A 68,144-nucleotide genomic window follows, 5' to 3' on the forward strand; every position below is an offset into this window, starting at 1 on the left:
GGACATCCCGCTTATCACACGCCAGACACGCAGTTCCCCTGGCCTCTCCCTCCAGGGCCCATCCATCCCTCCCCACCCCCACGTCCACTCCCTGTGCTCCCAGCTGGTGGGCCAGGAATGTGCTAACGGGGCAGGTTGGACTCCAGCAGGTTCACTCCTGCGGCACCTGCGGACTTTGAGAGGGAACCCGGCGAGGGGCGGGGCGGGGCGGGGCCGCCGAGCGCGGGGCGGGGCGAGGCTGGCAAAGACCCGAGCTCGTCCCGCCGCCCGTCCAAGCCGCTGCAGCTGCGACCGCGGGCCAGGCCATGAAGCCGGCTCTCCTGCCCTGGACTCTGCGGCTACTGCTGCTCCTGGCGTTGACCCCCGGCCCAGGCCCCAGGCCGGTAGCAGGTAAGCCCTCTCCTGTACACCCTGCCTACCGCTGTCTGCCAGCTTTGCAGCTGCATTCAAGGGGCTGACACCATCCTCTGTCCATCTGTTGAGCAAGCTAGGGGTTGGGGTGAGAGGTGAGAGAAAGAAGTTTCCTGAGGGTCCACGGTGCTTCTGGCCAGGAGGAGAATTCTGTCTAGGCTGGGCTGCTGCTGTGGGAGAGCTTGAGGAGGGAGAGGGAGGGAGAATGGGAAGGGGTGCCGGGAGGGAGAGAGAGATGGAGCTGATGAAGGCAGGTCCCTCGAGCCCCAGTACAGGATGTGATGTTACAAGGGGAACCCCACGCTGAGCTGTCCATCTGCAGGGGAGTGGAGCAGACCCTGGGAAAGTCTGAGGGAGGGTCGAGATTGCAGAGGGTGGTCCCAGCCCCCTAGGCCCCTAGCCCTTTCTCGGCTGTGTGTAACCAACCCTTAAGCCCTCTTCTCTTCCTCATCCTCGCCCCCGGGCCAGTGTCCCTCACTCCCGTCCCTGTCCCTGCCACCACACTTCCAAGCACCTCCCTGAGCTGTCACATCCTGAAACCAATAAATATTTATTGATGCTCCTGAGTGCTGAGCCATGCACTTGGCCAAGCCAGGACCTGGACCGGCTTCCCCTGGCAAGACTGGGGCTGGGGGCAGGGCGGGTTGGGGGAAATACATAGCCCCTTCAGAGAGCCAGGCATGCATGCGCACCACCTCGTGGGCCCCCCTTGCACACCAAGGTGAGGCTGTCTTTGTGGGAGAGGGTTCAGCCATGGGGATGGGGAGGGTCAAGTTCACCTCCACGGGGTTCACATGGGATTCGTAACATCCCATCCCCAGGCAAAGAATGCTGCAGAATGCCTCAGGGGGTCCACATTTGTGCCCAAACCTATGTCAAGATCTCAGACACCCCTCCGCTCTTCCCCCATATGCAGTGGTGGCCAGTGCAATTTCCAACCAGCGTTCCCATTCCCCTTTGTGTGTGTGTGTATTGGGGTGGTATTCCCCTCCACCTCTCCCACTAGCCCAGAACAGCTGCTCCCTACGCTGTGGGGACCAGAATGGATCCTGCTCCTGCCACCCAACCTGCTCCGGCCTGGACACCTGCTGTGCCGACTTCCAGGACTTCTGTCTGAAGATTTCCCCATACTCGGGCTCCTTGATGGGCGGCAAGGACTTCGTGGTGCAGCATCTCACGTGGCCTGGCCCTGCAGATGGCGTGATCTGCAGGTGGGAAGCAAAAAGGGTCCTCCCGCTGGCCATCCATACACACATATACCCCAATCCCTGCCCAGAGGGTCCCATGCCAGCTGGTGTGGCTGAGGGTGCATGGGGCAGGTTCCTGGCAAGCAGGAGGCCACAGGGAGAGCTTGCTGGATGGATTCCCCATCCCAGGGAGCCACCTGTGCCTCTTGGGTCCCTATCTCAGGTTCAAAGACAGCATCGATACCTTGGGCCACGTGGACTCATCTGGACAGGTGCACTGTGTGTCACCCCTGCTGTATGAGAGCGGACATATCCCCTTCAACATCTCCCTGGATGGTGGCGTCTCCTTCCCCCGGTCGGGCACTTGGCTGTCCGGTGAGCCCTCTCCCTCCCACTCCACTCTGTACCGGGCCCTGCACCCATATTGTAAGCTCATGGGGACTTCCCCTGGTACATAATCTATGCACACCGAGACTGGGCCCGCCCACCTGCTCTGGCTGAACCAGTCCCTTAGCTGCAACCAATGGCACCCAGACTAGAGTCTCAGCTTGGGCATCCTCCTCCAAGGACTGTTCTTGGGGGGCTTGGTCCCTTAGCTGCTGTGACGCTTTATTCCAGGGGCAACCCACACACCCCAGGTGTTGGCCAAGCCCTCCTTCACACCCCCACCCTACTCTGCACCCTGTAGTGCACCAAAACAAAGTGTCAGATTCGGAGAAGGGCCAACTGGTCAACGAGACGCGCTGGCAGTACTATGGCACCGCGGGTACCACGGGCAATCTCAGCCTGACCTGGAACAGCACGGTGCTGTCCACGCCGTACGTTCGCATCGAACTCTGGGGCTACGATGAGACGGGTAAGGCCTCTGTTCCAGGAGCCATCCGGAGAGAACGGGGCAATGTGGAGATGGGAGCGGGTGTCCACATGGGAGGCTCCCTCCAGGGGAGGTTAGCAGGGAAACAATCCCGGTGGGATCAAGGCTCAGGGGAATCAACAAGTACAGGCAATGGAAGGGAACAGCTCCCAGAACACTCAATCCAGCTCCAAGCAGGTCCCTGCCGGACCAGCCAGGGCACGCCCTTGGTCTGTCCCTCACCCCGCATGTCCCATCATCTGTCACATTGGCCCTGTCCTGGCCTCTGGAGGCTGATGGAAGCTTCTTGCACTCTCAGGGACTCCCTATTCCGACAACTGGACTGCAGAGTGGTCCTACCTATACCCACTGGCTACCAGTGTTGCCAACTCGGGCTCCTTCACCTTCACCCCGACGCCTGCACTTCCCGCATACCAGCGATGGAGGATTGGAGCGCTGAGGATCACCTCCAGCCAAAACGCTGAGGGGCAGAAGTGAGCCAGGGTGGCCGGCTGGGGGTGGTGCATGCTGTGGCTCCGCCCACAGCTGGCAGCTCCATTGCTCTCCTGTGCTGCAGGAACGTGCAGGCCATCTGGACCAACGACCACGCGCTGGCCTGGCACCTGGATGACGACTTCCGGAGGGACCCAGTGGGATGGGCCCGCCAGGAGTGCCTGGCCTGGGAGCGGGTGGACGACGAAATGCCCAACTTCTTGCAGGAGCTGCCCGACTGCCCGTGTACCCTGGCCCAGGCGCGGGCCGACACGGGCCGCTTCCACGTAAGCCCCCACTGCTTCCTCACCAGGGCCCTGCTGGGGTTGGGAACAGGAGGGAGAGCAGGGCAGGACCACCCGCCCCCGCCCCTGCAGAGCTAGCAGACCCCAAGGCCTGTGGGTGACCTTACAGACAGACTACGGCTGTGACATCGAGCATGGTAGTGTATGCACGTACCACCCAGGCGCTGTGCACTGTGTGCGCTCCGTGCAGCCCAGGTGAGCCCCCTACCCACCCAAGAACACCAGGACCCCAGGGTTGGGGAGCAGTGGGTCATTCCTGATGTGACCCTGACTTGTCTGACCCACAAGCACCCGCTACGGCTCGGGCCAGCAATGTTGCTACATAGCGGACGGCACGCAGCTCCTGACGGCAGATTCGACCAGCGGCAGCACCCCAGACCGTGGCCACGACTGGGGTGCACCCCCCTACCGCCAGCCACCGCGCATACCTGGCATGTCACACTGGTCCTATGACGTGATCACCTTCTACTACTGCTGCCTCTGGGCGCCAGAGTGCCACCGCTACATGCAGCGGCGACCATCCAGCGACTGCCACACCTACAGACCCCCACGTGTGGGTGGGTGCTGCTGCCTGCCTGGGTTAGAGGAGCAGGACCAAGCGGAAGCGGTGCCCGAAATAAGCAACCCCTGCTAACCTCTCCCCTTCTCTGCCATTGTCATCATCCCCAGCCTCCGCCTTTGGCGACCCGCACTTTGTCACCTTCGACGGCACCAGCTTCACCTTTAATGGGCGTGGCGAGTACATGCTGATCCAAGCATCACCGACCGACCTGAGGGTGCAGGCCCGGGCCCAGCCAGGGACCACATCCAACGGTGAGTCTGGGATCTATTATCTGATGGAGGAGGCTCTGGTGATTAGACATCTCAGGGTCAAACAGGGCTGGAAGCAAGAGGATTTCACAGGCACACACACACTCACCTACTCGACACCTGTCACTTCCCCAGGCACAACGGCTCGGGCCACCGGGCTGACTTCGGTGGCCGTCCAGGAGCACGACTCAGATGTGGTGGAGGTGCGCCTGGCCGAGGGCACTGGGGTCCTGCAAGTGCTGCTCAACCAGGAGGTGCTGAGCTTTGCTGAACAGAACTGGATGGACCTAAAGGGTGAGCGGCCGGGCCAGGCCAGTGGGCTGCAATCAGAGGGCCGGGGGGCCTGCAGTGACCAGCCAGCGAGGTGGCATCCGAGGGGCTGAGACCCACAACCCAGGAGTCTGCTCCGGGCTCATGGGACTAGGGGGAGAGGCAAGCCTATTGGAGGTCTTCATGCCATCCACCATGGCCTAAGGTTCATCTTAACCCAAGTGTGCACTTGCATTATGCCATGGGGGCAGACGCCTGGGACCCACTCAGCCAAGGACCCCTTCAAGTCCCAGCAGCTCTGAGATCACAAGTTGGATGCCCAGGGGGAGATGGGCGGCGTCTAGGGGTACAGAAGCATGGGACATGGCAGGGGCAGGTGACTGACTGCCGTGTATAGTTAGTCCAGGGGCTGGGCACCCCTCAGGCTCATCATCAGGCTGTGGTCGGGAGGGGGGAGGGACAAGGTGTCGCCTTTAGAAGGGCCGGTCTTCACGTGTTCCATCCCCCTGCCCACTGGCCTCCTGCTCCAGGCATGTTCCTCTCGGTGGCTGCCAGTAACAAGGTGTCCATCATGCTGGCTTCGGGGGCCGGCCTGGAGGTGGCCGTGCAGGGCCCCTTCCTGAGCGTGTCAGTACTGCTGCCCGAGTCCTTCCTGAATCACACCCACGGCCTCCTGGGGACACTCAACGGAGACCCCAGCGACGACTTCACCCTGCGCAGTGGGCAGGTGCTGCCCCCAAGCGCCAGCGCCGAGCAACTGCTGCAGTTTGGCGCCGACTGTGAGTGAGCCCAGTGCAGGATTCATGCGGTGGTGGGGTCGGGTGGGGTGACTCTGCTGTCCCAGGAGAGATCACCCCTCCTCCATGCTCCCCACCCTGACCTCGCCTCCCCCTGCAGGGGCCGTGGACAACACGTCCTCTCTGCTCACCTACGACTCCCAGTTCCTGGTGCAGAACTTCCTGGTGCGCCCCAAGCACGACCCTGACTTCCGACCCCTCTTCCCTGGCGAGACCACCCTCAGCCCTGGCCAGGAGGAAGAGGTGGCCAGGCTGTGCGGTGACGACCAGTTCTGCCGCTTCGACGTGCTGGCCACCGGAAGCCTGAACGTGGGCAACGCCACGCGGACTGCCCACCAGCAGCATTGGTCCCTGGTGCAAAGCCTGCAGCCTGGTGAGCTGTGGGGAGGGGAGGGGCAGGACTGTGCATGTCCGGCAGGGGATGACCAGCTCTGACCTGTCGTCTGCCCCCTCGTCCTTGTCCCTGTTTCAGTGGTCACCTGCGGCTGGCTGGCCCCTCCTGCCAACGGGAGCAAGGAGGGCATGAGGTACACGCTGGGCTCAACTGTCCACTTCAGCTGCAACAACGGCTTCAGCCTCGCCGGGGCGCAGAGCAGCACCTGCCAGGCTGATGGCACCTGGTCCGCGCCCACACCTGAATGCAGGCAGACAGGTGAGAACGCCGCCCACGTGCATACTGCCCCTGCCCCATTTCCCCTCAACCCCTGCCCCCTGCCCTGGCCCACTCTGCCATCCTCTCCCAAGGGCGGAGCAACACCGTGCTACTAAGTGTCGTCTTCGGAAGCCTGGGCGTCGTGGCCGTGGTGATCCTGGTCTATCTGCTGCTACGACATAGGAAGGGCGGCATGTGAGACCCCAAGCGGACCCTTGGGTTAAGGTGGAAGGGAGGAGGAGGGAAGGTGGGGGTCCCTGTCATCCTCTGCACCTGCTCCAATTCTTCCCTGCTTTGTAGGAAAATGTGGTCTTCGCAGCCATGAGGAAGAGGAGGAGGAGGAGGAAGAAGGAGGCCTCCCAGGAGAAAGCCTGGGCACCCAGGACTTGGGGACTGAGGACACTGCCTCCCCCAAACCCCAACCCCACTCTCATTTCAGACTCCAGGCTTCAGGCTGAGTCAGACCCACCCTACCCCCACCCGTGCCTGCCCCACCATCCCTTCCCACCCCCACCCGTGCCTGCCCCGCCATCCCTTCCCACCTCCACCCCTCCCTTCCCATGGTTCACCCTAGGACCTCATAGCCAGGAATTCAGTGACTTTGACCCGCCCCGGGCTGCGGGCTGCGATCTCATTCACTCCCTGTGGCCCTGATATACTGGATCTACAGCCCACCCCCTCCCCCATTGCCCTCCCCTCCACCCTAAGCTGAGCGGGGTGGCGGGGGGGGGGGCAGAACTCTACTCCCACCCTCCGCCAAAGGGGCGATGCCGGCAGCTCCTATTGCAACACTGATTGGAGTCCCTAAGTCCCTGCTAAGGCGCCTGGGCCGACTGGCTGAGGATGGCTCGAGGTCTTGGCGCCCTGCCATTTTTGCTGGCTGGAGACTGTGATAGAGTTCCTTTCAATAAAACTAAAAGAACTTTAATAAGAAGTATAATCCCTCCTGCCTCAAAAAAGTGTGGTCGTGAACAGCGGCGACTCCTGGCACAGCAGAGGGCTTAGCCAGGCATGGGGTGGTGTGGCGGGTGGTTGCCGCACTGGGTGTTTGGGACGTGGGAAGGGGCCCAGGGCGTGAGGTTTGCCCCCTGAGCCCTCGGAAGGAGGTGGGTACTCAAGGCTGACCACGGATGGAGGACACTTGATAGCAGGTGTGCCTGCAGTGCCAAGGGTGGACACGCGGGGGCAGCAGAGGGCAGGAACAGCGGGCGGGCCCTTGGGTTCCAGCGTCCCAGCTGAGATTGCTACCTCTCACCTGGGGGAAGGGGAGAGCAGGGGTGGGGGGATCCTGCAGTCACACCCCATCCCTCAGTCCCAGACAGGAATGCCGGCCTCCCACCTGACCAGCCTTGCCCTTGGTAAATAAGCCACAGGCTAGCTAGATGCCAGGGAGGAAGGTCCCATCTGGAGGGTTTCCTGAGGGAGGCGAGTGTGTACTCCAGGGTGTGCATGAGATAAGAGTGGGGTGTGGGCCAGGAAGGGCCCAGGGCTGGTGCTTCCTGTCTGCTCACCCCACCCTCCCATAACAGCTCCAGGCAAGGTGGAGCTAATAAGGACTGGCCTCTTGGCCACCAGGAAAGGTACTTTTCCTCTGTGCAGATGAGCTAAGGCGAAGGTTGGCCTGCCCCGTTCCCCAGGGTCCCTTGGCTATCCCTGTGCCCAGCCAGGCCATGTCAGCCCCTTTCAGTGAGACAGAGGTCAGCTACCTGGTCTGGGTAGGCATGGCATGGAGGGGGTGCAGTGGGAAAGGATGACTTGACAGCTCCGTCTAGCACCCAGACCTCCCGGCTGCCCCCTGAGGTCCAAGGACAGGCTGTATTCTCATCTCAGATGGACTGGAAGGGAGAGGAATGGCCTGAGTGAAGGTTCAGAGAAAGAGAAGTGTACTTGTGATGGCAGGACTTGGGGGGTACCCTTGGGGTTATGTCCCCGGGACTTCATCCTGGGTACGGCATCTCAGGCCGCCCCTCCACCACCACCGCTAGGTCTGTGCCTCCTGTCAGGATGGCCCTAGGGCACTCACCTCCAATCCCCACCCCCTCTGCAGCCTCCCCTCCCTGGCTGGAGATGGGGTGCCCTGGCCCCAGCCAGCACATGTTCCTGGTGCCAGGGGCAAGCCGGACTGGGAAGCCCCGCCACCTGACTGAGGCTATGACCCTGGGCTGAGACACAAGGTCCCCAGAGGCCACCAAATGAGGGGAGAAGGGGAGCATCCCTTCCACAGGGCGGCACCCCCAGAGTTTGGCCCACAACGAGAGAGCAGTGAGGCGGAAGTGACAAAAACGAAGAGCCACACGGCCTGTCCCCCTCCCCCCGCAGTGCCAGCAGGTGATACCAGGAGACAGCACTGCCAGGCGAGGCGGGAGAAGGGCAGAGCGGGCATCTGCTCCAGGAGCCAGGGTCGCATGAAGTGGGGACACACAGGTTCCTTGGCTGCCTGTGAGGCCTCAGACTCCCACACCCTACCTCCTATGATGCCCCCTACCTCCTGACCCCCAGGGCCTCCCTGTGCAAGCAAGTGGCTGGCTCAGGGAAGGGCATAGCAGGGAACTGCTATGTGCACACACAATCAGTTTGGTTCCTCATGCAAGCTGCAGGGTAGCCAGGTGCCACTGTGAGCCAGGCCTCTGCTGGGACCTGCTAGGAGACCCCCGTGCATGGCAGGAGGGGCTGGTATATGCTGTGAAGTCCATGGGGTTGAGGAAAGTCCGTGGGACTACCTGGAGGAGATGAGCTTCAGCCCAGGGTCACAGGGTTAAAAACTTGCTTGGTGGCCCACACGGCTCAGATGCCCAAGGCCGCTTCCAGATCTCGCCCCTAAGGACCCCTACCAGGTACACCCTCCAGGCTCTTTCTCCTACATCCTCACCCCCTTCTATGGCAAGAGTGACCATGGGAGCCAAGGGTCTCTGCTAGGTCCACAGCCTGCGGAAGGATCCCTCACTGTCCCCACTGCCCACTCACCCGAGCCACCTTGCAGAAACAGGAAGTGGGTAGCGGGCACTGTGCACCAGTGGGCTAGCATTCCTCTTGGGACAGCCACATCTCGCCTCCCAGAGCAGGACCTGCTCTGCTTCTGGTCCAGTTCCCTGCATATGCACCTGGGGAAGCAGCAGAGACCTGTCCCCTATGTGGGAGATCCGGATGGAGTTGCAGGATCCTGGCTTCAGCCCAGCTCAGCCCTGGCCTAGGTGGCCATTTGGGAAGTGAACCAGCGGATAGAAACTTTCTCTCTCATTGACACTTAGCATTTCAAAAATAAATCCTAGGGGCCGGCATGGTAGCCTAGTGGTTAAAGTCCTCACCTTGCTGTGTCGGCAGGATCCCATATGGGCGCCGGTTCTAATCCCGGCAGCCCCACTTCCCATCCAGCTCCCTGCTTGTGGCCTGGGAAAGCAGTCCAGGACAGCCCAAAGCCTTGGGACCCTGCACCTGTGACTTGGGGAGTAAATCAGCAAATGGAAGATCTTCCTCTCTGTCTCTCCTTCTCTCTATAAATCTGATCTGCCTTTAATATAAATAAAAATCAGTAAAAAACAAAAATTTTTAGTGTAAAAGAAACAAAATCAGTCATCGGAAACTTTGAGATGAAGGATATTTCTCAGGCTTCTTGTAATGAAAACGCGTGTGCGTGGACAGCCGTGGGCGGATATGAAGCATGGGGCCTGGGGACAATTTCACAGGCAAAAATAGACATGACATCAACTGTTTCGAAACACTTGTCTTCAGCCACAGTGATTAATAACTAGGGGGCTGGTACAAGCAGCCGGGTAGATGTGTTTGCAGAGAAACTGAAATAAATCAATAAAAAGATGGGTTTCATTTATTTGAAACTCAGAGAAAAAAGAGAATCTTACATCCACAGAGATAGCCAGGGCTCGGTCATTCCAGGAACCAGGAACATGAATTGGTTCTCCCGCGTGGGTGTGAAGCCCCAAAGACTTGGGCCATTATCTGCTATGATCCATTAGCACGGAACTAGATGCAAAGTGGAGCAGCCAGGACTCGAACCTGTGCCCTTGTGGGATATAGGTGTCTCAGGGGATGGCTTAATTCACTACAGTACAATGCCTGCCCCTTCTGCCCCCACCATGGAGGGACTTTTGCTTATACAAAAACGGTGGCCCCTGTAGCTAACCGTGACCTTGGTGTGTAGTGAGTCATTCAGACTATTGTGTCTCTCCTCCTCTCTGTATATCTGGCTTTGCAATAAACATAAATAAATCTTTAAACAAATTATTTTTATTGGAAAGTTGGGTATACAGAGGGGAAGATCTTCCATCAGCAGATTCACTCCCCAAGTGGCCACATGGCTGGAGCTAAGCCAATCCGAAGCCAGGAGCCTGGAGCTTCTTCCATGCGGGTGCAGGGTCCCAAGGCTTTGGGCCGTCCTCGACTGCTTTCCCAGGCCACAAGCAGGGGGCTGGATGGGTGTCACAGCCCAGACAATAGAAAATGGTGACAGTAAGACTAGGACTCCTGGAACGTGTCCATAACCTGATCTTTGCCATGACCTTGGATTCTTGAAAGTCCCGAAAGGGGAGTGAGAGGGCGTATCACAAGATAGTCTCATACCAGGATGAGATCTTGCTTTTCTTTTACAGTTCAGGCAATGAGCTGATTGGCCCAAACTGTTTTCTGTAAATAGAATTGCAAGGACCTGTTTGCCTGGTGCTGCTGCTGTTCACTGCTAGGTGGGTCGTGACTTACTGACTGGATAAAGTCCGGGATGCTTAAACTGGGTATCTGTTCCCATAGCATTACCGTTCATTGGATCATTTGCAGTGTGCGCCGATGTAATTCTGGTTGACTGACTGGCATCATGTGCCAGAGCTCTTAGTTGATTGGATGATCATTGCTTACGGACCCCTGAACACAGCTGACGGGGCTGCTCCTCTCCCACATGGAGTGGAATGTGGCAGTCCACTGGTCGGCACCAGCCCCTGAACAGAGACTCCCGACTTCTAAGAGTCTTCCTCCAACTCATTTCTGCAATAGAGCTAGTCAGCTCGCAACACGGGAGTTGAAGCAGCTTGGGACACAAACCGGTACCCATATAGGACTCCAGTATGCACGCACAGGAGGAGGATTTAGCCATTGAACTGTTGCACCAAGCCCACCTTTTTAACATCTTTAAGGCAAAGAGACACACCAAGTGATCTTGCAACTACTAGTTCACTCCCCCAAGGGAGTGAAACCTGGAGCTCCGTCCTGGTTGGTCACGTGGGTGGCAAGGACCCCGGGACTTAGCCTGTTTCCCAGGATGCACATCAGCAGGAAGCTAGATGGGAAGTGGAGCCAAGATGCATGATTGTGGGCATTCCGAGGGGCAGCATAACCACTGCCCCAGGCCTACAGCTTAGTCACCACAGTGGTCAGGCTCAGCCCAGGTGACACTCCGAGCCCAGCAGCACTGTGGGCTTGTCAGATGCACTGGCTCTCTTGCTTGTTCATCCCCAGCTGGCTGTTCCACTCCCGATCCAACTTCCTAATAATGTGCCTGGGAAAGCAGCAGAAGATGGCTCAAGTCCTTGGCTCCCACCACGCACGTGGGAGACCCAGATGGAGTTCCTGGCTCCTAGCTTCAGACTAGCCCAGCTCCAGCTATTGTGGCCATTTGGAGAATGAGAGCATAGAAGCGCTCTTTTTTCTGTCTCTCTCTGCCTTTCAAAGAAATAAAATTATTTTTTAATAGTAAAAAAAAAAAAAAACAGAGATTTTATTGTGTAAATGCTGGGCTATCACGACTTGCTTCTATTTTACCCTACATCTCCCCCACAAATCACACTTGCTCTGGCCCCGCACGTGGGCTGAAGTCTACCTTGCTAGGTCACAAATTGGTGCTCAGTGAATCGCCACACAGAACTAGATTGTCACTTTTTTTTTATTTTTGTCCAATAGATGGGAAAAAAAAAAAAAAACATGGTTTAAGATTTATTTGTTTGAGGGCCCAGTGCAGTAGCCTAGTGGCTAAAGTCCTTGCATTGCATGTGCTGGGATCCTATATCGGAACTGATTCATATCCTGGCAGTTCCACTTCCCATCCAGCTCCCTGCTTGTGGCCTGGGAAAGCAGTCAAGGATGTCCCAAAGCCTTGGGACCCTGCATCTGCGTGGGAGACCTGGAAGAGGCTCCTGGTTCCTGGCTTCGGATTGGCCCAGGTCAGGACAATGCAGCCATTTTGGAGAGCGAACCAGATGGAAGACCTTTCACACTCTCTCTTAGTTTTTCTGTTGTTCAAATAAATAAATATTTATTTTTAACATTTATTATTTATTATTTATTTTTATCATTTATTATTTATTTTTACCAGAAAGTCAGATTTTACAGAAAGAAGAAGAGAGAAGAAGATCTTCCATGTGCTGATTCACTGCCCAAGTGGCCACAATGGCCAGAACTGAGCCGATCCAAAACCAGGAGCCAGGAGCTTCCTCTGGGTCTCCCACGTGGGTGCAGGGTCCCAAGCCGTCCTCGACTGCTTTCCCAGCCCACAAGCAGGGAGCAGGATGGGAAGTGGAGCCGCCGGGACATGAACCAGTGCCCATATGGGATCTCGGTGCTTGCAATGTGAGGTGTTAACTGCTGAGTCATCATGCCAGGCTTGAGCCGGGAACTTTTTATGGGTCTTCACACATGGGTGCAGGAGCCCAGGGACTCGGACCATCTTCTGCTATCCTCCCAGACACAGTAGTCAGGAGCTGGATCAGAAGTGGGGCAACCTGGATGCAAACCAGCGCCGATATGGAATGCGGGGGTCTCAGGCAGCAGCTTAAAGAACAGCCCGGCAACAGGGGCTCCTGCATTAGTACTTTCCCTGTGCGATTTGAGAAACATTTGCCTGCCCCAAAGTCATGACGGTGTGCCTGTTTTCCAGCAAATGCTTCGCTGCCAGTATTTGAGACCTGGGTCTGCAAGCCCTCTGGGATGGACTTTCACACCTGGTGCGGGATGGGGTCAAGGTACACCTCTTTTCACGGGGACACTGAGGTGACTCAGCACCCTTACCCCCGCACAGTCCCGTCCCCGCGGTCACAGCTTGATGAGTCCGTTCTGCTCCGGTGGCCAGGTGGTTAATTTCTCTTTGCCCCAACACCACCTTGCCCAAGTGCTTGTCCTCCTCCTTCCACTCGAGTGAGACTGCCATTATATTTCTTTCCCTCTCGAGGAAGCCTGGGTTGCTTGTGGCCCTTGGAGATTCCCCTGTGAATTTTAGAACCAGCGTGCCAATTTCCACCAAAAAAATTTTTTTTTTTAATCAGTCCCACAATGTAATAAATTTCTGCCTTCAGAGCCAGCCACCCATATGGTGCCACTTTGTGTTCTGGCTCTTTCTCTTCTTCCCTGCCTGCAGCCTGGGAAGCCAGTTGAGAACAGTCCAAAGCCTTGGGATTCTGCACCCGCATGAGAGACCCAGAAGAAACTCCAGGCTCCTGGCTTCAGTTCAGCTCAGCTCTGACCATTGTGGCCACTTGGAAAGGGAACCACCAGATGGAGGATCTTTCTGTCTGTGTAATTCTGCCTTTGCAATAAAAATAAATAAATCTTTTTAAAAGAGGGAAGAGGGTCCGGCGCAATGGCCTAGCAGTGAAAGTCCTCACATTGCACGCACCGGGATCCTACATGGGCACCGGTTCTAATCCTGGTGGCCCCGCTTCCCATCCAGCTCTCTGCCTGTGGCCTGGGAAAGCAGTCGAGGACGGCCCAAAGCTTTGGGACCCTGCACCCACTTAGGAGATCTGGAAGAGGCTCCTGGCTTTTGGCTTCAGATCGGTTCAGTTCCGGCCGCCTTGGCCACTTGGGGAATAAATCAGTAGATGGAAGATTTTGCTCTCTGTCTCTCCTTCCCTCTGTTTATCTGCCTTTTCAATAAAAATAAATATCTTTTTTAAATAAGGGAAGGAAAAAGAGAAAACTATGTTATTGTTGCTGAACGCTGTGTTGAATCTACAAGCTCAATGTTGGGGCGCAGTGGGTTAAACCACCGCTTGAGGCACATGTATCTCCTCTCAGTGAGAAGTTGGGCAATGTTCACTATTTTTCATTCTTTGGAAGTTTCTGCACTTGTTTTTTTCTTCTCCCTTCTGTGCTTGGAAGAACTTCATTGAGGAAGTCTCTTGGGCCAAGAGTTACTTGCTTTGTCCCTGTGGGATCCTTGTCCCTGTTTTCATTGGTCATGCGTGAGGCTGAGCAAGCTGGCACATGGTGAGGCTACAGTCTGCGGACACATAAGCTGTTTCCTTGTGAAGATTGCTAAGAGATCTTTTATGTGATATATATATATATATAATATTTTATTTATTTATTGGAAGGGTAGACTTACAGAGAAAGGAGGGGAGACAGAGAGATCTTCCATTCTGCTGGTTCACTCCCCAGAGGGCGGCCGCATCTATGCTGGGTCAGTGTGAAGCCAGGAGCCTGGAGCTTCTTCGCAGTGGTGGGTACAGAGAGCAGGCTGCAAGGGGGCAGACCCAGGCTTCCCTAGGTGGGCGCCTGGCCCTTGGCTCCCAGACCACATCCACAGGTTTTGGGGTTCAGGGAGCTTGCTCCTGCACAAGTCTCCCATCTGTGCTCCCACACAGAGCACCCTTGGGTGTCAGGGGACTCGAAGCAGCTCCTCTTACCCCAGTCAAGAGGACAGTGCCAGCTCTCAGGCCCTCAGCCTGTCCTGAGGGGTCACCCACCCCCGGGGGGCACTAAGGGACTGTCTGAGAGTCGATATCCACCTTCCCCCAGCTATGGCGTTGGGCACAGCAGTGCCATCCGCTGAAAAGACTGGCTCACTCAACTGCCCAGTGCCAAGGCAGCACTTAGGGAAGTAAATTAGTCTTCAGAAGATATGATAGGGACCCAGCATGACAGCGTTGTGGTTAAAGTCCTTGCCTTAAACACGCCAGGATCCCATACAGGCGCCGGTTCTAATCCCGGCTGCTCCACTTCCCATCCAGCTCCCTGCTTGTGCCTTGCACCTGCGTTGGATACCCGGAGGGGTGGTGGAAAGAATCCAGTAGACAGGCCACACCCCTGCCTTCTCTGCTCCTAGACAGAGGAGGAGTTTGAGCTGACTGCCAGCCTGGAGTGATCTGGCTGAAGCCCCGATGTCCCCAAGCCTTGGTTTGCTGTGTATCCTGCAGTGTGTTGGTACGCACACCAATGGGTCCTATCCAATCCCCTCCTCCCTTCCCATCACTCGCTGCCATCTGTCAGTCACTGCAGACTGGAGTCCAGCCTCCTCTTTAATCAGGGACTGCAAAATATACAGCTAGAGAGAGTGGCCAAGAGGTAAGGGGGCCAGGGCAGGGCCATAGGGGAGGGAGGGGCTGGGCAGGAGCCCCCCCCAGTGCACACCCCATCCCAAGGCTCTCCATCTGCCTGCCAGGCTGGTTCTGGTCTCCCAGTTTGCATGCAGTCCATGGCCATGTTCAGGATGGAGTCAGATCCCAGCTCCAGACCAGGCAGTGCAGAAGGGCGTCTCCTCAGTAGCCTGCAGCCTCCCCACCCTTCCTGGAGTCCGACACGGCGTACACGCAGGTCCCCTCCTGTGCCACAGCCTGGACCACGTTCAGGAAAAAGGGCCTCTGGCTCTGGCTGTGGCCACGCTCCCGCAGCCCCTTCTGCACCTCCTGTAAGTGAGCGGGAGGCAAGGAGGGGTTCAGAGGAAGGGGCTCTGGATTGTGAAAGTTTCTAGAAGGCTAAGCTCCAGGGCCCTCCCAACTTGCGGAAGGAATGTGGACGCGGGTTGGAATCAAAATGGAGTGACTTGTGTCAAGCAGAGCTGGTCTGAAGGTCATGGGTGCGGGTGGAGGCTAATATGGCTGTCACCTTCTGCCAGAAGGCTATCGCGGACCAACGTGGAGAGGAGGGGAGTGAGGCTTGTCCTCTTACTATCCAGCTCCCTGTTCACGCACCTGCAAAGCACTATGAAACGGCCCAAGTGCTTGTGACCCTGTACCTGCATGGGAGACCCGAATAAAGTTCCAGGCTCCTGGCTTTGGCCTGGCTGAGCCCTACCCCCTGTGCCCATCTGGGAATTGAACGAGCAGATGAAAAATATGTCTGTCTGTCTCTCCCTCTGACTCAGCCTTCCAACTAAAATAAGTGAATTTCAACAAAGAATGAAAGAGAACAGGGCCCGGCGGCGTGGCCTAGCGGCTAAAGTCCTCGCCTTGAATGTGCCGGGATCCCATATGGGCACCGGTTCTAATCCCGGCAGCCCCACTTCCCATCCAGCTCCCTGCTTGTGGCCTGGGAAAGCAGTCGAGGACGGCCCAAAGCTTTGGGATCCTGCACCTGCGTGTGGGAGACCCGGGAAAGCTTCTGGCTCCTGGCTTCGGATTGGCTCAGCTCCAGCCATTGCGGCCACTTGGGGAGTGAATCATTGGACAGAAGATCTTCCTCTCTGTCTCTCCTCTCTGTATATCTGCCTTTCCAATAAAAAATAAATAAATCTTGAAAAAAGAAAAAGAAAGAAAGAGAAAGAGAACAGCACGCCGTGTCCTGTCTTACACTGACATCACCCTCATTATCACTCAGATTGGCCAAAGCTTCTTATTCCAAAACAGCTGTTGCAATCAGCCTCATTCACACCTGCAGCGACTTCCCTCCACCTCACCCTCTCTGGAATGTTCAATGGAGTCAGACCCTCCAGAGAAAATTCAGGCTGAAAACCTCCGGATCCCCACTCCATGTCAGGGGGCGCCAAGCTCCTGAACTCAGTCGGTGGGGGAGGAGGTGTCCCAAAAAGCAGGTCCTTGGCTCCGCAGTGCTGGCTTCTAAGAGGCTCCATCCTGGAAGGCAGGGAGCCACGTTTCTCTGGCTAGGTACCATGTTGGCACAAAAGCTTCTAGAAGCATCTCAGCCACAGTGCTGAGAACTAAGGGCTCCTGTCCTAAGTCATTGTAGGTGATAACACACAGCCTGCCAGTTGAGGTGGCTGGAGCTGTGACTTCTTGGGACCGAGGTATGTGTGGAGGGTGTGGAGTGGCCCTGGGAGCGTATGTAGCCACACTCATCACAGACCCACCCTCCCTGCAGCTGAGAGGTGGAGAGAGGGGGGATCCTTTCTTGGAGACCTCAGGTCTCCCCCTCAGGACGGAGGGCTTTCCGCATAGAAAATTCTAGAATGTGCATCATTGACCAGAGTTCCAGATTGCGAGTTATGGGCTCACTGCTTTGCCCTAGGGTCTTGTGGGCCATCTGGGAAGACAAAAGCTCTCCCCTTTATCACTGTCACTCTGCAGCTGGAATGCACAAATAAATAGCTAAATTAAAAAAAAAAACCACCGGGCCCGGCGGCGTGGTCTAGCGGCTAAAGTCCTCGCCTTGAAAGCCCCGGGATCCCATATGGGCGCCGGTTCTAGTCCCGGCAGCTCCACTTCCCATCCAGCTCCCTGCTTGTGGCCTGGGAAAGCAGTTGAGGACGGCCCAGTGCTTTGGGACACTGCACCCGCGTGGGAGACCCGGAAGAGGTTCCAGGTTCCCGGCATCGGATCGGCGCGCATCGGCCCGTTGCGGCTCACTTGGGGAGTGAATCATCGGACGGAAGATCTTCCTCTCTGTCTCTCCTCCTCTGTGTATATCTGGCTGTAATAAAATGAATAAATCTTTAAAAAAAAAAAAACAAACAAACAAAAAAAAAAACCACCTTTTTAAAAACTGCATTTGAATGCACCACACCCACAGCCTCGCCTTCTTCCAATGAACTCCCGAGCACTCCCATGAGGAGTGCCTGCTGCATCCTAAGTGATTAAATATTTCATGTATTGAAAGCAAAAACCAGGATGGCTGTGTGGGCGTTGGCTAACAATGATGACGTGGCACACTTCCAAGCAGGGCCAGGGTGGGCCTCGAGCCTTGCAGAACGCTTGCCTTTCCTATGAGGGTCTCTGAGATCACAGCCCAACTCCCCTCCTCACCCCAGGAGGCAGGGGGGACAGCTCCAGGACCACGTGGGAGACCTGGGTCAAGTTCACTGCTCTTAGCATTTGCTAGTCAACCAACAGATAAATAACTCTCTCTCACTCTAACATTTTTTTAAAGAATATACATACATACATATATATAATGTGCATATATATTTTTACAGCACAGTTTCCATCAGTTGCATATTTCTTTGACACCATGGTAAAAGTGAGCTTGGGGGCCATCTTTTTTGAAGATTTATTTTGTAAGTCGGAGTTCCAAAGGAGAGAAAGTGAGAGCTTCCATCTCCTCCAAATGACCACCATGGCCATAACTTGGGCCAGTTGGCAGCCAGAAGCCAGGAGCTTGCTCCAGGTCTTCAACATGGGTGGCAGGAGTCCAGGCACTCAGGCCACTGACTGCTTTGTGAGTGCATGAGCAGGGGGGCTGGGTCAGAAATGGAGCAGCAGGGTCTCGAACTAGTGCCTATATGGGATGCTGGCAGCTCTGTCACCCTCAGCGCTCTAGCCTAGGGGTCCAGCTAGTTGCCCTGACCACAGGCATAAAGTCTGCAGCCTAGAAAAGCTGCCAGCCTTCTAAATGGATCCTAAGCCAAGATGCCAAGGCCCCAAGTTTGGCATCCACCAAGCTCACCCCTGCTGTCTGGGGTGCAGTGAGCCCCTTGGCACCCCACAGATGGAACAGGCCTGGCCTCACGGGGAATCGGAGTTTTTTCAGGGGCTTTGAAGCAGCCCCGCGGCCTTGGGCAGGGGGCTACCTCCCGCTCCGGCCCCCGCCCAGGGGCACGCAGACCACGGCCTCACCTGGCTGAAGCTGGGCTCGAACTCCACACGGCCCTGGCTGCCCACATGCAGGATTGGAGCTGCGATGGCCTCTGACAAGTCCAAGCCCAGCCACAGCTTATTCATGACGGCCTGGTGGGGAAGGATAGGAGAGGCAGGGAAGGGAAGGAGGCAGGGAAGGGCATAGCGCTTCACCCCCATGCCAGCCAGAGCCACTGGAGCAGGGCAGGCAGGCACAAGGTCCCACCCTCACCCCACCCCGCCTGCCTCTGCTGTCACCAACCCCTCCCTCCCCGACTCACCTGGACCACGGCAGAGATGATGAGCTCTCCCCCAGCCCCGCCAATTACCAGCTTGGATCCTCGGGCTGCGCTGATCAAGATGGAAGGGACCATGGATGATGGGGGACGCTCACCTGGAACTGGAGCCAGAGGATAGGTGGTGTCAGGCACGGCTCCGCACCCTCCAGGACCATCCCCATCCGTGGCTGGGCAGGCAGGTGACCCACACAAGGCACAGCTCCGCAGTCCACGCCCAACCCTGGCTCCCTCCTCTCAGTTCCCTGTCCCCTAACCCTGCCTCATCCCCGGGGTCCCCAGGGGACCTTGGGTTGAGGGGGAGCGCTGTTCTTACCAGGAGCTGGGGTGATGCTGGAGCCTGGCGGACGTCTCCAGCATAAATCTAGGAGCTCGTTGTTGAGAAGAATCCCCGTCCGTGGGGAGTACACCATAGCCCCAAAGCTGCAGTGGGCGGGGGGGGGGGGAGGGAAGCCGTGTACGGGGCAGCACCTGTGCTGAGGGTGGGGGGAGGGGCACTGCCTCCACTAACCCTAACTCTAACCTTGGGTCCCCTACTCAAGAGGAGGTCCCCCCCTAGAGACCTGCCTGTACCCCGCTATGCATACCTTTCTGGAGAGGGCAGCCCCCTCCCTCTGCCCCCGGCATGCTCCACCCCAGATGGGGGAGGTGGTATCCCCAGGCAAAGGAAAAAGGAAGGTGCTGTCCCCAGGGGCAAGCAGGGGTGGAAGCCACTGGGAAGCGGAGCAGGCAAGGAAGGGGTGGTAGGAGACCCCACCCCCCTGTGCCCACGCACGCACGGCGTGTTGATGGTGCTGGTGGCTGACACCGCACTGCCGTCCTCCCCAAGCACCGACACGTGGGAAGTGCCCATCCGGTGGTCCCAGGTCCTCTCCAGGCTGTAGTGGCTGAGCCTGTGGTCGCCACTGCCATCGATCTGCTGGCGAGTGTGCCTGGCCAGCTCCTCCCCGAGCAGGGGAAGGGAGACGTTCTGGGAGAGGGCAGGATAGGCAGAAGGTGTAGGGTTCAGTAAGGGACCCTGTGTGTGACCTACAGGGCAGAGGGCGGGATGGTCTCAGCCCACCACTCCCTCCACCCCGCACCACCACCCTGGGGGAACCTGCCTTGTCTGTTTTTCACCTGGTGGTCACAGGGGAACCACCCTCCAGTCCTGCCCACCCTTCAAGTGCCTGGAGGGAAGGTATCAATTACCCCTACACTTGCTCCACATCTGGACCCCACCCCGGAGTCACCGTCAGATACAGAACCAAACCCCCGTTCTGCCAATCCCAACTCCAGGATGAGTACCGAGCTTGGGGAGAGCCTCTCCCACCCCAGCAAGCTCACCTGCATGTCCCAGTGGCTGCGGGGGTCCCACAGCCGCCACTTCTGGCCCCAGGCAAACTTGAATGTCTCCACAAGGTGGTGGTACATGTCCACGCTTCCTTCAGGGCTGGCCACCGAGTCCGCTGAGAAGTTGAACCCTGGGTGGGAAGGGGGGCGTGTGGACAGGGCATACATGGGGGGCAGGTGGTGTCATGGAGTAAATGTTGGGGAAAGCTCCTAGGAGATACACCTGTGTCCTAACCCCCAGATGGAAGCTTCCCATGTAAGCAGCACAACCAAGGATTTTGACAGGGACTAGTGATTCCAGACTTTGAAGTAGGGCCTAAAAGTGACCACGGTATTTATATGCTTGAAGGGCAGAGTGAAGGCTGTTGTGGTGGCTTAGTGCCTGAATCTGCTGCTACCTGCTGCACCAGCATCCCACGTGGGCACTGGTTCATGTCTCGGCTGTTCCACTTCCCATTCAGCTTCCTGCTAATGCACCTGGAAAAGCAGCAGAAGATGGCCCAAGTGCTTGGGCCCCTGCCGTCCACATGGGAGACCCGGATGGAGCACCAGGGAGTTGCAGCCATTTGGGGTGAATGAACCAGTGAAGTGATTGGAAAATCGTTCTTTCTCTGTTTCTCCCGCTCTGCTCTGTAACTCTCACTTTTGGATGAATACGTAAGACTCCAAAAACTGTTTATTTCAACAAAATAAATTGCATGTTATTCTGAGTGTTAAAATCTTATGCCTCCACGCCATTGGATATAAATGTCTGTCCACAATATCCACGCTACACCCATCATCCACCTGCTAGTTACTTAGTAGCTATTTATGTTACACAATCCAGGGGTCAGTGAGTTCTTCAAGTGAGCCTTACTCTGGGTGAACCTTTGGCCTAGTAACTCAGATGTGACTGGCTCCTGACTCCAGCTTCCTGCTTAGGAGATCTGGGGAGGCAGCAACGGATGACTCAAAGGAGTTGGGTGTCTGCCATCCAGATGGGAGACCTGGATTGAGTGCCCAGCTCCCGATCTTGGCCTTGGCTTTTGCCTTAGACATTGAGAGCATCCGAACAGTCAACCAGTGGATGAGAGCGTGTGTGTGTGTGTGTTTGCGCTTCTCCAATAAACCAATAACTAGCAGCTCTGACTGAACTGAACAATGAAGACATTCTGAACAACGGAACAAGAGAAGCCCTTAAGTGCTACTTTTACTTTGTATTTTAAGATTTATTTTACTAATTTAAAAAGCAGAGTAGAGAGAGAGAGAGAAACCTTCCATGCGCTGGTTCATCTCCAAATGGCCACAATGACCAGAGCTGGGCCAGTCTGAAGCTGGGAGCCAGGAATTTCATTTACGTCTCCCACATGCAAGCAGGGACCCAAGCACTGGGTCTGTTCTCTGCTGCTTTCCCAGGCAAGTTAGCTGGCAGCCAGATCGAAAGCTGAGCAGCTGGGACTTGAACTGGCACCCGTATGGGAGGCCAATATTGCAGACAGTGGCGTGACTTGCCTTGCCACAGTGCCAGCCCCTCCCCTAGACCCTTATAGGGGAATAAGACCCTGAGAACACCTAGATATTGGGTTTCAAGCCGGTAGAAGTGTGACAGAGTGAGTTCCTGTGGTTTCAAGCCACCAAGTTTGTGACAGTTGTGACAATAGCCCAGTGACATGAACACAGCCAGCTGTGGACAGTCCCAGGCTGCCTGGGCACCGGGCTATGCCATGGGCCATGATGGAGAGCTCACTAGCTGTAGTCTGAGGCCAGGTCACTTGCTGGGAGGAGGGCGTGAGTGTGGGTGTGGTCAGCGGCCAGCTCTGAGACCCATGGGCCCTGCCTTCCCAGGCACGTGTTTGTTAACCCAATCTGTGGAAGAAAGGGGGCTGGGCCTTGGCTGGTCTTGGCGCTCCCAGAATCCCTGGACTCCATCCCAGGCAAGGTCCTCACCTCTGAGCACGTTGAGGATGAAGCTCAAGATGGCGCCCCCTGCCGGCGGCGGTGGTGAGTACAACGTGTAGTCCCCCAGCGACATCTCCAGGGCGTCCAGTACCTCTGGATGGAAGTCACCCAAGTCCTTCATAGTCAGCCGGCCTCCTGGGGGTGAGATGGGGCCGGGAGAGGGTGACCCAGGTCACATGGTGGGGGAATCCCTGCATCACCCTGGCCACTCAAGCATGTGGACTGGGCTGCAGTCACTGGTGTTTAAGCTCAGCACCCCCATTAGCCAGATACAAACAATGTGGCTGAACAAGTCCTCAGGAGCCCGCTGCCGCCATGGTAATGGCTCCCTTGGCTGGCTCCCACTCCCACTGGGGAAATTTGACTCTGAGATCCTGGATTCCAGGGTCCCTAGGCTAGCAGTGGGCAACCAGCATCAGCAAGGATCTACCTCTCAACTCCCAGGATTCTCCATTGGCACAGAGTGTGGGAGGGAAAGGGCACTGGGATCCCCGCCAGCCCTAGCTACCTTCCTTGGCAACGTCCTCCACCAACATCCGGCCCAGCCTGCCCTTGTAGAAAGCCTCAGCACCCTCGGCAGCCACCGTCTCCAGGGTGGCAGCCAGCGCCGGCCAGGGGAATGGGCCCTGTGGCTGCAGAGGCTCCGTCCCATTGAAGAAGAGCTGCCTGATGAAAGCAGGGTGTGGGAGACAGCCTCAGGCTGGGAGCAAGGTCCTGGAAGGCAGGTTTGGGGGTGCACAGGGCATGCCAGGAGCATCCCTGCCCGATCTGGGGGTGGGAGGACAGGGTCTCCAGGGGCAGGACAGATCTGCCTCCCTACAGCCCTACTAGGGTGGGCCAAGGAGCAGGAGGAGGGCATGACAGGAATCTTCTTGGTGAGACGGAACAGGTGCACAGCCCTCATGCATGTCCTTGGAAGTCCCATCTTATAGGTGATGGGCTCTCCCCTCACCACCTGAACCCCCACAATGCTGAGCCGGGGACGATGGGTAGGGCAGGGGGAGCGTGGGCAGAATCGGTGCTCACCGCAAGGAGGATGTGGTCAGTGAGGGCCTCAGGAAACTGCTGTTTAGGAACTGGCTGAGGATGGAGGGCAGGTGGAAGTCGCCCCTCAGCAGCTCGATGGTAGGCTGGAATAGCTGTGCCCAGGGCAGGCGGCCGTGGCGGCGGTGGGCCTCAGCATAGCCACGGAGCTCCCCTGGGACCCCTATCCACTGGGACCCTGCACACACACACACACACGCGCACCTGCCCTCAGCCCTCATGGCTGGCTGCTCAGCCACACTCAGCATCACCCCTTCCCCATAAGCCATGGTGGCTACAGAAACCTCCCAAAGACACCGCCTCCACCATGGCCACCCATGTCCCACCTTGCAAACTCCATGGCTTCCATGCAAAGTCCAGAGTTCCATATCATCTCCAGTTCACCTCCACCCACTGCTGTCTCCTGTTCCCCACTCCTAGGGCCCCACCCCACAGGTCAGGGGCCCCACACCTATTCTCCATCCATATCTCTCCATCCCACGCCAGACTGTCCACCTGCGGGTTGCTGCTCAGTCCCAGCTCTGGCAGGGTGCAACCAGGACCCCTCCCAGGACTCACCTTTGCCCAGCGGCATGGCCCGATCACATTGGGTCAGCAGGTCAGGGTCACTGTTGGCCGGCACAGACTCGCGGGCATTGATAATCTCCACTTTCCCTGGAATCGGGGCAGATGAGCGGGTCAGTGGGCACCACCCCTCCCGCCCAGATTGGCTTCAGTTTCCCTCCTGTCTTAACACTCAGGACAGGATCCAACAGCAAGGCACTGAAGGGCAGGATGGGGGACCGAGAAGAACCAGGAAGGGGTACGGGATGGGCACCCCGGTGGTGCGGTCAGTGCACAAACCCATCCCCCACCCAGCGTGGGTCTAACCTGTTGTTGCGTTGTAGATGGTGAAGATGACCCCTCCACCCAGGCCCATGCTCTGGGGGTTGATGACGCCAGTACAGACCAGAGCGGCGATGGTGGCGTCCACAGGTGAGCCTTGCTGTTCTAGGATGGCTCTAGGGGACAGGACAAGGCCCTGACTCACAGACCTGGTGGCTCCCCTCCACCCTACCCCCCGTCCCACCCTCCATCACTCCCTTCCTCCCTGCTTGGCTTATACTCACTGAGGGGGGGAAGAGGTGACAGCTTGGCGACCCATCTGTTGTCACCAGATTGGGGCAGGCTGCCATCCAGCTCAGTCACTCTCAGGGTCAAAGCACACTACAGTTCGCCAAGGTCCATGCCATTTACCCTGTCCTTAATCAGGCATGTGGACATAGCAAGTTTGCTGACTGCCTTGGTTCCCTAGAGGTTCCCCTGCAGTGTAGGAGCCCAAGCTGGGACCGCCCCCCCCAACCTTCCCCGGAGAACACAGCTGACCCCAGCCTTCCCAAGTGACCAGGGGCACAAGGCAGGGAACCACATCCCACAAGGGAGTGGACCTGAATTCTCTGTTGCCTACCCCACGGGACCTTGGATCCCAGGGCCCACCTTAGGCACAGATGCCCATGACCCAGTCCGTCAGTTCTGCCTGAACCCAAACCCAATTTATTATTATCAGAAAGGCTCCTGAGCTCCATGCCCCTCCCTGTGCCCCAGGACACACGTGACCTTGGCTGGGCATGAAACAGACAAAACTGCTAAACAGCCAAGTGACAAACTGGCACAGCAGGGATCTATTCAAGTCCTATTACAGACAAAGGCCTCACCCCACACAACTCTTCCTGCCCTCTGTGGCTCGGCGGCACTCAGTTCAGGCCATCACCCATCCTACTCCCGCCCTCCACCCATGTGTCCCTCGTGTGCCTCCCTCATGTCCCCAGGTTAGAGGTCCCCACGCTTGGTCCTACGCTTCTGTATACCCCCTAATCTGATCACAGCCCCGCTCCTCCCCCTCCCCCATCAACTGCAGCTGCTCAAGAGGGTTCTTTCAGCACTGCACGGTAGCTTAGCAAACTAAGCCTCCCCCCGCAGTACCAGCATCCCTTACAGGTGCCGGTCCCAATCCCAGCAACTCTACTTCTGATCCAGCTCCCTGCTTATGGCCTGGGACAGCAGACCATGGCTCAGGTCTTTGGACCCCTGCACTCTCATAGGAGAACCAGAAGCAGCTCCTGGCTTTTGACTGGCAATTTGAGGGAGTGAATCAGCAGGTGGAGGCTCTCTCTGTCTCTCCCCCTCTCTCTGTCTCTCCCTCTCTCTCTGTCTCTCCCTCTCTCTCTCTGTAACTCTGACTTTCAAATAAATAAATGTTTGAGTGGGGCAGGTGAGGGGAAGCTTAGTTTTGGTATAAACAATTGAAATTTGTGTATCTTTCTTTACTTTTTTTTAAAGATTTTTTTTTTTTTTTTTATTGGAAAGGCAAATATACAGAGAGGAGAAGGACAGAGAGGAAGAACTTTCGTCCGATGGTTCACTCCCCAAGTGGCCACAATGGCTGGAGCTGAGCCAAACCGAAGCCAGGAGCCAGAAGTTTTTTCCAGGTCTCCCACGCAGGTGCAGGATCCCAAAGCTTTGGGCCGTCCTCGACTGCTTTCCCAGGCCACAAGCAGGGAGCTGGATGGGAAGTGGGGCTGCTGGGATTAGAACCGGCGCCCATATGGGATCCTGGGGCGTTCAAGGCGAGGACTTTAACTGCTACAGTATCATGCTGGGCCCTGTGCATCATTTTTTAATAGCAAATTTTCTTTAAAGATTTATTTATTTTTGTTGGAAAATCAGGTCAGATTTACGGAGAGAAGGAGAGACAGAGAGAAAGATCTTCCATCACTGATTCATTCCCCACATGGCTGCTACAAATGGAGCTGAGCTGTTCCAAAGCCAGGAGCTAGGAGTCTCTTCCAGGTCTCCCACACGTGTGCAGAGCCCCAAGGTTTTGGCCCACTAGCAGGAAGTTGGAGCAGAAGTGGTGCAGGTGGAACCCAAACCAGTGTCTTAACCCACTGAACCACAGTGAATGGTCGCCCACATCCTACTGGAAGCTCACGCTAAGCAAAGAGGTCATTTGGCAAAACAGGAAGCCAAAGACGTGGGAGGGGTGGCCCACTCAAACATAACAGCCACCAGCTGTTTGGGGGGGCTCCCTGGGGTTCCTGGGGGATGATTTCAGATTCCTGGAAGCCTTCCTCATTTCCCACTACCCACCCTCCACTCCCCAGAATCTGAAAAGTCACCTCCCCTTTCCAGCCAGGCGGCCTTGGAGCCACACCCAGACCCCAGCACCAAGGCAAGGGGCTCTGGGGTGGCAAAGAGGCCCCACAGACGGAAAACAACTCCATTCCAAGCCACAAAGGTGCCGAATTTCTTCTTTGAATTATTTATGTACGTTCACTTTGTGCAAAAGGCAGAAGGGACGCAAGTAAAAGATCGACCATTCACCAAATTCACTTCCCTCCCCGCCCCCCACACAAAAATGCATGCAGTAGGGAGGAGCTGAGTCAGGCTAAAGCCGGGAACCCAGAACTTTCTATCCGGGTCTCCCACATGGGTGGCAGGAACAGAAGCACTTGGGCCGCCCCCTGCTGCTTTCCCAGATCCAGGAGCAAGGGAGCCGGCTACAATACAGAGCCGCCAGGACTTCAACTGGCAGCTATACGAGATACTGGGGCCACAGGCGATGGCTTTGCCTTCTGAAGCCATGGTGCCAGCCCAGCTACACTTTGTGTCTTAATTGCATTTTTCTTGAATATTCTGAAACAGCCTCCTCTATTTACCCAGAAATAATAGCACAGGTCATGAGGACAAAAAATGGCGTTAGTGATCCAAGGCCTCCACAAAGCCCTAATCAGTGTTGGAATTTGATAAGCACATTGATGTTGTAATCTTTGAAAAAACCCACTGCTATCACTTTTTTTTAAGATTTATTTATTTTTATTGAAAAATCAGATATACAGAAAGGAGGAAAGACAGAGAGGAAGATCTTCTGTTCCCCAAGTGGCCTCAATGGCTGGAGCTGAGCCAATCTGAAGCTAGGAGCCAGGAGCCTCTTCTAGGTCTCTGCAAAATGGGTGCAGGGTCCCAAGGCTTTGGGCTGTCCTCGACTGCTTTCCCAGATGGGAAATAGGGCTGCCAGGATTAGAACCGACACCCATATGAGATCCCAGCGTGTGCAAGGCGAGGACTTTAGCTACTAGCCTACCATGCCAGACCCTGAAATCTCTCTTAAGAGAGCTGTAAGCCCGGCGTTATGGCCTAGTGGCTAAAGTCCTTGTCTGATCCCAGACTAGCTCAGCTCCAGCCATGTGGTCATTTGAGGAGTGAACCAGCAGATGGAAGATTTTTCTGTCTGTCTCTCCTTCTTTCTGTAAATCGGATCTGCCTTTCCAACAAAAATAACTGACTTTTTATTTATTAAAAGTGCTGGTTTCCTCTCGGAATGGCTGCAATGACCAGGGCTAGCCAAGCCCAAAGCCACAAACCAAAATCTCCATCCAGGTTTCTCCATGTGGATGCAGGATTTTAAGCAGTTGAGTCTGACTCCACTTTTCCCAGGGGTATTAGCAGGGAGCTGGATGGGAAGTGGAGCGGCTGGGACTCGAATGTGTAGTCAAATAGGATGTCAACACCTTGGGCAGTAGCTTTACCCACAGTGCCCAACATTGACCTCGAGAGGGGGATTTTCAAATGTTTTTTAAGATTTATTTATTTTTATTGGAAAGTCAGATTTACAAAGACAGAAAGATCTTCCATTCACTGGTTCACTCTCCAAATTGCCGCAACAGCTGGAGCTGAGCTGATCCAAAACCAGAATCCTGGAGCTTCTTCCAGGTCTCCCATGTGGGTGCAGGGTCCCAAGGCTTTGGGCCGTCCTCGACTGCTTTCCCAGGACACAGGCAGAGCGCTGGAAGGGAAGTGGAGCAGTGGGGCACAAACCAGTTTCCACATGGGATCCCAGCACTTACAACAGGACGATTAGCCAATTGAGTCATGATGCTTGGCCCTGCTTTTTTTTTTTTTTTTTTTTTTTTTTTTTTTACTGAGAAATCAAATAGGGAAGAAATACAGGGTCACGGGCCCAGGTTTCTTAAAACAAAAACAGAAAACACAGAAGGAGGGGGCAGGAAAGATAGGGAGCAAGCTCAGGGCAGAGAGCCCAAGCATGCTGACGGTCATTCCCCCAGCAGCACAGACTCAGGGACACACAGCAAGCCACTGAGACATCCGGGGCAGCTGGCCCCTCACCCCCACTCTTGGAGCCCTATGTATATTGGTGGTCTGGAGTGGCCCCACATCCCACCCCCAGCCTCACTTACATCTTTGCCACACCTCACTCCTCCAAGGGAGAGCAGGGCCAGGGTACTAGGGCAGCAGGTGAGTCCTGAGCTGCTGCCCTCCAAGGCAGGGGACAATAGGCCCTTCTGAAGGAGTCCCGGTGGACCATGGCAGGAGGGGGTAGGGGATGCGGTAGCAGGGCAAGATGGCTAGGTGTCTGGAGAGAAGAAACGAGGAATGAAAACAGCAGGAGAAAGATGATGATGGGCAGGTGTGGCGGCCCAAGACGTGATGCTACTGCTGTCGCTACTGCTGCTGCTAGAGCCATTCCAGACCTGGTTCCTCCGCCCCAACCAGCTCCCTGCTAATGCAGCTAATAGCTCAAGTGCTTGGGGCCGCTCACACAGGAGACCCAGTGGAGTTCCCAGCCCCACCCCAACCAGCTCCCTGCTAATGCAGCTAATAGCTCAAGTGCTTGGGGCCGCTCACACAGGAGACTCAGTGGAGTTCCCAGCCCTGGCTATTGGTGTAAGCATCTGGGAGGCGGGCAAGTGAATGAGTGGATGACAAATCTTTTGCCCTGCTTTTCAAATAAATAAATCACATCTTGGAGAGGCAGCTGGAAGGGGAAGCGTCTGAATGAATGAACAACCAGAAAGAGAAAGTGATGGTCCACCAATGGGGCACGGGAGTGGCATTTTCCCGTCTGGCCAAGCCACACAACAGCCTAATGTCAGGACTGTCCCCTCCGGGGTTTACAAAAGCACTTAGGATCCTCAGGATGACTGATATTCTGGGAAGCCAAGTGGGGTTGGCAGGAAGGAGCTGAGGGCTGCGGTGGGAGGCAAGAGGCTGGGAGGGGCTTCCTGCCCCGACCCTGGTTTGCAGTGGGCAGCGGCAAGGCCTCCCTCCCACGCGGGCTGGGCTTCCTGGAAAATCAGCCAAGGAATACACACTAGCTACAGACCTTCTCCACCTGATCACCCCTCCTGGCCACACATCAGTCCACTCTGCTTGTTGGACCCTGACCCTGAAGTGCAAAGCAGGTGGCAGTGGCAGCTTTTCTAGGTCTGAGAGGTGACGATGCGTTGGTGGTGCCAGGCTGAAGGGGACACAGCCCAGTGTAGCCTGGTACAGCCAGCAGGCCAGCCAGCACTCATGTATGGAACCCCTGAGTCCTGTTGGCCATGCTCCCCCTGGAGAACAGCTCAGCTTTGGAGAAATGGCACAGCTAGCATGAACAGCTGGCACCAGTCAAGCTCCCATGCCAGTCTGGGTCAGATAAGCAACCCTCTGGAAATGGGAGGTGGGGGGGTGTCTCCATTGCCCACCCAGCATGCAAGCAGAGCCCTGGAGCCAGGAACGCACAGACATCACTTCTGCCAACACTGCTGTTACTTCGCCAGGCACACCTGTGCTGTGCTAAGGCCCTGGAGCCACGTCGTGGCACCCCTACCTCTGCCTGTGCCCCCCTGCGCCCCAACGCCCTCAATGCAGACACCCTCACTATGGGTCACAGACTCTGCATGGAGCACCTGCCGCTGAGGGCCACCCGCCTCCACCTACCTCTCACTCACCGTCCAATGCCCGAGCAGACCTTGGAGTCAGCGGCCACAGCAGCACGGAAGAAGGCGTTAGGGCCACAGGGGGTGTGGCGGCGAGAAAGGACCACGGCCAGCACGACGATGGCCAGCGTCAGGGCCAGTCCCAGCAGGACCAGGCTGAGGGTGGCCCTGCGGCCACAGGCCATGGCTCTGTGGCCCAAGGGGAAGAGGAGAAGACAGGTGGGCCAGTGGACAGATGGAGATGAGTGGGGTGGGATAGGTGATCGCACAGATACACAAAGACAGGCAGCGGATGGACTGGCACGCAGGGCAGCAAGACAAGGAAGGACAAGAGGGACTCACAGGTGGGTGCCAGCAGACAGGTTACAGACAAGCAGCGGGCAGCCAGGCCGGGAGAGAGAGAGAGGGGGACTGTGGGCAGGCGGGCGGCCGGCACAGCCCTTCTGCTTGGGTGCTGGCTGTGCAGCGGAGCTGGCCCCACGCCTGGACTTCCAGTTTGCAGTCCCTGCTCTTGCCCTGGCAGGAAGCCAGACAACTGACTGGGGAGTTTTTTTCTTGCAGACAACAGCAGCCTGTTGCACGCAGTTAACCCCCTCCCTGCCTGGCTGTCCCACGGCCAGTCAGCTGGTACCGGGGCTCCCTTCCCCTCCACATAACCCATTCCATCACATCAGACTTGGCATTTGCTGTATGCCTCCCCAATCCTGAGGAGGGGGGCAGATGCTGGGCACCCAGGAACCCTCGCTCCACTCACGGCAAGGGAGGGGTGACTGTTCTCCCCAGCTGTTCTATTCCAAAGGAGCTGGATAAGGGGCTGGGCTAAGGCTGAACGCCCCACCCATGCTGCCCACCCCCCATCTCCCACCCTCTCCATGTGGCCCTGCCCTAGCCACCACTCAGGGACCCAGTGGAGCTTGGTGGGGCTCAGAGGCAGTGGGAAAATGATGGGTCAACGGTTCAAGCTCAGCTCAGCTGGGCTTGGCCTGCCCTCGTACCCCTCCCCTCGACACACACACACATTACTACTCCCAGCTCTGCGGAAGGGGTAGCCTGGCCTCCTGGCACCCCTAGGGAAACACAGACAGGCTGTTCATCTAGTGCTTGGCACCCATTGCTGCTGGATCAGCTGTCGCTGGGACCCATAGTCCGGGGGCCTCTGGGAAGCCACCTGCCACTTGGGGCCATCCCACCTCGTCTTCTGGGAGACACTGTGCCCACATGTGGCTGGTAGAGAGAAGATCCACGGAGGTCCAGTTGGGATCAGGCAGGCCATGGGCTGGGCTCCTGACCCCTGATGCCCCCCCTCCACCACTCCTCTCCAGGTCCCCACACATGGAACCAGAGATCCCATGGCCAGCCTGGGCCAGACAGCCTGTCCAGGATAGGCCTGTTCCCACGGTGCTGCCTTGGGCCCCCACTTCCACCCTCCCCTCTGCAAGCACAGTGACCCCCCAGGCTGCAGGCTGCAATGACATTGCCCAACTTGGAATCCAAGTGCATTCCAGGGCCCACCCACAGCAGACCTCAGGAAGCCCACAGGCGGGGCAAGGCGGGGAGTGGGACATCCCCGCTCCTCCCCCCAGCCACCCTGGTGTGGCCCAGAAGATAGGGCCCTATGGGAGGTATGGCGTTAGCCTGGAGGGTGGAGGGAAGATTCCAGAAGAATTCAGGCCCTCCTAGCTGTCTAGCAGGAGCCTCATGGCTGCCGCCCCTCTCCCGCCATGGCTATGCGAGGCCCGCCCGCCCCTCCCGCCTCAGAGCCCTCAGCTCTGCTAATGGGGCAGGGGGCCCTGGCTTTGCCTCCCAGGATTAAAACCAGCCCAGCCCCACTGCCTTGCCTAGTCCCAAAGCACCAGATCCAGGCTGTCCACCAGCCCAGGGGGCTGTGCAGGGGCAGTGTGTGTGGCTCTGGGGTCAGCAGGCCTCCCTGGGGGCCAAGGGCGGGGGGGACAAGGGCCCCCAGCCTTGCCCTCCCACTCCCTGCGGGTGGACAGAGCTGGCCCTCGGGGACCTGAGGCGGCCTCCTTCATTTGCAGTTCCATGAGACTCAGGCCCCCCTCCCCCGCCCTCCCTGTCCTGCTTCTGGGACGGGCCGGGTGGGGAGTGGGGGGGTCACCAGTGTGGGGTGTGGGTTTCACTCTGGCTTTGTGCTTGGAAATCACCCCCGCCCCCCTCCCGCTCGGGGGCCTGGCTCTCTGTTCAAGATGTTTCGCTCCAGCCTGTTGCCTAATCTCCATGGGCCTCAGACCCCACCTCACCTCATGGAGATGTGTCCTGGAGCAGGCCAGATCAACTGGCCCCTGCGTGCACAGGCTGCCCTCTGTCCCAACTCAACGCTAAGACTGCAGCGCCTCCCGGTGGCCCATCCTGGGAGAAATGACACCTTCTCCCACTAGCACCCGCAGCTCCAAGATGTCTGAATTCACACCTTCTACTCTTTCCCCTTCCTCTGGGGCCATTCCACACACACGTCGCTGACGCCCAGGGAGTGGGAGCCAGGCCAGTAACGCTACCCAGAGCCTGGCGCCGCGGCACCATTTATTGCATTTCTCTTGCCCGCAAAGTTCCCACTCATACGTAGATCTGGTTCCCTGGGCCTGCTGGTCATCCCAGGCCCCTCAGTAGCCAGCAGGTTCTCCCCCTTTTCTGGAGTCTGAGGCAGCTGCCCAGCCACGGGCTGTGCGTAGGATGGCTTGCACCACAGCGATGAATGTGGATGTAGTCTCCGTTTCGTGGCCCCGGACGTGCAGGCCTGTGACCACCGCCTTGAAGGAGTGGAAGAGGAAGAGATTGTAGGAGAACCCCGTGTGCCTCCCAGGAAACCACACCTGTGGGGCCATGAGCTTTGCAGGCCCCACCAGGTGGGGCCATTTCCAGTTTAGGGGCCAGGAAGGGCAAGTTGGAAGTTGCCACCTTGCTGGCATAGCAGCTTAGGGGTACTGCTCCCAGCAGAAGGCACAGGGACACCAATGGGGCTTGTGGCTCCACCTCCCCTGTCCCGCATCCTGTCCCACACCCACCTGGTCGAAGTCCCTCTCCAGGGTGGTGGTGCTTGGTAGCAGTTGGTTGTGGAGCCGTGGCTCCTCCACCCCCCGCTTCACGTCATAGCCGAACCACAAACTGTGGATGATGGCCTAGAATGGGGCAGGATGGACAAGGGTGGAGTGAGCCTGGGCTGAGTGCAGGGCTGGGAGGGCATGGCTGCGGTGGGGGGCGTGGAGGGGAGGTGCATACCAGTGCGGTGGCTGTGGTGATCTGGGTGCCCCCCGAGGCACCGACCACCATCTGCACCCGATTGTCGGGGCCCACGATGATGCTTGGGCACATAGACGAAAGTGGCTGTTTCCCTGGGAGGGGACAGAGGTGGTTAGCCAGCTGCCTGAGCAGGCTGTCAGCACCTGCCCACGGCCCCGCCAGCCCGCACACCTGGCTTGATGAAATTGGCCGGTGAGGGTGACACCCCAAACTGATTGGTGATGTTGGGGGTGCTGAAGTCATCCATCTCGTCGTTGAAGATGATCCCACTGACTTGAGAGAGGATCTTGGAGCCGAAGCTGCAGGCGGACAGGCAGTCAGAACTGCTTGTGCATGGTCCTGTTGGGCTCTGCCTGGTCCCTTACCCACCCCACTCCGAGCTCAGGAGGCCCAGGGCCAGCTACCAAGATGGGGGGAGGGGCCCTCAAGGAAGGGATCGATTGAGGCTGGTGCTGTGGCAGCTTCCTATACGAGCACCAGTTCGAGTCCCAGCTGCTTCAGTTTCTGATCCAGTAGAGGATGGCCCAAGTGCTTGGGCCCCTACACCCATGTGGAAGACCTGGAAGAAGCTCCTGGCTCCTGGCTCCTGGCTCCTGGCTTTGGATCGGTGCAGCTCTGGCCATTGCAGTCACTTGGGAAATGAATCATCAGATGGAAGATCTTCCTCTCTGTCTCTCCTCCTCTGTGTGTATCTGGCTTTCCAATCAAAATAAACAAATCTTTAAAAAAAGTAAACAAAGGGGCTCGGCAGCGTGGCCTGGTGGCTAAGGTCCTCGCCTTGATCCCATATGGCTGCTGGTTCTAATCCCGGCAGCTCCACTTCCTCTCTATCTCTCCTCCTCTCAGTATATCTGACTTTGTAATAAAAATAAAATAAATCTTTTAAAAAAAAAAAAGTAAACAAAGAAAAGAAAGGGGAGGGTGGACCCTTTCTTCTTTTGGGCCCCTCCCCCCACCAGGGAAATCTCTGCCCCCTCCCCTTCCCCCAGTCACCCTACTAGAGATTGATGGTGCTGGTGGCAGACACAGCATTGCCTTCCTCATCAACCACGGACAGGTGGGCGGTGCCCGAGTCGTCAGGAGTGTAGTACTCGGGCTCGTAGTAGGCGGTGGGGTGTGTGTTGTTGGTGATCTGGGCTCGGAGCTGTGCCGCGTAGTACTCAGAGGTCATGTTGGCGATCACCTGCCGAGACCCCAGAGCTGGCCTGAAGAGGCGGGGAGGGGGCACAGGCTTGTGCGAGCAGCTCTCAGGAAGCCCCCATTTGGGGCGCCGCCTGCCCCACAGCCCTCCAGTACCCCCCCAACTCCCAGGACCCACTCTGCAGCTTGTTCCTGTGGTGGTATTCCAGCGACTGGCAGTGCCATTCAGGCCTCCAGGCTCGCCACAGGGGGCTCACTCACTCCCACAAACATAAGAGGACTTTAGGAAAACTGAACTAAAGATGGCAGCTAGCGCCATGGAGTAAAATATACAGCCGCTTATGGGTGTTGGTTCAAGTCCCAGCTGCTCCATTTCCGATCCAGCTCCCTGCTAATGCACCCTGGGGAAGCAGTGAGGGATGGTTCAAGTCCTTGACCCTACACCCACGTGGGAGATTTGGAAGAAGTTCCTTCATGGTTTTGACATGGGCCAGCCTCGGCCACTGCAGCCATTTGGGAAATGAACCAGTAGATGGAAGATTCTCTCTAACTCTGCCTTTCAAATAAATAAATCTTAAAAAAAAAAAACAGAACGTTTAAAGGAAAGGCAAGGGTGTGGTGATCTGGCACCTCAGAAGGTGGGGGAGGATGGAGCCAGCTGGAAGGTTCTAGATCAGCAGCAGCCTCCCCTTTGAAACTGGAAGCTGTGAAGAAGGGAGGAGGGAGCGTTGCGCACTGTGCTCTGAGCAGCCAGCGGGTGGAGGGGTTGGCCTTAGCCAGGAGGGAACATGGGGCTGGACACGGTGCAGTGGCTTTGGACATCTTAGGGAGGGCTATCCAGGTCACAGAGCAGTGTGGGGACAAGTCTGCCCTGCAATGCCGGGGATTCTAGCAGAAACAGGCACTCATGAGTGCCCCCTGGTGGAAGGGGACAAGATAGGTGCTGGGGAACCAGGAATGCTGGGAGCTGGGCTGGAGGGAGATGCTCCTTCCATAGTATGATGAGGCTGAGGTGTGCCACCCACCTGCTTCTTTCCTTCTCATTCTAGTCCTCCCCACAACACTGCCCCATGCATCATCACCCCCTCCCCCAGCACCGGTCACTCCAGGAACCATCAGGCTAAGGGGTACAGCATATTCAAAGTCCTGGAAGTAAGAACATGGCCAGAACAGGGTGAAAGAGCTCTACTTGTCCATGGTCAAGTCTATCTCCACCTGCCCCACCCTCCCCCATTCCATACTACATGGCAAGGAGCCAGGAATTGGGGTCACCAGTCACCCCAGCACATAGTAGGTCTGCACCCAGCAGCAGACTTGCAAAGTTCACACGACCCCACAGTGGCTACAGGAAGTCCCACCTGGCACCTCCTCCAGGACAGCAGGTTCCCTCCCTTACCTACCTTTGTGACATCCTCAAACCTGGGGTCCCCAAGCAGGGTCCTCTTGGCGTAGGCAAACCGGAAGGCCTCTATGATGCGGTGGTATGTCAGTGTCTTCTGCGCCGGGGTCTTGACACTCGCCGGGGAGAAGTTGTATCCTAGATGATCAGAATCGGGGGGACCCCTGAGAGGGGTTCAGCGATTTCATGGCTCCCCAAGGCTAACAGCCGGTCACATCACAGGGGACCAGGCGCCTTCCCTCCCCTACCCCCCGGGCCTTCATCCTGCCAGTCTCAGCATGCCTCTGTCAGGAGGGAAAGGAAGAGGTGGTGCTGGTGCTGGTGTTGTAGGCTCCTCCTGCCTCAAACAGGGGGACACTCACCTTTGAGGATGTTGAGGATAAGGGCTAGCACAGGGCCGCTGAGTGGGGCACTGGGCGCGTAGAGCACCGAGTCCCCTAGGTGGATGCTGAGTGGATCCTCGATGAGTTGGGCCTTGTAGTTGTTCAAGTCCTGGGCTGTGATGATACCCCCTGTGGACGAGTGGGGACAGGGTCAGGGTCATGGATCGTGGAGGGGGATGGAGGATGGAGCTGCAACCCTGGGAGCAGGGGGTGGGGGAGGACTGGGCACACTCTGGAGAGACCTGCCCATTGGGCCACCTGACGGGCAGAGGCCCTCAGGGATAGGTGTGCCTGCCAAAAGGAGGAGTGCCCCCTAGCTGTCCACTGTCAGGACCATCAGCCAGCCCCTCTGTCCTCCCTAACGGTGCTCCACACAGCCCCTGCCAGCTGCCCTCCGGCTTCATGACAAGTCTCCTCTGCTCTCTCCTCTCTCTCTTTTCCTCTCTGGGGCTCCTAAGTAGAGACCCCCTGCTCCTATCTCCCCCCCAAACCCCAGGAACCATCAGCAGGGAATGCCAACATGAGAAGGTGGTTGCCTTGCCAAGTGCTCCCTCCTCCCTTGCCAGCATGCCCCCTCTGGCTAATTCCCTCCCCCATCCCCCATTCCCTATGACTCTTGGGGGTGTTGGGGAGGCATCTCTTTCTCTGCCTTAAGATGCTAGGAACCTCTTCCTCTCTCAGCTTGGACACTTCCTCCAGGACGTCCTCCTGGATGCTCAGTGCCTCCCCCAGTCCTGGCTCCAGCCTCTTGAGCTGTTCAGCGGTTGTTGGCATTCCCCTTGCAAGAGTTCTTCCGGGTGTGTGGGGGTTGTCCAGTGCCCAGCCCAGACTCTCCAGGGGGGCCTGGGCATGGAGTGCTCTGCCATGGAGGTCCTCACCCAGGCCCCCAAGGTCATGCTCCTCACCAGCGTCCTGGATGTCCTTGACAATCTGAGCCGTAAGGCTGCCGTTGTAGAAGGCCTGGGCGCCCTCGCGGGCCAGCGTCTCATAGGTGTTGGCCAGCCGCGACATGATCACCTTGTCTCCCTGCTGGAGCACCTTCCCATTGTGGCAAAACACCTCGCTGGGAGAGAGGGCACACATATGAGGCAGCTGACTGGGTGGACCCCAGCTGGACTACCACCCCCCATACCCATGACCACAGGTGGTCAAGACAGCACCTGTGGCAGGTACATCCACCTGCAACATCTGTGCTGAGATACAGCCAGCCCTGCTGCTTGGGACACACAATTACACCCTAAGTATAGAGTCAAGTCCTCATGCCTGTGTGCTGGTGAATCCCGCACCCCCATGCACACGCACCACAGCGCCGGCGAACCTTCCACCACGGCCCGACTTCTGTTAAGCGCGCCTGCCAGACCCGGGCCCACGGGGAAGCCATAGCGGGCCAGCTGGATGCTGGGCTCGAAGAGGCGAGCCCAGGGCAGCCGACCATGCCGCTGGTGCGCCAGCTCATAACCACGGATCTCACCGGGCACTGCCACGGATAACCCGCCTGTGGTGAGAGACGGAAGACTCCATGAGTGGGGTCCCTGGCAAGACAGGGTCAGTGAGGCTGGTGGAGAGGTGTGTGTGCGTGCGGGAGGGGCTGGCAGGCACAGGATGGGGGAGCGGGCGGCACGAGTGCTGGATTTTGCTGTCTCTGTTTGTCCCTGTGCCGGGACCCCTCTCCCTAACACACACACACAGACACACACACACACACACACATACATTTTTTTTTTTTATTGTGACCTGAGTTCCAGGCTCTATTCTGTTGCTTCTCTGAACTTCGGTTGCCCTCTCTGGCCCTAACGGGTTTTGCCTTCCAGTTCTACCTTTCAAAGAGCCTGCGATTGCTGCAGAAACAAACTCCCAGATCTGATTGTTCAAGGAGCCCCCACTGCTGTCCTGGCACCCGCCCCATCCACCAGTGAGCGAATAAATGGGATACTTTGGGAAAATTAAATAAATAAATAAATGAATGCATGCAGGGCCCGGCAGCGTGGCCTAGCGGCTAAAGTCCTCGCCTTGGATGCGCCGGAATCCCATATGGGTGCTGGTTCTAATCCTGGCAGCTCCACTTCCCATCCAACTCCCTGCTTGTGGCCTGGGAAAGCAGTCGAGGATGGCCCAATGCCTTGGGATCCTGCACCCGCGTGGGAGACCTAGAAGTTACTGGCTCCCGGCTTCAGATCGGCACAGCACCAGCCATTGCGGTCACTTGGGGAGTGAATCATCGAACGGAAGATCTTCCTCTCTCTTCTCCTCTCTGTATATCTGACTTTGTAATGAAAATAACAATAAATCTTAAAAAAAAAAAAAAAAAAAAGCAGGACTGGGGCAGGCATTTCTGTGTTCTGGTCTCATGTCACAGAGTGCAGGTTTCCATTTGTGGTTCCCGTTCCCTGCCCTAACTTCCTACTAAGGCAGGACCCACCCCACCGGAAGCAGCAATGGCGCGGGTCAACAGGGACCCTGCTACTCTCAAGGGAGACCTGAATCGAACATCCACCTGACCTGACTGAACCTCGGGTCCACTTGAAGACATTTGCAGAAGTGAGCCAGAACAAGGGAGTTCTCTTTCTCAAATATGTAAGTTTCATTTGATTTTGTTAGAAGATTTCTTTATCTTGAAAGAGAAAGGTCTTCCTTCTGCTGGTTTACTCCCTACCAGGACTGGGCCAGACCTAAGCCTCTTCCAAGTCCCATGAGGGTGATGAGCTCAAGCCCTTGGGCCATCTTCTGCTGCTTTTCCCAGGCACATTAGCAGGGAACAAGGTGAGAAGTGGAGCAGCTGGGACTTGAACCAGGGACTACATGGAATACCGGCCAGTGTCACAGGCTTCCCTGGTGATTGATTTCTTAAAATAGCAGCTTCACCTCCAGGTTCATGGCCCTCCCAGCTGTATGGCCTCAGCCCATTTGCCTGATGTCCCTGAGCCTTAGCACCCCACCTGTAAAATGGAAATCAGTGTGGTAGCCCATGGTTCTCACCGCCAACCCAGGGGCTCGCCTGGGAGAGCGCCCCACAGGACACCTGCCTGCCGTGAGACCCCTGGGATGGGAGAGCCATCAGGGCAGTACATCTCCTCCACTTCCCTCCCATGGACCCGCCCCTCCCCTCAGGACACTCACGTTCTATTCTAGAACACCGTACAGTATTTGCATCCCACCCACCACTCTCCCAACATACTTTGAATCCTCTCTGCATTCCTTCTAAGACCAAGCCCGAGTTAAATTCTATGTAAATAGCTGCGGATGTTGGACTTGTGTTTAGGGAGGGATGGTGATAAGAAAATGAAGTATGTGTGGGTTGGTGGGGGTAAGTAAGTTAAACCTCAGCCTGGGCCCAGCACGGTGTGGTGGCCTAGTGGCTGAAGTCCTCATCTTGCATGCGCCAGGACCCCATATGGGCGCCAGTTTACGTTTTGGCAATCCCGCTTCCCATCCAGCTCCCTGACTGTGGCCTGGGAAAGCAATCGAGGATGGCCCAAAGCCTTGGGACCCTGCACCCAACATGGGAGACCCAAAAAAAGCTCCTGGCTTCAGATTGGCTCAGTTCTTGCTGTTGAACTCACTTGGGGAGTAAATCAGTGGGTGGAAGATCTTGCAGGAACTCTGTTTTTCCTCCTCTCTGTATATCTGACTTTCCAAATAAGATTTAAAAAAAGAAAAAAGAAAATTCCGCCTGTGTATCCTATGTGAGCACCAGTTTGAGTCCCGGTTGCTCCACTTCCAATCCAGCTCCCTGTTCATGCACCTGGGAAAGCAGCAGAAGAGGATGGCTCAAGTACTTGGACCCCTGCCACTCACATGGGATACCCGAAAGAAGCTCGCGGCTTTTGGATGGGTCCAACCCAGTTTTATCCATTGTGGCCATTTAGGGAGTGAGCAGACAGATCTCTTTTTCTCCTCTCTCTGTAACTCTACCTTTCAAATAAGATAAGATATTTAAAGAAAGAAGAAGAAACTGCCAGGACACATTCAGTATAGACCCAAGTTCTTTTTGGTTTTCAATATTTTTGACTCCCAGAGGAGTGGGTCAAATTTATGGACATGGACCCCGAGGCAGGAAGTGCTGGAAGGGCTTCGACAGAGAAAAAAAAAGAACACTCCTGTCCCTTTTCTGCATGATGACAGTCACCAGGGTTGGTTGGGAGAAGCCCCGAGCTGCCCCCTTGTCCCACGCCCTGTCCCCAGTGGCTGACCTTCCTGGGACTGCGTGGAGCTGTTGAACATGTTAGCGTGGGCCTGCGCGGGCGCCACCTCGCGGGCGTTGATGACTTCGGCTTTGCCTGGCAGGAGAAGCACTAGTAAGGAGGGAGAGCCAGCCCCAATCCCCTTCTCCAGCAGGAGCCTTGGGGTGCAGGGTGAGGGCCCACTCAGCTCACCGCCCCTCTCCCAGGCCCTGCCACTCACCCGTGCTGCTGTTGTAGATGGTGAAGAACAGGCCGCCCCCAATGCCCATGCTGTGGGCGTTCATGAGCCCCATACACAGCAAGCCTGCGATGGCCGCGTCCACTGCTGAGCCGCCTTCCTGCAGCATGTCCCTGCCAGTGGTATGTAGGGGGTGGGGTGGGACCCTCCAGGCCACCTCAGCTCCCCAGGAACACCTGTCACCCCTCTACCCACCCACCTCCCCCAAAGAGGACAGAAAGGTTTTCATTATGTTTCTTCTCAAGATGGATTTATTTTTACTGGGGGTTATGGCGTAACTGTTGCCTGCAGTTTTGGCATCCTGTTTGGATGCTTGTTCAAAACTCGGCTGCTCTACTTTTGAGCCAGCTCCCTGCTAAGCAAAGGATAGCCCAAGTGCTTGGACCCCTGTATCCATGTGGGAATCCTGGAAGAAGCTCCTGGCTTCTGGCTTTGATCTGATCCAGCCCTGGCTGCTAGGGAATAAGCCAGCAGATGGAAGATATGTGTGTGTGTGTGTGTGTGTGTGTTACTTTGCTTTTCAAACGAATGTTTAAAAAAAATTAAGATATTTACTTTGATGCATATAATTTTTTAAATCCATGCAACCCCCCAACATGCATTTTTCATGCGCTCATAGAATTGACAAAAGGGGTGGGTGGAGCCTAGTTAGTCCATGTTCCTTTCTGCCCTGACCAGCTGCTTCCTGCCTGGAGCATTCTCCTCCCCTAGGCAGCCTGTTAGAGCTAGGGAAACAGAGGCAGAGAGGGGTTGGGGTCTTGGCCGGGTCCACATGTGTGACATCCCCCAAGGACCCACATCCCCGGTCAGCCCCACTCACCTTCCAATCTCTGAGCAACCGGCAGCATCGGTGGCCACAGCTGCCCTGGAGTACACATGGTTGGGCTTCTTGGAGGCGGAGGGCAGCAATACGGCGAGGCAGACAATGACCACCACCAGCACCACAGCCAGCAGGCCCAGTACCACGAACCTCTTCTTCATCGTTCAGCGCTTCCTGAGTGTCCCCCACCCAGCATCGCCCCAGGACAGTCTGATCAGGCCTCAGAAAGACAAGTTCTCTGTCTCCTTCCAGCCCCTCAGACTCTAGGCCTGGACTTCTCCTCTGTGAGTTCCATCTCTGCCCTCCCAAGTCACCCCCTCTCCAGTAAGGACTCGTCCCCAACCCCACCTGGCCCCACTATAGCTTGCAGACTTCACCTGTCCCTCCTTCTGCAGCTGCTGAGTTGGCCTACTTCGGAGCACGGCACTCAGCATCCACCCACCCAGCCACCGTGGTAAGACTGGTACCTACTGGCGGGCAACAGACAATAGCCCGGAGCTGGAGCTGGAGCTGTGGCGGAGGTGAACTGGCTCACACCCTACACAAAGTAGTCACTGATCTTATCTGAGATTGCTCCTGATCAGGCCTCCTATTCCTGCTTCCAAAAAAAAAAAAAAAATTTGTAAGAGTGGTCCTACAACAGGCCTAGCCCTTCCCAGTTCCTGGAAGAGACGGGGAGCAGACTCGGGGTGACCTTAGGGGTACAACAGGTATAGGGCGGCCAGGCACACACGCGCCCCTCTGAGAACTCTCTCAACCCAGCCCTGAAGGAGTGTTTTCTTCCTATGCAAGCCCAGGATTGGTGACAAGCAGAACAGGTGACCCAGCTGGGTTAAAGCGGTGGGGGTGAGACATCCTCCTTGAGTCTACACTCACCTGCCTCGGGCCTCGGGCAGGTTGCTTCTGTGTCCAGCCGCAGGGTGGACAGTTACAACCTCAGCGGTCTCACTTGCTGGGGGCTGTTTGGAGAATGAAGTGGATTAGCAGGTGCCAAGTACAAGAGATGGGTATAATTAGGAACATGGCAGCCCCTGAAGGGGGAGCCTCCACTGCGTGACACAGGGCAAGTGGGAGCAGGGAGTCTCTCCGTCATCCCCGCAGCTTGAACCCAGAAGCTGCTAGTTCTGGGAGTGTCCGTCCAGCTGTTCCCTGGCTGCCCTTGCTCCAGCATCCCTCCCCCCTTCTCTCCCTCCACAGCCCTCTGAAAAGCAGTCAAGAGGACTGTCTGGCCAAAGTACCATGGGGGCCCTGCCCTTCTCGTTGTCCCAGACACGGCCCACACCCCTTTCCCTGGGCTCTGACAATTCTCTGGGCACATGGATGCCCTGGGCCAGGCAGATAAGCCTGGTCAGTGTCCAGGGTCCCTGGGAAGTCCATGGGGCCTTAGGAGATAGTCCAGCAACCTATGGTCTCCAGACCGACCAAAAGATCCCAGCACCCAGGGAAAGTTGGGGGGCTGGGCCGGCTCGATGTTCCCCTGCTTGGGACCCATAAGTCACACTCCCACGGTCCCACTAGGCTGCTTTCGGGCTCCAGCTGGTTTTGAAGCCATCACTGGCACACTGCTTAGAGCCATGCCCAAGGCTCCCCCTTATCTGTCCTTCAGTTCACCTCAGGACCCCAGAACCCCTCCCCCACTAAAAGGAGGCTAGGAATAGACAGTCTATGGATTGTGGAGAGGATAGGGGGCTCTAGTGTCCCCCTCCTCCTCCCAGCCAGGCCCAGTCCCACCCCCTCTTCCCAGGAATAGCAGCGGAAGACCCCCTGCTGGGGGCCTGGGTTTCCATTTCCCATCCCACCGCCAGTCCCTGTCCCATTCCTTCTCCAGTTTTCTCCAGTAAATTAGAGAGCAGGGGTTGCCATCCCAATCAGTTGTGGAGGGGAAACTGAGGCAGGGCTTCCAACTTACCTACCCCTTCTAGCGGCCCTGATGGGCTGCGCTGAGGAGGCCCAGGAGAGCCTCTCAGCCGCTGGAGGCTGCAGGCTGTGGGAGAAAGTCACAGCCACAGACGTGGCTGCCCGCTCATCCCACTCCCGGGAGAAGCCACGCCTGTCACCCCTGCTGAGGTCCTTGGGGAGGGGGAGGAGGTGGGAGGGGAGCCTGGGGATTGGGACTGGGTAACTCCAAGGTAAGTGCAGGAGAGAGCATGGATCTAGTGCTTACCTAGACCCAAAGCAGGCAGGCAGCCAGGCACACTGGGCACCCAGCATCCCCACAGGACAGCCAGAGGTGTCTGAGTGGGGTGGGATGGAACGGGGCAGGCGATCCTCTCTCCAAGGTCCAGCCGGGCAGAGTCTGTGCAGGAGGCACAGTGACTTAGCTTTCTGCAGGTGACTAAAGGTCACACCACCCTGGGAGGGGCCTGGGCAGGAGGTGGGAGGTACTCAGAGCCCAGAGTGAAAATAAAAGGGGATTCCTGGCTCCCAGTCTCAGTTCCCTTAGGAGAGCAAGTATTCCCTAGCTGGCCATTCGGAAAGCTCCGCTGGGTGGTTCACCGTTGTCCTGTCTGGGCGTTGAGGGAGTGTAGGACCTCAGAACCACGATGGCCCAGAGGTACCTCTTCCTAGGGCTGTGGACGAGGCATCCCCAGAGTGCACCAGCCCTGAACCTGAACTTGACCGGCCTTCCCACACCCTGACACTGCCACTGCCGCCTTGGTCACAAAGCCAAAAAAAGCAGCGTCCCGGAAAGTGGCCTGGGGGAAAGTTCCATGCGTTCAGACCGGTTCTACTGCCCACCCAAAGGAACACCGTTTGCCCCAGGTCACACAGCCTGGCCACCCAGCACATACGTACACCTCCTGCCCCCCCACACACACACTCCACCTATGAGAGGCTGCATGTCCCTACCCAGCCCACCACCACCAAGGAAGTGACCTGCCAGGGGCAGCAGCAGGGGACACAGCCCATGGAACCTGGGACAATGCTCCCCTTGCCCCCAGAGCCCTCATCCACCAAGAGCAAGGGTCAGTGACTTCCTGAGTCATTGCTCCTCCCCCTCCCGGCTCCCAGCTCTGCCCAGAAGGGGGTGAGCTCCCTGTCCCCAGGAATGTGCAAGCCTCACTCACCCAGAGAAGCTGACTGGGCTGGCAGCACCACCACCCCTTCCCAACGCAATCCCAGGATGCGGCAGAGGGACACACACACACACACACACACACACAAATGGGCATACACACACAGGCAGAAGTTTCTTGCTAATCCTCCAGGCGGCTGTGTCATCGCCACAGGGGGAAGCCAGGGCACATCCCCAGGCCCCGGAAGACAGCAGACTTAGGCCACCACAACTTGCCCAAGGTCAGCTGGCCTCAGCAGTGGATGGGAAGTGGGGAGATGGGGTCAGGCTACTTGCCACTCCTCCCCCACCCCTGCCACGGCCCCTCCTGCCTGCACACAGAGAACCTAGAATCTGTCTCCCTTGTGGCCCGTCCCGTGCCCAGAATTAGGACAAACACCTGCCCCTAAGAGTTGATGACTGACGGCTGTATGGACAGAACTTATTGGCGAAGCTACCTGTGTCTCCCTCAACTATACCCCTCTCCAGCCACCTCTTCATGGCCTCAAGGTGGTGGACACCCCCTAGAGTTGGACAAAATTGCCCAATTGCCACTGCCCTAGCCACAACCAGGACCCCCAGAGAAGGACACAAGACTCCCTGGGGAGCTCAGGCCCCATCCTAGGGCTGACCACCACCCCACCCCGCAGCTCCTAGGTAAGTGACAGGTGTGGGGATGGGGGTGCTGCACTCCTCTCTCTTCATCGCAAACCCACTTCTTCTCCAGGAACCACGGGTTTCCTGGGAGAAAATTAAGGGCAGCGCTCTATTGCCGCCTCTTCAACACACGAAGCACAGGCCCTGGATCAGAAAGAAAACAGAGCCCAGAAGTTGTCAGACACCCACCCACACAAGTCCTGGGGCCCTGCCTACCTGTGCAATCTCTTCAGGAGGCATCCACCCCGGGGCTCACTCCCTTCGCTCTGATGCCCAGCTCACACGCATGGCGCAGGTGTGTTAAGTTGAGGGACCCCTCCAGAGGGGGGGCCAGCACGGGGCAGAGCAGAAGATGGTGGCATCCACAACTCCCCACTCCCACCCTAGAAAGCCCCTAAGGCTGAGCTCCTCCACCTGCAGCGTTGAGCAGCTCAGAGAGGTTAAGTGTTTGGGGGGGATCGCACAGCCAGCCGCTCTGCCCACTCCCCCTTCCCAGACTGGCTTCTGGATCTCACACCTTCTGGGAAGTCTCCATCCCCAGCTGTGACCCTGCTCCTTCTGCTCCCTCTGCTGGCCCAGCGGGGAGGAGGTTTTAAAGGTACAGGAGCTAGTCCAAGTCCTCTGCCTGGGGCTGGGTGATCTGATGGGACCCCAGACCTTTGAATGCCAGCTCTAAGCTCCAAGGAGGGCCCGGTTGGGGTTTGAAAGACAATGATTTATTGCCTGCTTTCCCTGTGGCTCCCAGCTACTGCACCTGTGAAAAGAGTGCAAGATGCTCTCAGCCACACACTTCCCCCAGGCTCCACCCCCAAGAGGAGGCCCCAGACGGAGTTCAGGGTGCCTGACTTTAGACTGGACCAGCTCTAGCCATAGGGGCCCCTTGGGGTGCGTGTCTCCCTTCTCTGTTACTTTACCTTTGAAATAAACACTGAGAAAAAAAGAGACTGGGTTTCATCCAAAAGTAGACCTAGGAGCAAGGATCCCTGGATACCTCTCCCCCAAACAAGAAGGGAGTCTAGCAGCTGTCACCCTAAAAACTCTGGTCACCTGGACTAAAGCCCTAGGGGTGTCTTCTCCCCTGCCATATTTTTGGGGTGAGGGCCAGCTGGCAGGCTGACTTGGACTGAAGACAGCAGCAGCAGAGCAGCCAGGGGTCATCACCTGCTCCATCCTCCATCCCAGCCTGGGCTGGGGTGCACCAGGACCCCTGTAGGACCTGGGGAGGGGGGCGGACCATGTCAGCTGTCTGCCAGTCACCACTGTTAACCTCATTCATTCATTCCTGCATGCATTCAGCTGCCAGCCTGGAGCCAGGAGGACACGAACCATCCAGGAGGAGGTGCCCATGGCCTTGGCAACAGACCCTCCATAGCAGGACTTGAAACGCCACTACAGGAACCACTGTGAGTTGAGCAGTCGGAGGGGGCTGGGGGAGGCCCACCCTTTGACCTCCCTCCTCCCGCCAGGAAGTCCTTTCTTGAGTTCCAAGGTGTCTAAGCTGGAAAAGGAGGTGGCCGAGAGTCCAGAGCTCGAAGGCCGCAGGGTCAGCTGGACTTTGAGAGCCCGTGGGAGGCTGGTGAATATGTCACCAAGCTGGGTAACCCATTAACCCCGGGTCACTCATTAAGACCCTAGTAGGTACCCCTTACCTCCTCATGGGCCAACTCTGGGGCCGTGAGGGCCAAAGTGGGTATAGGTGGAGTTGGTTTCTTTGAGGCAGTTTCCTGGGCTAGACCAGCCCTGGCACCAGCATCTCTGAATGCCCTTGGTGGAGGGCGTGGGGAAGTGGCCAGACAGGAGGCTCAGGGGGCTGGTCAAAATATGTGTGGGGGAGAGCAGTGCAGCCCACCCACCCACCCACCCCCGTCTTCACAACAGCCTGGGGCCACCCCATCTCGGTACCCTAGGGAAGCACAGGAACTCGTGGGGCAAGAGGGGTGCTTCTGACGCAGGAAACTGCAACCCTAGAAAGGAAGGAAAACTGTCCAGCAGTCCCCTGCCCAGTGACCCACAGCCCAAGGAAAGCCATGCAAACCACTTCCTGCCACGGGTATTTCTCATTGCGGTCTCTGCTCATGCCCCACCCCAAGACTGGGCAAGCCTCTGGTGCCTGGGTTGGGCCACCACAGCGATCACAGGACATCCTGAAGCTGCCATAAGCTTTCCTGTGATGGAGCCAGGTGGGGGGAGCAGAGAAGGCCCAGGGCCACTGGGGCAGAACGCTGTGTGGTGTGCCCAGGATATATGATATACTTGGTTAACTAGATGAGTAACACTTACATCGAACCCAAGCACTGGGGCATCTTGGGACCAACTTGTAGAATCACCTAGACTCTTCCTTATTCCCACAGCCCACAAAGCCTGACTTATACACTTGTCCCTGACGGGAAGCTCATGAGCTGCACCACCCAACACCATGCCTCTTTGCCTTCTGTGTGGCTGGGCCTGGCCTTGAACATCACCCAGCTACACAAGACAGGGGGCAGGGAGGCAGGGGGCACCCACACCTTTTTGAAAATGCCAGGTCCATACAGGGGCGGACTGAGGCCCAGGGCTGGTAGGGAGGGAAGCCCTGACACATTTCCTCCCTAAGAGGCTGGCACCCCTGTGGCATGTGCTGCCCTCACTAAACCAGCACACACACACACACACACACACACACACACACACTCACGCTCCCTTCTATGGGAAGATAGAGGCTGGAGCCAGGCCATATGCGTGGGCCTCCAGAACAATCCTCTTCTCTCGTTAAACCCTGGGGGCAGCATCCAGTAAGGCCACCCCCACCGCCCCACCACCCCCACCCCAGCCTGGCAGTTCCAGGGTCCAACTTCCAACCTTGGAAACCTAAAGTCAGCCTTACAAGTCCTGGGTTTAAATACAACCACAGGCGCTGATGGGCCCAGGGCTATGGGCAGCTTCCCCTTGCAGGCAGGTACCAGTGAACTGGAACCAGATGAAGGCTGCCTCCCCCCCACACCCTACGGTTGGCAGGAAGCACCACCACGGGGACAAGCCAGTTCTGGGGTCTACCTGCTTTGTCCTGGCTTGATGTAGAACTCGAGGTGCCCCCTTCCTGGTCGCACAACCCTCACCCCTCACCCTCCTGGCTTTATAGTACTCTCTCCCAGCAGGGTGTTTATCCCATCACCCGGTAATTATCCGCAGTGTCTGGGGCAGGCTCCAAAACTTGGGGGTGGGGTGGGGGCTGGGGCCTGGAGGGGAAAGCCACCTATCTCAGCCCGAGCTCCAGAGCCCATCACATGGCCTGATGTCTTACAGGGAGGCAGGTGGGGAGCAAACACATCAAGCCTTCCTGGCACCCACCACCATCACCACTGCCCCGTTACCAAGTGATCCCATGGCTGCCCCCAAATGCCCCTTCCCCCACTTTCATGCACACCGTCCAGACTCACTCACCCGGTCTCACACCAGGACTCTCCAGCTTCTATCACAGAGGGGCCTGCCGGGCTGACTGACTTCTTTCTGGCTTCTAAGTCCGAGTCTGAATCCTCGCTTGGCTGGTGTTTTCAGATGCCCCAAGTTGGACAAGCCCAGACCTGAGCTAAACCCTTGCCCACCACACCTCATCCCACCCCACCCCACCTCACTCCCCCTTTGACCTCTGCTGGTCATGTTAGCCAGCACCTGGCCTCGGGAGGCCCCACTCTGCAACTCTGCTTTTCTTTTCCACTTGCTCCCACCTCTGCCCCCTACCCCAACCCCTCCCAGCTCCTGGCTGCACCTGAACCCCTGCATCCCCCACGCCGACCCTGACCCAACTCACAGGCCAATCGCTTCACCTGCTGCAGCCTCCCTGAGCCCAGTGCTCAAAAGCAAATCCAAGCTTGACCCTCTCCTCCCCGTTTCAAAGGTTCCCTTTGCCCAGGGGGGATAAATTCTTGCCTTGTCCAAGCCCGCCCCTTGCTCTGAGCCCAGTGCTCTGACCTGGAGTGTGCTGTGGAATTTTGCTTTGACCCAAAGCAAGCGCTTCCTTCAGTCCTCCCAGCTCATGGTCACTTCCTCCTATGCCCCCACCCCAGCCCCCCCCCCACCCTCCTCTACCCACACACTTACACCAACTCAGACTTAGAGCCGTCCAATGCCCTGGGTGCAGGGGTGTGGTAGGGGTGAGCTGTCTCCCTGTTGCATCCTCCGACCACCTCTGTCATATGGACGTTTCATCCAGCCCCTCCAGTTTATAAATCAAGAGACGGAGGCTTGCAGAGCCATCCCCCGCCCCCTCTCCCTTGCCCACCCTTCCGTGCTGGGTACTGGGTGGAAGAGTATGCTATCCACCTGGAAGCTCCGAACGTGACCTTATTTGGAGAGAATCTTGATGAGGTCAGACTGGATGAAGGCAGACGCTAAAGCCAAGGAAGGAACCAGGGTCCTTACAAGAAGGTCATGGGAAGGGCCGCCTCCAAGCTCAACAGGCTAATCCTCCACCTTCAAGTACCAGTATCCCATAAGGGTGCCAGTTCATGTCCCACCTGCTCCACTTCTGATCCAGCTCTCTGTCTGTGGCCTGGGAAAGCAGTGGAAGACGGCTAGGCTTGTACCTGCGCTCTTGGCTGCCTCCTCTGATGCCCTGCTCCGCCTCCACCTTCTCCCCAGGGTGTGTGTGGGGGGTTAATATCCACCTGCCTCACTCCTCCCAGCAAACACAACAGTTTTGTTTTGCTTTTTTTTGCAGTGATTACTAGGAGGCTCAGGGGCACCTCGCTGCCTGCAGAGAGACAACCCAGTGGGTCTCCTTGGTCCTGGTCCTAAGGCAGGACTGGGTGGGTAGAAAAGGTGGCCAATGGGCCCGGCGGCGTGGCCTAGTGGCTAAAGTCCTCGCCTTGAACGCCCCGGGATCCCATATGGGCGCCGGTTCTAATCCCGGCAGCTCCACTTCCCATCCAGCTCCCTGCTTGTGGCCTGGGAAAGCAGTCGAGGGCGGCCTAATGCATTGGGACCCTGCACCCACGTGGGAGACCCGGAAGAGGTTCCAGGTTCCCAGCTTCGGATCACGCGCACTGGCCCTTTGCGGCTCACTTGGGGAGTGAATGATCGGACGGAAGATCTTCCTCTCTGCCTCTCCTCCTCTCTGTATATCTGACTTTGCAATAAAAAAAAAAAAAAATCTTAAAAAAAAAAAAAGATAGCAATGTTAAGATGCTTTGTATTTCTAATGTGTGTACTTTCAAGAGTTCCAGGAGAGGTGAGGCCTAACAGTAACGGAATGTGGGCGGAGAAACCAGGGAAAGGTGGATGTCTGTAGCTTTGTGTGTCCAGGTTGTTCTCTGTGTGTCTCTTAGGATAACTTACATTGCTGGGAAAGCTGGGACATAGGTCTTCAGTATATTGGGTTGATTTCAGGGTAATGACCATTTGTTCCTCTCAGAGTTTCGGTTATATGTGCTTCTGATTTGCTCTTTCTAGTGGGCCCTGTTATCACCAAGCTTGGTTAATAAACACTCCTTAATAAACCCTAGACATGTCTGGCGTGATCTCGCTTGCTCCCCACAACAGTTGAGGCCACGTGGGGAATGAATCAGCAAATGGAAGATCTTTTTCTCTGTCTCTCCCCCTGTCTGTATATCTGCCTTTCCAATAAAAATTAACAAATCTTTAAAAACAAACAAACTTTGAAACGTGTATTTGGGGACAACACTGTAGTGTGGCACATTAAGCCATCTACGTTTATATGGGTGCTGGTACAAGCCCTGGCTGCTTCATTTCCAACCCAGCTCCTTGCTAATGTTGCTGGGAAATTGGCAGAGACTGGCTCAAGTGCTTGGCCCCTGCACCCATATGGGAGACCTGGAAGAACTCCCTGGCTCCTGTCTCCGGCTGAGCAGTCTTTTTTTTTTCTTATAAGATTTTTTTAATTTATTTATTTTTATTGCAAAGTCAGATACATAGAGAGAGAAGGAGAGACAGAGAGGAAGATCTTCCATCTGATGATTCACTCCCCAAGTGACCACAACGGCCAGTGCTGCACCGATCCAAAGCCAGGAGCCAGGAGCTCTTCTAGGTTTCCTACGCAGGTGCAGGGTTCCAAGACTTTGGGCCATCCTCGACTGCCTACCCAAGCCACAAGCAGGGAGCTGGATGGGAAGTGATGCCATCGAGATTAGAACCAGTGTCCATATGGGATCCCAGAGGTGCGTTCAAGGCGAGGACTACGCTATCGCACTGGGCCCAGCTGAGCAGTTTTAACCATTTGGAAAGTGGAACAGTATCTGTTATTTTTTTTTTTCTCTCAATCTCTTCTTTTTCTCAGTAATTTGAAAAGCATAGTGGCAGAGAGATCTCCCATTCACTAAATGGTCGCAATGGCTCAAACTGAGCCCATCCAAAGTCAGGTGCCCAGAACTTCATTTGGCTCTCAAATGTGAGTGCAGGTGTCCAAGCACTTGGACCATCTGCTGCTTTTACAGGTACCTCAGCGGGGAGCTGGATTGGAAGTGTAGCAGCCAAAACTCAAACTGGTACCCATATGGGATGCTGGTGTGGCAGGCAGTGACTTAACCTGCTACATCACAGTGAGGGCCCCCCAATAAGTTAAAAAATGTCCACTAAACTTTTGAGGATCTCACTGTGGTCTCTGATCAGGGCTTGGGGGTCTGTTTTTTTTTTCCTGTCTATGGGTTCTCTGCTCCCCACACCTCCACCCCAACTTTCTTATCTCACTGGCTCCCTGAGGGACCCAGGATAAGCCCCTGAACTGGAACAGCAGTCCTGGGGGGACTATGAGGACAGCACGGCTGTCCCTTGTAGGCTTCTGTCAAGGACAATTCCAGGGAGGGGGTCGGCAACCCTCAGTTAAATACACAGCAGCGGAGAAGACAAGTTACTCCCACTCTCCCCCTTCCCCCGCTGCCTCCTCAAGGAATAGCTCTAACTACTGGGGATTCATATGTACATCAAGCCGGGCTAAAAACAGTCCCTAAGAACCAGCTCATCCCAGGCCCTCCCCACAGCAGGCAGAGGGAGGTCCATCCAGGGATAGGTGCCCAGACACACACACACACCCTCCCTCCTTTCCTGGGACACAGAAGGGATTGGGAGGGTCATGGAGCTGGGGGGAGCATTCAGTCTCAGCTTTGCCCTGGGCTCGAAGCCCTGGGCATACACATCCCATATCCCTCACTGCCCATGCCACAACCACTGTCCACACTGTTCCTGGACACTCCGGCTCAGCTCTCCCTCACCCCCACTTCCTCCCATCCATCTTGCACTGTCCAGGCCTCTGGGCTCAGCCTCTGGAAGGATGCAGTCAGGATCTGAGAGCCACCCAGGGGAAGATGACAGAGGTCCAGAGGGGGAGAGGGCTTACCCGGCTGCCTGGAGGCTCTGCTCTGGGCAGAGGGGGGTCAGAGAAGTCCCTGGGGGCTACGGCTTAGGGCTCAGTCGGTTCAGCCACAGAGCCTTGGCCCAGCGGGTCACTCAGATTGCCAGGGAGGAAACCTGCAGTGCCAAGGTGGCCCCAGGACAACCCTGACTGTAAAACAGGCGGGAAAGGGAGGGAGGGGTCTGACAGATGCCAGGAACGAAGAAGTTCCTTGGTTAGGCGGTTATGCGGATCTGAGAGGGGAGGGAGGAGAGGCAGGAAATCAGTGGTCAGTGGGGACCCCCACCCCCGCAGAGGCGGAGGCTAACCTCAGGAAGGGGAACCTGCAATCCCTTTCCTATGTGCTCATCCACCATGCTGTCCCAAACAGGACCCCAGCCTTGCAAGGTGCCCTGCCCCCTGGGACTGAGGACCAGTGCCCCCTCCCCCTAGTCCTCCCCACATAGCACACACTTCACTGAGAGTCCCAGAGTTGGGTGAAGGTAGGGGTATTTGCATAGGGAGCTCCATATGCTGGGGACAGCACTCAAGCAGGTCCCAGGCTCCAACCTGGTCCCGCTGGCTTGCCACGTCTGCACCTCTGCCCACTTGCCAAGCAGGAAGACTGGAGACAGCCCCACCCACTTCAAGGTGAATAGCCGCGTCTGCTGGGTCTCCCAGGCCGGCACCACGGGAGGGGTGGCTGGCTCCACCCAACCAAGTAGGGAGTGACCCTAAATAATGGTCTTGCAGGAGTGGCCCTGAAGGGATCAGATATGGATGAATCTGCTAGCCACGGATTCCTCAAAGCCTGGGAGTGGGGGGTGGGGGTGGGGTGGCAGTGCACGTGCCTGGGCCAGGTCGGGTGCTGTGAGCTCCACCCTCCACCCCCTCATCCTGCCACACCAAGGTTGTCGCCACGTGGGCGCTCAGCATGGGACGCGGCGCTGGCTGCCCGCTGGACACATCCCCATTCGGGGCGGGACGCAAGCAGACCAGCCTCCAGCCCGCCGCCACAGAGGCTATGGGGGTGCAGCTGAGCTGGCGCACTGGGTCCGAGGCGGACTCGGAGGCCAGGGCGGTCGAGCCCGCGCCGGGTGCGCCGGCTCCGCGAGACCCAGGCCACGCTCTCGGAGCTGAGGACAGAGGGAGCCCGGCAGCCGCTGCGCCTCCTGCGCTAGGCGAGGGAGGCAAGGAGCGGTGCAAGGAGCAAGCCCGACTGGAGGCCGGAGGACAGGAGAGCAAGGAACCCGGGCTGGGTGGGGAACCTGAGACTCCCATGAAGGAGGCAGAGGAGGCCTCTGTTTAGACGAGGGGGTCCCGCCAGTGTGTCCTGAGCTCTGGGTCTTGAAGTCGCTGGTGTGTGCTGAGGGCGCCCCCACCCCAAGCCTGGTGCTAAGAGCACCGATTCAGGTCTTGGTCAGAGAGGGGAGATTCCTGGATGTGTTTTTTTCGGGGGGGGGGGGGGGACTAGATGGGTGGGCGGGGAGGATGGCGGGAAAGCGTGGCAGACAACAGGTCAGCTCCCTGTTCCTTTAGGAGGGAGGGAGACAGAGAGAGAGGCAGGCACAGGTTTGCAAGTGGGATCTGCAGGTGCACTCCTGCCAGGGGACCACGGACGCAGCCTGGAAAGGGCCATGGCATCTGTCGCCCAGGATACAAAATGTGGGCAAGGAGTTTGGTTGGACATGTACCCTGACACAGTGGGCTGGCTGGGAGCTCTGCGTCGTCGCAGTAGGAGGCAGTAGGAGACATTCCAGGATCACCAGTGTCACTTCAGGGCAAAGCGCTTTTCCACTTTAACCCCGTCCGCGCCCCCTTCAGTGACAGCTGCCCAGCTGCCTCCCTCCCGCTCCATCCTGTGAACTGAAATTAGTCAAGTTTGGCCTGCAGAACGTCTTGATTAGAAATGGGGGTGAGGGGCCCGGCAGCGTGGCCTAGCGGCTAAAGTCCTCGCCTTGAAAGCCCCGGGATCCCATATGGGCACCGGTTCTAATCCCGGCAGCTCCACTTCCCATCCAGCTCCCTGCTTGTGGCCTGGGAAAGCAGTCGAGGACGGCCCAAAGCCTTGGGATCCTGCACCCACGTGGGAGACCCGGAAGAGGTTCCAGGTTCCTGGCTTCGGATCGGCGCGCACCGGCCCGTTGCGGCTCACTTGGGGAGTGAATGATCGGACGGAAGATCTTCCTCTCTGTCTCTCTTCCTCTCTGTCTCTCTGACTTTGCAATAAAAAAAAAATAAATCTTTAAAAAAAAAAAAGAAATGTGGCTGGGGGAGTGAGGGAAGGTGGAGGAGACAGGTCCCAGAGGGGAAAGTTGGGTGATGGGGCTGGCAGTCATGGCCAGCACCGAGCACTTCTCCCATGCCCCCCAACAGCCACTGCTCCTGCTCCAGTTTTTTTGCTCCTGGCTCACCTGGCTGGAAAGGTGGAGCTGGCCCTTTAAGAGGAGCTGTCCAGGCCAGCTGAAGATTGGCAGACTGTGGTCTGGGTCTGGGGCCCTGTCTGAATCTACCCAGGCTCCTCCCCTTTCCCCCTGCTGGGTCCTCCCTAGCTGGCATCTGTGACCTGAACCATGTTGGAAAAAGCAAACAGCAGAACAGCCTGAATCAGCCAGACTATACAGACGCATAGCATGGGCTATCCCCAGAAAGTGCCTGGAGCCCAAGGCACTGCTCTGCGCATTCTCTGGGAGACAAGAGACCAGATGAGTCAGCCTCTTTGGGTCCCAGAGGTTGGGATGTGAGGCCCAGCGAGGGGTGTGTGTGTGTGTGTTTGTGTGTGTTGGGGGGTGGGGCGGAGGTCTATCCTGGCCTATAATCCTACAGGAAGCCTACTGTTACAGGCAGCCCTGCCTGGCCAGGTCTGCCAGTGCCCCGGTGCCCAGTGGGAAGTAGGCATCTGGTGCAGGGGCAAAGGCAGCGAGGCCAGGGTGCTGGCCGGGCGTGGGAAGGGCTGAAACTCCACACAGTCTGTGTGTTGAGTCTCTTGGATACCAGTCAAGGTCAAGCTGGAGGGGACAGGGTCGGGGTTGGGAGATTTGTTTCTTGGAGTTGACTTGGGCAGCCCTGCCTGGGGAGGGCTTGAGGAGAATGGAGGGGCCAGGGGCTACTTAGAGGTGGCTGCCGGAGGTGAGGCAGCAGCAATGGGGGGAGGAAGAAGGGGATGGTCCGGGGAGGGAGTGCTAGGGGAGATAGGGGGAGGTAGGGTTGCTGGGTGACTCCCGGAAGTGCCCTACACTGAGCTGGAGCTGCGTTTGGGACAGTAAGCTGGGAGAGGTCTGTCCAATAGGCTATAGCTGCAGTGACATCAGCCATGCCCCCACAAATATAACCCCCCAACAAGTACCAAGCCCAGCAATAAAGCCTTCAGCAGGACACCTCACCTCCAGGGACTAAACCAAGACCCGCTTTCCACCCGTTGGGGGGTGCTGTCCTCCTCACCTATGGAGTCCACCTACCGCCTGGGCAGTTGACCCATCCCCATCCAACGAGGGGGCACTCCAGCAAGCCCTAGGGAGGGAGAACAACTGGGTGGGACGGGAAACGGACCCTCAGTTCTCGTCTCTGCCTGCAGGATCTGGAACCAGAGGGGAACCTCTTCATTGACATCATCTATGGGAACGCAACCCTCTTGAACTTGGGAAAGCCCATCTCCTGTGACCTGCTGGTCCACCTGGCTAGGGCCCTGCAGTGCCCCCAGAGAAGGTGAGTTTAGCCTAAGCTTGGAGAAGGAGCAGGAGAAGAGCATGCTGACCTGGCTCTCGTTGCTCCTACACCCTGGGCTTGGCAGCGGTTGCAGCAGGACTCCCTCGAGGGGCCTGGTCTGGCCTCCCCCCTGCAGCAAGTCCCTGGTGGCAGGGCCTGGGGGGGGCAGTGTGGAGAGTGGGCAGGCAGCTGATAGCCCGAGACGCTGGCCCAGAGTCCCAGAGGACAGGGAACAAGGGCCCCATTGTCTGGGCTTCCTCCCGCCCCGGGCACACTGGGCACCGCTGGGCCTGGGACCAGTCTGTCCAGCTCCCAGGCAGCAGCCTCTCTTGGCTTGGTGCCAACTCCTGGCCACCGGGAGTCAGGGGAGGGGGAGGCCCTGGTGGCAGCTTCAGTGACCCATAGTGCATGGCCGTACACATTCACACTCGAGCCCAGCTCCTTCTTCCCAAAGTTCCCAGACGGGACCAGATGGTGGATTCAGCAGGTTGGGCTCGTATGTACCTGCTACCCTCCACTTCCTTCTGCCCAGCCCCCACAGGACCGTGAACTCTGGAAATCCTCAGACAAGATCTGCTAGCAGCTCATCTACCACCTCCCTGCAAGTGCCAGTGAAGGGTCAACCTGACCCAGAGGAAGATGAAGACAGTGGTAAGCAGAGGCCAACCACCACCCCTTTTTGGACTCCTGTCACCACAGCCTGGTGCGGATGCTAGAGGAGTCCTCATGGCACAAGGGACAGGGTGGGCCGTGGCACAATCTGACATTATTATTATTATTATTACTATTGTTATTATTATATTATTATTATTGGAAAGGCAGCCAGAGAGGAGGAGAGACAGAGAGAAGAACTTCTGTCCCCAAGTGACCGCAACAGCTGGAACCAAGCCAATCTGTAGTTCTCCCGGGTCTCCCACGTGGGTGCAGGGTCCCAAGGCTTTGGGTCGTCCTCCACTGCTTTCCCAGACCACAGGCAGGGAACCAGATGGGAAGCGGGGCCACTGGGATTAGAACCGGCACCCGGTTCTAATGGGATCTTGCCTGGCACATTCAAGGTGAGGACTTTAGCCACTAGGCTACGGCGCCAGGCCCACAATCTGACTTACGATTCCCATTTTACAAAGAGGGACAAAGTGAGGCTGTCTGAGGCCACACCCAGTCCCTATTTCCTTCGTCTGAGCTAGGCCACCTAGCTGGCTCTGCTGCAGGTCCCCTGGGATGTCACTTTGTCACAATCTTCATGACACAGACTCAGCCTGGAGGTGAACCCAGCCTGTCATTTTCCCTGTTTGTCCCCTACTCACCCTGCCTTGAGCCTGGTGGCCCACCCTGACCTGGGAGCCCACGGGACTGCTCCGCTTTGCTCCAGCTTATGGGCTACATTCAAATGACAAGAGACAGAGCTAGAGGGGTGTTGTGGAGAACATGAGATCTCCTTGAAACACAGGGATCCCCCTTTTGCATAGGCCCCCTCCCAGCACCTCCCCTCAACACTCTGGGTCTCTTTAGTTCCCAATGCAGGGTGTGGGTTGGGGGTGAGGGGGACCAAGCTTGATATCTTAGCTGCTCCTCCTTGTGGGAAAGCTTTCCCTTACTCTATGGGAAAAAACAAAACAAACAAACAAACCCCATGTGTGCTCAGCGCATGTTCTGGGAGACATGGCCCTCCCCACAGGTATGCGGCCGTGGACGCCACCGCTGCTCTCTGGAAGATTTATCCATTTTATTTTAATATTTATTTTATTTTTACTGGAAAGTCAGATATACAGAGGAGGAGAGACAAAGAGGAATATCTTCCGTCTGTTGATTCATTCTTCAAGTGGCCACAACAGGCAGAGCTGAGCCAAAGCCAGGAGCCTCTTCCAGGTCTCCCAAGGCTTTGGGCCGTCCTTGACTGCTTTCCCAGGCCACAGCAGGAAGCTGGATGGGAAGTGGAGCTGCTGGAATTAGAACCGGCTCTCACATGGGATCCTGGCATGTACAAGGTGAGGACTTCAGCCACTAGGCTGCCACACTGGGCCCAGCCACCTGCTTTCAAAGTGACCACTGACATCCCTGACCAAAGCTGTGTCCTGTGCCTGGTTGCTTGGTGGTCCTGAGGCCCAAGCCCTTGCTCAATTCCTTTCTGCCTGTATCCCACAGCAGTCTGAAGAAGATCCTGCCAGCGCTGGTGGCTGGGGAGACCGTGGCCCTCTGTGTCCAGCTGCCGATGCAGGACATGTGGTACATCGTGCACTACCTGGGCAGCCAGCGCTGAGTGCTGAGCTGTTGTCTTCGCTGCTGCCCAGCCTTTGGACACTGCCCCGCCTCTCCCAGCTGCTACTCAATGGCAACTGACTGACGCAAGTCACCACCTGCCAGCTCACCAAGGCCATTCAGGATGCTGCCAAATTCCTGGTGCTGCCCTGGGTGGATTTGGGCAACAACCTGAACATGGCCTCCCTGCCCCAGCCCCTGCTGGTCGACTTGCCTAGGCGGCTGGACATGGAGTACTGAGTACAAGGGCTGGACCTGGAGTACTGAGCTTGGGGCCACCGCTGCTGCTGCCTCCCCTGGGGCTTTGCAGGTGCAGGTTTGAGGTCTGTGCTCTCAGCCTGCTGTGCCGGGTGACCCGCCGCCTGCCTACATGATGGATGCTCTCAAGCCAATAGGACAGTGGACAGCGGAAGCCTAGGAGGATTGCCAGGGGTTAAAGAGACAGAAGAAGAATGAGCCAGGAGGCTCAGCCCTTCTTTCAGCAGGAACGGTCCCCGCTCCACCTCACCTCTGCTGACACCCACAGGTCAGATCTCAAAATAAAGGGTCCCCCATCTCAGCTTTCCTGCATCGTGGACCCAGTATGTCTGGAAGGTAAGGACTGACCCGCCAGCAGCACCCTGGGCAGTGCCCTGCTGGAGACCAACGGATGCGGGTGTTGAGGGTTATCCATGTGGCCTGGGGAGTTAGAGGAGAGGGGAGGCAGAATCAGGCTCCTGGGAAGGAAGGAGCTTAGGAGCCCTGGGGATGTAGGGGGAGCTCAGTATGGAGCAAGTTTCCACCCCCTTCCAGCCACCAACCCTGGCAGGGGCACTGGTGACAAGGCTGTAGACAGCTGTCCCGTGTCGCCCAGCCTCCCAGCTCCTGTCCACCGGCTACCGGCTTAACACGAGCAAAGCCACAGCAAACTTCAATGGAGACAAGGGGCTATTCACTGGCCCCAGGATCCAGCCCTGCCCCTTCTCCCCAGGTACCTGACCAGCAGGTGGGTGTGCAAGGTTAGGAATTGCACCAGTGTCAGACGCATTCCCCCTCAAGCCCCCAGTGGGGAGGACCCCCTCCAAGAGCACGCAGCGGCAGGTTATGGGTGGGCATAGCCAGCAGTGAGACACTTGGGGGTGCAGCCCAGCACCACGGTCATCCTCACAGCCCTTTGTGGGGAGCTGGAATGGAGCTTGACTCAGAAACCAGTAGGGCAGAGATTGAAAATGCCCACTGGAGAGTCAGGTCCTAGTGTTAGAATGGAGCCCTCATGTTGGATGGAGAGGCCCCACGGCCATACAGAAGGTGGGGGTCCCCTGGGCCTATGGATTCCAAGTCTCACAGGGGACTGTGAGTGGTACACCCCCAGACAGGCCTTGGGACAGGAGGCAGCCGAGAGGGGTGAGGGGCAGGATGGTATGGGGCTAGGATCCTGTTTCCACATAGGCCCCACTTATCTACCTCCCTGAGCCAGGTGGTGGAGGCTGTGGGAAGGGAACAAATCACACTCGGACCAGCCCAGAGTTCCAGACTTATGGAGGTACCTGACTCGGCTTTTCCCATCTCCCGGGTCCCTCCTTTTGTGCCTTTGTGAAATAGGGCTTGCTGTCCATAATTCGCCTTGGTGTTCCATGGGGTGAGGGTGTTTTCCCTGGGCCCTTTCCTCACTCCATGCAAAAGGGGATGCCAGTGCATGGACAGAGGCAAAGCAGAGTATAGAGTGGACATATGGCCTATAGAAAAGAGGAAGCGGGAGGAAGGGAAAGCCAGCCTTGGGCTGATAAACACGTGTTAGAGGGATGACCCTCCCTTGCCAAATCCTTTGTTGGAGACATGTCAAGCCTTCTCCTGCGCCCTCCCCTCTGCTGTCACCACCCGCCAGTAAACCTTTCAATATCACCAGGCAGAGAGATTAGCTCCTTACCAGGACGGTGGCAACGCTGACGGGTACCCAAGTTGGGTGCTGCAGGCGAGAACCCAGGTGGCCGCAGATGGTCAGATGTGTCTCTCTGCCTGTGTGACGCAGGCCCGTGTGATGCACCCCACCAAGCTGGGAGCTGAGTCTCTGAAAAATGGGGAAGGGTCACCCCACCCTGGCCAAGGGGGCCTGCAGGTGTGTTCTCACGGCCGGCCCCGTCCTGGGGGCCCTCACGACCCCAGGCGACGTGGCACTTTTGGGTGAGCTGGGACGCTGAGCTACAGGAAGTGGAGACTTGCGTGTTGTATGGTTTATGCATAAACAGTAGGCGTTTATTTGGCTCTTGGTCACAGATCGGAGGACGCCTGCAATCTGGTGAGGGCCTCCTTGCTGCCTCACGGGTCATGGTCAAGGCAGAGGGCGTCACATGCTTGGGAAGGAGCATACGAGAGGGCATAAGGCATGTCTCAACTCTCCCTTCTGTAACAAATTCATCTTCGCAATGGCAGTGACATTCATCCATGGAGCTAACTGTCTCTTAAATGTCCCACCTCCCAACACCATTACACTGGGGACAGTTTCCAACATGGGAGCTCTGGGGAATGTAACAGCACAGCGTGCCTCTGCAGCTCAGTGGGGCCAGAGTTCCAGGGGCAGGAAGAAGCAGGCGGAGAATATGGTCCTTAGCTAGAGATCTGGTTACACGAAGCTCCCCCTCCTCCAAGCCTCCCTTAGCTTGGAAAGTGTCAGCTGTGACGAGAGGGGCAGAGGGAGGCCAGGGCATCATGGGTGCCTCCTCCCAGGCCTCTCCGTGAATTTCACTTACAGGAACTGGATATTATTACTTTCCTAGAAATGCATTTAATTGGCCTGATGGTTGTATAAGTCTTGTTCTTTCGGCAGGGAGAGCTGGAAGCTGAGCTCTGTGCAGAGTTGATGGTTCTTCATCTGGGAAGCCAGGCCTTCCTAGGCACCTTCACTAGTCACATCTGTTTGCTTAACATATTCATGTCACTTTGATGTTGGGGAGGAAGGGAGGGAGGAGCAGTGCTGGGAGTCTGCCCTTCCCGTAAATTGGTGAATTCCTAGAGATTGCCAACACTTTGATTGTTAGCACACCTGTCACATACAAGCAGACGGATTTTTTTTCCTTATGCTTGCACGCCCCAGACGCACGGGTGCTCACTAAGCCACTAGCCCTGCTCCACATTCCCCCAGGGCTGGGAACCTGACATCCGTTGCCTACTCCTGGAACACAGCCTGCAGAAATCGCCTCATCTTGCCTCGTTGCTTCCTCCCAGCAGAAGACAACAGAAGGCGCCAGGTCATGCTCTGGCCCTGATGAGCCCCAAGGGACACCAGAATGTCCCTTTTCCCCTGGGAACGCTAAGGTATCATAAGGCCTCCGCAGCTGGGTCTGTCACCTCGGTTTCTGATTCAAGCACAATCTGGGGAGGCTCCGACCGCACTGCACCCGGCTACCCCGTGAATGGAGCTTTTGTCTGGCCTGCAGCAACGGGCACCATTCCCAGCCCGGGAGAGGCCGAGCCACCGCTCTATCCCCTTTTTTGCTGTGGTCCTTGCCCCAAGCCTGTTGGTTCCTTCACATTGTGAGCTCCTCCCGATTCTGCTGAATGTTGAATTCCCTCCTGGCCCCTTTACCCTGCTTCCTACTCCAAGACTCTGTCCTTGACCTCTTAACTGATCCCTCAACCCTGGCTGGCCTCCAGGGTCCCTGTTAGTCCCCTTGCCTTGTGTCTTGGCCTGGAAATTCTCATAAGGCCTTCAACTGAGGCAACTGTACAAGTTGCTTTAAAGGCATTTCTCACTTTTCAAGGACCACCTTCCTCCAACGGCTAATGTTCAGTGTCTTCAAAATCACTGTTTTATGTATTTTGTGCTTTTTGGGGCATGTGAGAGGCACGGCACTCAGTGTGGGCTATCATCCCTACTGTGGCCAGTTGCAGAATAAAATTTTAAATCCATTGTGTTTTTATTTTTAAATTTTTATTGGAAAGTTGGATACACAGAGAGGAGGAGAGACAGAGAGGAAGATCTTCTGTCCTTTGATTCACTCCCCAAATGGCTGCAGTGGTCAAAGCTGGCCTGACCCAAAGCCAGGGGCCAGGAGCTTCTTGTTGGGTTTCCAGGTGGTTACAGGGGCACAAGGACTTGGGCCTTCCTCTGCTGCTTTCCCAGGCACATTAGTAGGGAGCGGGCTTGAAAGCAGAGCAGCTGGAGGCCTAGCAGCTAAAGTCCTCGCCTGGCGTGCACTGGGATCCTATATGGGTACCTGTTCATGTCTCGGCTGCTCCATTTCCCATCCAGCTCCCTGCCTATGGCCTGGGAAAGCAGTAGAGAGTGGCCCAAGGACTCGGGCCCCTGCACCTGTGTGGGAGATGCGGAAGAAGCTCCTGGTTTCAGATCAGCTTAGCACTGGCCATTGCGACCACTTAGGGAACAAACTAGCAAATGGAAGATCTTTCTGTTTCTCCTCTCTGTATATCTGACTTCTCAATAAGCAAATCTAAATTAAAAGAAAAAAAAAAAAGAAAGGAGGAAAGTGGAACAGCTGGGACTTAAATTAGCTCATATGGGATGCTGGTGCCACAGGCAGAAGCTTAACCTACCAGGTCATGGCGCCAGCCTCAGCCTGCTGTTAAAATATAGGCAGACTACCAATGACTGCCAGGTACCAAAGCAAATCTGTAACAGGAAAGACTCATTGACAAATCAAAGAGCAGAAAAACATGCAGGAGGTAACAGGTACAATAGAGAGGACTTAAAATCCTAGAGAGAAGACTTTGAGATCATGGAATCAAAGTAGCATCCGAGAATCCACTTGGTGCAAGAGAATCAAGATAAGAAAATGATAGGGGAGGGAGGAAAAGATAAGAAACACACAGGTCCCAAGTCCAGTATCTGGCTAATAGGAACTCCAGAGATAACCAAAAGATGGAAATCATTAGCAGCAAAGGTTCCTGGTTAGGCAGCATGAAGAGTTCACTGTGAAAGAGCTCCACGGGTGCCCAGCACAACACACAGTGACAGACTTCAAGTCTCACACAGGGTTGGCTAACGTTACAGTGGTAAGGTCTAAGCTTACAACATCCCATGTTCAAGTCTTGGCTCTTCCACCTCTGATCCAGCTCTCTATTAACATGCCTGGGAAAGCGGCAGAAGTTGGCCAAAGTGCCTGAGTCCCTGCCACTCACCTAGAAAACCTAGATTAAGTTCTAGGCTCCTGGTTTCCAGTCCTGGCCGAGCCAAATGGGGGAGTGAGCCACAGGATTAAAGATCTGTCCCAGGCCAGGCGCAATCACGCAATGACTAAATCCTCACCTTGCAAGTGCCAGAATCCCATATGGGCAGCTGGCTCATGACCCAACTGCTCCACTTCCCATCCAGCTCCCTGTTTGTGGACTGAGAAAGCAGTATCGGATGGCCCAGAGCCATGGGACTCTGCACTCACAGGGGAGACCCTGCAGGAGCTCCTGGCTTCAGATTGGTTCAGTTCAGCTGTTGTAGCCACTTGGGGAGTGAACCAGTGGATGGAAAATCTTTCTGTAAATCTGACCTGCCTTTCCATTAAAAAATAAATGAATTAAAAAAAAAAAACTCTATCTTGGGCCCGGCAGCGTGGGCTAGCGGCTAAAGTCCTCGCCTTGAAAGCCCCGGGATCCCATATGGGCGCCGGTTCTAATCCCGGCAGCTCCATTTCCCATCCAGCTCCCTGCTTGTGGCCTGGGAAAGCAGGAGAGGACAGCCCAAGGCTTTGGGACTCTGCACCCGCGTGGGAGACCCGGAAGAGGTTCCTGGTTCCCAGCATCGGATCACGCGCACCGGCCCGTTGCGGCTCATTTGGGGAGTGAATCATCGGACGGAAGATCTTCCTCTCTGTCTATCCTCCTCTCTGTATATCTGACTTTGTAATAAAAATGAATCTTAAAAAAAAAAAAAAAAAAACACTCTATCTCACCTTCTCTCTGCAATCTTAGATTTCAAACAGATACATGAATCCTGTAAAAAAAAAAAATCTATACTGTAGTAAGATTTCAGAATGCTGGTAACAGTCCCAGGCCAAGGCTTAAGACTGCAGATAGAATCACTTCTCGGCCTTTTGGCTAAGATCAAGTGTTGGACTACAGACATCCTCTGACTTTGGCAATGCTAGCTGACACAGTGACATGCCTCCCAAAATTCTGAAAGAAACTGAACTGCCAAGTTTGACTCAAGTATGAGAAAACACTCAGACATGAAGGCCAGAAAAATGCATCCTGAGCCCAGTGCAGCAGCCTAGCAGCAAAAGTCCTCTCCCTGCTCGCACTGGGATCCCATATGGGCACCAATTTTTTTTTTTTTTTAACATATTTTTATTGCATTTCCTTTTTTTTTTTAAACTAATTACATTGCATTATGTGATACATTTTTTTATGCACTGGGATTCTCCCCATCCCTCCCAAAACCCTCCCCCCACGGTGGATTGCTCCACCTTGTTGCATTTCCATAGTTCAAATTCAGTTGACATTCTTTCATTAGAGGTATTTACCAAGCATAAAGTCCAGCATCTTATTGTCCTGGTAAGTTCAATGGTTTCTTGGTGAGACCATCTCTGGTCTGAAGGTAGAGCCGGCAGAGTATCATCCCAATCAATTAAAAGCCCCAACATAATATTTACAACCAATTACAACATTATGGCATTAATTGACATGGTATTAATATGTTAATAGCAAAATGCAGGTTCTCAACCACAACCTGTGACTTCTTCATAGACATTTTCATTTTGGTTTATGTTCAACCGTGTTCTATACACCTTAAAATGGCTTAGATTGCTATTCAGCTGTCTCATGCCTATTTTAATTTTAGTCTTTAGCAGTTTATAGCATTGAAGCATGATTTCGCTGAACCTGGCTATTTTTCGGGTGGTCTAACTCTATAACTCTAACAGGACATATGTCAACAGTTTAGGTGAGCATGTTTAGGAGGGGTGTGCAGAGAAATCTTCCATACCCCAGTTAGGAGTAACTTATCTTTGTGTCCCACCCAGTGAGGTATAAGTGCATCCCCGCTGACCGTTTCCTGTCTGTTTCTAAGCTTTCCTTGTTGTTCTCTATCTATTCTAGTTTTGTTTGTTTGTTTGTTTGTTTTGAGGGGTTTCTGGAGCGCTCCTGATGGTTATTACGAGAGGGGGGTGGGGACCCAAAGTTGGAAGCAGGCAAGGACCAGAGAAAGCTCCTCTCCCTAGTCCCAAAGGAAGTTTACTGTTCTGTTTCTGCGGACCGCTCAGGGATCCTGGTTGTTGTTCTGATGACCTTGGAATCTGCAAGGCAGGATTTGGGCTTCTTCCATCCCATGTGGTAGATCCAAATGGGGGTGGTTGACCTCAGAGTTCTTGGTCTCCGAAGGCACTCCATTTCCCGGTGGTCTCCTTGGCAGTAGGGATGTAGTCCTCGGATGGGCACCAATTCTAATCCCGACAGCCCCGCTTCCCATCCAGCTCCCTGCTTGTGGTCTGGGAAAGCAGTCAAGGACAGCAAAAAGCCTTGGGATCCTGCACCCGTGTGGGAGACCTGAGGAAGTTCCTGGCTCTTGGCTTTGGATTGGCTTAGCTCTGGTCATGGTGCTCACTTGGAGAGTGAACCATTGGATGGAAGATCTCTGTCTCTCCTCTTCTCTGCATTTGATCTTAGCCAAAAGGCCGAGAAGCGATTCTCCTAACTCTGTATATCTGACTTTTCAATAAAAATATATAAACCTTAAACCATACACACTCACACAAGAGGGCCCAGTGCGGTGGTCTAGCGGCTAAAGTCCTCGCCTTGAATGCACCAGGATCCCACATGGGCACCGGTTCTAATCCTGGCGGCTCCACTTCCCATCCGGCTCGTGGCCTGGGAAAGCAGCTGAGGATGGCCCAAAGCCTTGGGACCCTGCGCCCATGTGGGAGACCCAAAGGAAGTTGCTGGCTCCTTGCTTCGGACTGGTGCAGCATTGGCCGTTGCGCTCACTTGGGGAGTGAATTATTGGACGGAAGATATTCCTCCCTGTCTCTCCTCCTCTCCGTATATCTGACTTTCCTAGAAAAATAAATAAATCTTTAAAAAAAAAAAAGAAAGAAAAATGCATCCCCATTCCGCATGCCTCCTCTCTCTCAAGCAGGTCCTTTCCAAGAAAGGAACAGGAGCGTCTACAGAGGAAAGGTGCAGGGAGAGCTGCTGACGGTGGCCGAGAAGGGGCAAGGCCAGTCCGGATGGGAGCTGGTTAAGAATAGCTGACAACACAGATGATGTGTTGGTCTTTAGATGAGTCTGGGCTTGACCTAGTGACAAGTAAGAAAACTAAGCCAAAAAAAATGTAGGAGGATTATGGCTTCTGGGGAAGAGAGCCCCACAGTAATCTGGTCTACTAGGTGGGTCAGCGGTGACTTGAAGACCCAATGACTGCGGCAGAACCAGAATGACAACCAGAGATGGGAGGTGCATGCATGGTGGGTGGAAGAGTTCAAGATAATGAAACAGCAAGGAGTGCCACGCAGCTGCAGGGGGGAAGCGAAAGGGACTCATCTCCTTCGCCCACCTCCAAGATTTCCTCTTTTTTTTTCAAAAGATTTATTTTATTTTTATTGAAAAGTCAGATATACAGAGAGGAGGAGAGAAAGATCTTCCATTAGTTGATTCACTCCCCAAGCGGCCGCAACAGCCAGAGCTGCACCAATCTGAAGCCAGGAGCCAGGAGCCTCTTCCAGGTCTCCCATGCGAGTGCAGGGTCCCAAGGTCTTGGGCCATCCTTAACTCCTTTTCCAGGCCACAAGCAGGGAGCTGGATGGGAAGTGGGGCCACCAGGATTAGAAACGGAGCCCATATGGGATCTCGGTGAATGCAAAGCGAAGACTTCAGCCTCTAGGCTACTGCACTTGGCCCAAAAATTTCCTTTCTTGAAAAGCAGAGCAAGAGAGATAGGGTAAGACCTTCCATCTGCTAGTTTGCTGCCCAGATGGCCACAATGGCCAGGAACCAGGAACTCTATCCTGGCCTCCCACACAGGTGGCAGGGGCCCAAGTACTTGGACCATATTTTACTGCCTCTTAGGAGAAATTAGTAGGGAACTGGATTGTAAGCAGAGCAGTCAGAATTTGATCTAGCATTCCCGTTGCAAGATTGCTTATAAAGTTCCCAACAAGAGACTAGAACCTTGGCGAGGTGGCACCTGACTCTTAAGCCCTTCCTTCCAAATGAAAAAAACCAGGGCCCGGAGTGATAGCCCAGTGACTAAATCCTTGCCTTGCACGCCCAGGATCCCATATGGTTTCTAGTTTGTATCCTGACTGCTCCACTTCCCATCCAGCTCCTTGCTTGTGGCCTGGGAGACCCAGTCGTTGCAGCCACTTGGGGAGTAAACCAGTGAACAGAAGATCTTTCTCTCTGTAAATCTGTCTTTCCAATAAAATAAATAAATCTTGGTGAATCCAAGCACCAGAAGAGTGTGGGTGGGGCCAGGTTTGGTCATGACACAAACCAGTACACATTATGGAATGCCAAGGTGAGGTGAGCCGTACCTGATATGGCCGCAGTGCCCAAACAGCACACGTGAGAACCAGGGAGGGAGGGGGCAAAGCCAGCAGGGGGATTGTGGGCTCCCCTGCTGGACAACCACTCCCACTGGAGAGCGTGAATTGAGATGGGGGCAGACCAGACCAGGCAGGGCTACAACACCTGTGGGCCTCATGTGAGCTAGATCAGGGAAAAGCCAGGCTGGGCTGACTGTTCAGACTGGTGCAAGCAAAAATTAGAGGTGAGGGTTGATTGGGCTTTGCTGCAGTATCAGCTGGCACAGGTTGGCACTGGGGGATAAATCCATCAAGTTAAACTCCAGAACCACCTGGAGAGCACAAAATCATGGAGTGGGAATGGCCTAGTAGGGAAATAGTGGGCACCTCCCTCTTGGGTTACCACTCCCACTAGAGA

General features: G+C 56.2%; 4 protein-coding genes across 4 annotated transcripts; 2 read left to right on the forward strand and 2 right to left on the reverse strand.

Annotated features, from left to right (window-relative positions):
- The first annotated feature begins 235 nt into the window (after positions 1-235).
- SUSD2 (sushi domain containing 2) lies at positions 236-6,226 on the forward strand. The gene is made up of 15 exons (XM_058656494.1): positions 236-390; positions 1,418-1,622; positions 1,822-1,973; positions 2,287-2,454; positions 2,771-2,945; positions 3,029-3,230; positions 3,358-3,443; positions 3,537-3,805; positions 3,918-4,061; positions 4,194-4,352; positions 4,859-5,107; positions 5,226-5,498; positions 5,598-5,777; positions 5,870-5,972; positions 6,078-6,226. The coding sequence occupies exons 1-15, from the start codon at positions 306-308 to the stop codon at positions 6,100-6,102; spliced, it is 2,475 nt and encodes an 824-aa protein (XP_058512477.1). The 5' UTR covers positions 236-305; the 3' UTR covers positions 6,103-6,226.
- Positions 6,227-15,206: 8,980 nt separating this feature from the next.
- On the reverse strand, positions 15,207-30,362 carry GGT5 (gamma-glutamyltransferase 5). Its single transcript, XM_036496377.2, has 12 exons — positions 29,883-30,362; positions 23,980-24,110; positions 23,668-23,763; positions 23,092-23,287; positions 22,574-22,731; positions 22,054-22,200; positions 20,122-20,258; positions 19,575-19,765; positions 19,112-19,218; positions 18,781-18,899; positions 18,500-18,610; positions 15,207-15,397 (listed from the first exon to the last, which is right to left on the reverse strand). Exons 1-12 carry the CDS (start codon positions 30,053-30,055, stop codon positions 15,251-15,253), a joined length of 1,713 nt encoding a protein of 570 aa, XP_036352270.2. The 5' UTR covers positions 30,056-30,362; the 3' UTR covers positions 15,207-15,250.
- Positions 30,363-32,427: 2,065 nt separating this feature from the next.
- GGT1 (gamma-glutamyltransferase 1) lies at positions 32,428-41,455 on the reverse strand. Its single transcript, XM_058656495.1, has 12 exons — positions 41,287-41,455; positions 40,449-40,579; positions 40,238-40,324; positions 37,350-37,542; positions 36,953-37,110; positions 36,027-36,176; positions 35,666-35,802; positions 34,124-34,308; positions 33,297-33,424; positions 33,105-33,217; positions 32,891-33,004; positions 32,428-32,635 (listed from the first exon to the last, which is right to left on the reverse strand). Exons 1-12 carry the CDS (start codon positions 41,445-41,447, stop codon positions 32,489-32,491), a joined length of 1,704 nt encoding a protein of 567 aa, XP_058512478.1. The 5' UTR covers positions 41,448-41,455; the 3' UTR covers positions 32,428-32,488.
- An 11,798-nt stretch (positions 41,456-53,253) lies between these two features.
- LRRC75B (leucine rich repeat containing 75B) lies at positions 53,254-58,971 on the forward strand. The gene is given in 6 exon segments (XM_058657011.1): positions 53,254-53,305; positions 53,397-53,495; positions 55,789-55,850; positions 55,894-56,028; positions 56,566-56,629; positions 58,069-58,971. Coding segments are annotated over 6 exon segments (864 nt in total). The 3' UTR covers positions 58,521-58,971.
- Positions 58,972-68,144: the final 9,173 nt, after the last annotated feature.

Source organism: Ochotona princeps, chromosome 29 (genome assembly GCF_030435755.1).
Source record: "Ochotona princeps isolate mOchPri1 chromosome 29, mOchPri1.hap1, whole genome shotgun sequence".
In the NCBI taxonomy this organism is placed as follows: Eukaryota; Metazoa; Chordata; class Mammalia; order Lagomorpha; family Ochotonidae; genus Ochotona; species Ochotona princeps.

Excerpts from the sequence above, each read along its gene's own strand:
- SUSD2 (XM_058656494.1), top strand. The coding sequence starts at position 306 with ATGAAGCCGGCTCTCCTGCCCTGGACTCTGCGGCTACTGCTGCTCCTG. Across the intron at positions 4,062-4,193 it reads GCCAGGGACCACATCCAACG|GCACAACGGCTCGGGCCACC; the intron begins GTGAGTCTGGGA and ends TCACTTCCCCAG. Across the intron at positions 5,973-6,077 it reads CGACATAGGAAGGGCGGCAT|GAAAATGTGGTCTTCGCAGC; the intron begins GTGAGACCCCAA and ends CCTGCTTTGTAG.
- GGT5 (XM_036496377.2), bottom strand. The coding sequence starts at position 30,055 with ATGGCCTGTGGCCGCAGGGCCACCCTCAGCCTGGTCCTGCTGGGACTG. Across the intron at positions 24,111-29,882 it reads GTCTGCTCGGGCATTGGACG|AGCCATCCTAGAACAGCAAG; the intron begins GTGAGTGAGAGG and ends CCTGTCCCCTAG. Across the intron at positions 18,611-18,780 it reads TCATCTCTGCCGTGGTCCAG|GCCGTCATGAATAAGCTGTG; the intron begins GTGAGTCGGGGA and ends CTTCCCCACCAG.
- GGT1 (XM_058656495.1), bottom strand. The coding sequence starts at position 41,447 with ATGAAGAAGAGGTTCGTGGTACTGGGCCTGCTGGCTGTGGTGCTGGTG. Across the intron at positions 36,177-36,952 it reads CAAGGACATCCAGGACGCTG|GGGGTATCATCACAGCCCAG; the intron begins GTGAGGAGCATG and ends ACTCGTCCACAG. Across the intron at positions 32,636-32,890 it reads TGGAGAGGGACTTCGACCAG|GCGGTGGTCACAGGCCTGCA; the intron begins GTGGGTGTGGGA and ends CACTCCTTCAAG.